Genomic DNA, 68,873 nt, shown 5'->3' on the forward strand with positions numbered 1-68,873 from the left:
ATAAATGTTCTTTCATTATATCTCTATATTAATTCTTCATTAATTTTATTCATCAATTTATTTATCTACCTAATTTATTTATCCATCTTATTCATCTCTTAATATAAGAGATACAAAAGAGGTGAGTTATTTCCTAGTCAAGGAATGAAGTTAGCAATAAGATTAAATTTGGTATCACATATTATTTTAGTAAACCTTTGTGGTTCCTTGGGTATTTTTCTTTTTTAATAGAAATAAAAACAACTAAGAATCTGGAAGAGTTCAGAGAATAAGCTTCGGTGCTTGCCCACACATGTGGCCATGTGTCTTCTTTAAGTGTTTCACAAGCCATAGGGCAAATCTCAGCTAAGGGTGCAGCAGGCAAGGCCTTCATGATCAACCTCCCGGCAGGCATTCCTGTCTCACTTCCCACCCAGTTCTTAACCCTCCTACAACACAAGCCAGCAACACCAAACCATTTGAGTTTTAGACCTCACTCTCCTGTTTCAGACTTCTCTGCCTAATCTACCACTCACTTCATCCTCAAGAAACCGACTCAAAGGTCACCTGCACAGGCAAGTGTTCTCCATCTCTATCAGTCCTTCCTCCCTGCTCCCTCTCTACCAGGCTATACATTTCCATAATTGGACTTAGAGTTCAGAACGTGAGCTATATTGAGCTACCGTTCATGGGTTGTGACCTTGGGCGAGTTATTTAATTCTTTGTGTTAGTCAACTTTTTTTCACTATAACAAAATAGCTGAGGTAATTAGCTTATAGAGAGAAAAGGTTTATTTGGGTTCACAGTCTTGAAGGTTCTGGGCCATGATCAAGTGGCGCCATTACTTTGGGCTTATGGTGAAGCAGCCCATCATGGGAGGAGTATATGATGAAGCAAAAGCTCTCACCTTACCAGCCAGGAGACAAAAGAGAAAGAGGTAGAGGCCAGGGCTCCACAAACCCCTTGGAAGGTATGTCTCCAATGACCTAAGCACCTTCCACTAGGTCCCACCTTCTATATGTTCCACTACCTCCCAGTAGTGCCACTCTGGGGACCATGTCTTTAACACATGAAACTTCGAGGGATACTCCATATTCCTCAGATTCTGAAGATGGTAATAGTGCCTATGACAGGTTTCTTGTGAGGATTAAAGGAATCATTTCTTGTAAGGCATGTGCCTGACATGTAGTAAGTGCTCAATAAATATTAATTATTATTTATAACTCTTAATTACTTATCTTTCTGTTTGTGTCTTTGATGCTGAGCTCCTTGAAATCAAGGAAAATGCAATGTCCAGCACATAGTAGAATCTGAATATACATTTTATGCTAATGAAAAAATTTATTTAGTCAAAATGAGTGTGTATATGTGTATAAATACATTTTTTTTTGTACCGGGAATTGAACTCAGAAACACTCAGCCACTGAGCCACATCCCCATTTTGTATTTTATTTAAAGACAGAGTTTCACTGAATTGCTTAGTTCCTCACCATTGCCGAGGCTGGCTTTGAACTCACAATCCTCCTGCCTCAGCCTTCAGAGTTGCAGGGATTATGGGTGTGTGCCACCTTAAGGACCATGCTGGGAATAAATACATATTTTAAATTGCAAACTTCTGTAGCTATTGATCCCCTGTTCAATTGTTAGTTAATAGTTCTCAGACATTACAAATATGATTTAAATCTGTTTCTTGATATTCCTTGGACATCTATCAATAATGACATAATAATAATAACAATAACAACTACAAGAACAACAACACCAATAATTCTATTTTTGTTTAGAAACAAATCTCAAACACAATGCCCAGTCCATGGAGAAACAAACAAGATACCCCCCTCCGATTTCTTGTAAACAAAACACTAAATTTAATTCTGCATCAAGAAGAGTTTGTTTTGCTTTTTAAGATTTTTATTAAAGGCAGAATACATCATTAAGAAAGATAATTAAATGCATCAGAAACTCTGGAGATAAAAAGAGATGAAGAATTTTGTATTAAAAAAAAAAAAAACACCTACCAACTCCCTTCCCTCCAAGTGTAAAAATCGCTGTGTATGGGAGAGACAGAATGGGTTCTTCTCCCAGACCATCCCTGAGGCTTTGGGTGACGATTTTGACCCCAAGAGTCCTAACCTTCTCCTACTGGATGACCCAGATGTTGTCACTGAACTGACCTTGACCCCTAGCAGCAGGTGGCTCCCAGCCTGGGTTCCTTCCCCTACTTCTCCTCAGTTCTCTCCTAGAGAAACACTATAGGCCTGTTGTCTCGACTCCCTCCTTTCCTCCTTTCGTATTTATTCACTGACTGAAGCAGTTTTGAGAGAGAACGTTCCTAGCCTACCACTGAACCAACTGTCAAATTTCTAGAATACACCACTCAGGACTTCAGCCTTCCTCCTCACCTGTGCTGTCCATAACTCCCCTTAACTTCATTGCTCTAAAACAGTCATGTAGACCTGCCATTCTTACATTTGGGGAAGGATTCAAAGTCCTTTGGGGAATCTGGCGGAAGTTAAAGACCATCTCACCAGGGAAGAAAGTGAAATTTTTTTTAAATGCAAATTTTTTTCATGTAATTTTAAGGATTGAAAAACTTTCTGAACTTACCCATGGAGCCCTTCAGGACCAAAGTTTAAGACCCTTTGCTCTAAAAGTTAACAGCAGTTTTTTAATCACCTTCATTTCCACCCTTGAAAGGTTTAGAGGTCAAGTTAGCCCTTGTTCAAAGGGAGAACCTGAGTTCCCATCCTCCCACTCACTAACAGGATGACCTTGGCCATGTTCCATACTGCTTCTGACAGTTTCCTCGCCTGTAAAATGAGGGTGACATGTGAAGGTCACACTTCACACCTGAGGCCCTCAAGGGAACTGTCCAGTCCTCCTTGGGTAGTCTCGGCATGTGGCTCTCTCCCAGGCTTTCTGACAGTTCCTTCTTTGTTTAACTCAGTTTTGTTGTAGGCTCAGTTTTGTTCTCTGCCCTAGCAGACGAGGTGTTCCCCAAGGTGCAGGTCCACATTCTTCCCCTCCAAGGACGTATCCGTGGTCAGTCCTTCACCTCTTACCCCAGGACTAACCACATCTCCATCGCCTGGTCTTCCTAGCCTCCAATCTAACTGTAGAGGCTACCATGACTGGAATTCAATGTCGGAAACCCAAACTCCCACATCCGTTCTTCCCTTTTGACTCTCCTCCAGCTCCATGTCTCTGGACCTCTGTTTTCTGCCTCTTCTTCTGCTTCGTTCCATAGACAACCACTCTCTTAATTGCTGTAGAATAATTATGAAGCATAGCTGGTTTCATTGTGGCATAATCGTACAAGCATTTAATGTAATTTCATCAAATTCTTTTGTAGCCAACTCTTTTTTTTTTTCCAATTTTCATTTTCCCTGCCACTGTCCCCTGATGTGAGAGCTTCACATTAAAGCACCTGTGGCGGTTCCTCCCTCAAATCCATCCTAAATGACACTACAAGAATAATCTTCCTAAAACGCCATTTGCTTCCCTGCCCTGTACCACTTCCCCGTGGCCTGCTGCTCTGAACCCAAATTCCTCTTTCATTGCCGCCATCTCTGAACTCAATGTTCTATTGGGCTGTGGAATAAACTGATGGTAAAAATGGCACACACTTCGTTAACATGTTCATGTTTAAGCACTTTTTAGAACTAGATGAATGTATTCTACAGAGGAAAAAACTGATTTTGTTTCCAAACCAAAATCCAAAAAAGAGGACAATTAAAACACTGGTTTGCCCCTTCTCGGTCTATTCCCTAAAGACCTAAAAAGAGCATGCTACAGGGACACTGCTACATCTATGTTCATAGCAGCACAATTCACAATAGCAAGACTGTGGAACCAACCTAGATGCCCTTCAATGGATGAATGGATAAAAAAAATGTGGCATTTATACACAATGGAGTATTACTCTGCATTAAAAAATGACAAAATCATAGAATTTACAGGGAAATGGATGGCATTAGAGCAGATTATGCTAAGTGAAGCTAGCCAATCCCTAAAAAACAAATGCCAAATGTCTTCTTTGATATAAGGAGAGTAACTAAGAACAGAGTAGGGTCGAAGAGCAGGAGAAGAAGATTAACATTAAACAGGGATGAGAGGTGGGAGGGAAAGGGAGAGAGAAGGGAAAATGCATGGAAATGGAAGGAGACCCTCAGAGTTATACAAAAGTACATACAAGAGGAAGTGAGGGGAAGGGGAAAAATAATATAAGGGGGACAAACGAATGTCAGTAGAGGGAGCAGAGAGAGAAGAGGGGAGGGGAGGGGAGGGGAGGGGAGGGGAGGGGAGGGGAGGGGAGGGGGGATAGTAGAGGATAGGAAAGGCAGCAGAATACAACAGACACTAGTATGGCAATATGTAAATCAATGGATGTGTAACTGATGTGATTCTGCAATCTGTATATGGGGTAAAAATGGGAGCTCATAACCCACTTGAATCAAATTGTGAAATATGATATATCAAGAACTATGTAATGTTTTGAACAGCCAACAATAAAAAATTAAAAAAAAAAAAAAAAAAAAAAAGAAAAAAAAAAAAACACTGGTTTGCATAATAACTAATACCCATAAGATAATGAAAAAAAAACATTCTGGTTCTTTAAATTCTTGAAGAATTTGAGCTATAGAAGCAAAATTTGCCTTCCTGGCCCACTTCAGGCCTCAGTGCCTCCTACTCTCTGAATTCATACACGTATTGTCTAACCCGAGGTTTCCCAAACTTAAGTGTCTCCCCTTTCTTGTCCTGGGATGCATAGGCCAAAAGACACACCTAGTAGGGATCATTATTAAGCACAAATACTCCTCACCTGGAGTTACATTCATAAACTGAAAATTTTGTAATTAGAAGGTGCATTTAAAACACCTAGCCTACCCAACATCCTAGTTTAACAACACAGTCCACCCTAGAAAGTGGCTGATAGCTCTCCTGATTGCAAGACTGACTGGGGCCTATGGCTGGAGGCCACTGCCTAGGTGGCAAGAGAGCATTGTGATGCATATGTTAACCTTCCAAATGATCAAAATTCAAATTTGAAGCATAGTTTCTACTGAAGTTGAGAGATCATAACTTGAGTGATCATAAATTGAGGACCATCTATAGTTATGCCAAACGACTCCACAACCATGCGGTGATTCAAATAGACTAAAAAGAAGTTGCTATTTTAAATGTTATTCTTATGTAAACACAATGATCTGCTAATGGAATGTGTGTGCCTGTTGGGCACTGCACAATTTCTTGGACTTCAAAATCAGATTGGACAAACCGTGCTTATTGCCTGTTCCATATGGATTTTTACACAGTACTTGTATCATTATTATCACAGCAACCGTCAAAAATCCAGGTTCACAAACATAAGATCAAAAGAAATGTAGCCCTACAAAATATTAAAACTATGAACTGCCTCCAACCAGTGGTTCCCATGGCAGATGAGGAGCATCACTTTGCTTTGTTTTAAGTTTTAAAAACATCCCATGATGCCCCTGTGAATCCACGTTAGTGTCCTGGGCTACCACAGAATAGAGCTTTAGGATCTTAGATCTAATCCTCTACTATTCAAAATTTGATCATGAGCAGGATTATTACACCAACCAGGAATTTATTCCCAATCCATAGACTTGTTAGTTCAGAATGTACCTTTTGATAAGATGCCTAAGAGACTGTATGAATAACAGCTTAAGAAGCATGGTTATAACCATTATTTATCACCTAATCATGACCTACACCATGTGGACAAAGGCTTCCCCTGTGGATAATCAGCTAGGTAAAAGCAGAGCTATCAAGTTCTGCAGTCCTCCAACGTGTCCAGCACAGAACCTACCACAGAGTAAAAGGTTCAAATATCAGCTGAATGAATGTACCCAATATATGGGCCTCCAAGAAGAGTCATTTGTGCAAGAAAATTAGCGACAAAGCCAGTTAAAGACAGAATCTCAAATACACGAACAACATCCTAAACAGGTTTAGGACGAACATAGCATTTTTAGAATCTCAGGTTTGATATGTTAGTCCTTTCAAATCCACACCTTCCAGGAGGTGGGTCAGGGCAAGAAGAGAGTGATATCTTACTGTTCTACTTGATAAGGAAGATAATTATGTTTTAGGGATATGAATCCAAAAAAACTACAGCGAAATGACTAAATAAAAATTAAGGCAGAGTATAAATTGTTAAAGGTTAGATAGACTACATTTCCTGAAAATATAATGCACTAAGTGTTCCAAAATAATGCTGCCATTTATTAATTGCACTCACGAATCATCTGAATGCCAAGATCTGTGTGCGTACAAAATGTCATGGAAATTGGATTCAATTCTATTTGAAACAGCTGCCTTCACTACAGCCAAACTGCATGTACCAAGTTCTTGGGAACAAATTTGAAAGGGAAAGGAAGCAGAACTGTGCTTTGTCAGAGTGCTCAGGTTGGTCTGAATGCCAGCGCCATTCCTGCAGTTGGTCCCCCTCCCCAGTGTTCCCGTGAGGAATCATGCTCAGGAATGCAAGGGCGCTCTCTGATCTCTCTATGGGCTAGTGTGTGTCCCTCTCAGTATCACAAACCATCCTCTCACCCCAATCAGCCACCTTATAGATGTGGGAGGAGACAGAGGGAACTCAGGAGCCCAAAATAATGCAACCTTATAGGTCCACAGATCCGGAGTCTTCAACATCCCCGCTTTAGCCAGTACCTCAACTGTGTGTGACCCAGCTCAGTTCTGCTTTTTCCCACCCCCTTCCTTCGCTACCATCTTTCCTCTGGATCACTGCAGCAGGCTCTCGCTGAAGTCTTTGCTTCATTTTTATACCTCATACTGTGCATGTCTACATGGCTCCCAGCGTCATCTTACCAATAAGACAAAAACAGTTCCCATCACTCCCTTGCCTAATACTGTCTAATGGGTCAAAAAATTGTTGATGAGTATTAAAACTGAGAGCCCTCTCCACAGCCAAGCAGATGTACAAGGTCTGGTCACTGCCCGCCTCTTACACTTCATGTCAATCATTTTCTGTCTCAATCACTCCAGTTGCCCAGAGATTCTTGCCCCTCACACCAGGCTTCTTCTCTATGTGGGCCTTGCTCTCACTCTAATGCTGCTTGAAACATTCTTATCCAAGATCATTGTATGGTAACTATTTCTCATCACTCAAGTCTCAGCAAAGAAGGCGGCTCATGAGAGAAGCCTGGCTACCCACCCTATATACGTAGTTGCTCTCGACAAACTCATAGTTCTGTTTATGAATAGTTCATTTCATTTTCTGGGTACAGGTGCCCTATCTGAAAGTATACTATTTGTGTGTTGATGATACTTTTGTAAATCACGTTCCCGCAAAAGGGTGATCCACTGGGTGTGGTGGCTCACGCCTGTAATCCCAGTGGCTCAGGAGGCTGAGACAGGAGGATTGTGAGTTCGAAGCCAGCTTCAGCAACTTAGTGAGGACCTGAGCAACTCAGAGAGACTCTGTCTCTAAGTAAAATATTTAAAAAGGGGCTGGGAATGTGGCTCAGTGATTAAGTGTCCCTGGGTTCAATCCCCAGTACCAAACAAAAAAGGGTGGTTCATGGAATCTGGGACGGTCTCTGTGTTATTCACACCCACATTCCTTGGGCAGAGCCTGAACATAATAGCCACCTGCTTATTTAGGCCCTAGAAACTATCTACTTCTGCTTCCTTGTTTTCTGAGAATAGTTGAGATCCAAAGAAAGCTACTAGTTTGGATGCAACAGAGTCAGTTAACAATGAAGCCAAAGCTGGGACCTGGGCTCCCAGTTTCTGGTCCCCCACTATTTCTGTGACAGTTCCTGGCCGTCCTTTCAAATGAAAATTAATCCCATCTTGAGTGGTTTAAAAAAAATTATTCAAAATAAGTTCAGATGACTCTGATTCAGGATACCCCATCTCTGGGGATAAAAAATGCCGCATGATTTCCTCAGCCAAACCCTCTGTAGACTTCAACACTCCACCAGACTTCCTTGGGGTATTAACACGCAAGTTGCTTTAGACTTCAAGGTGGAAGCGTGTGTGTGTGTTTTTTTTTTAAAGTTTCTTCTTTCATTATTAAAATAAATCTGTTGACGAAATTAACATATCAGATGGAACAACAAAACTAGAAATAACTTAGATCTCTGAAGATAATTTATTCATTAAATTACAACTTTTAAATACAGGCAAAAGAGAAAATAACTATTATTAAAATGTTCCAACCAAATTGCTGCTTATCTTACACTATGCTAATTAGTAACAGCACCCAAAATTCACTCTTCCACAACAATCAGAGAAAATCAGAGTTTATAGAAGGGCTGGGGAGAGGGAGGAGGGGGCGCTACTAGTTATTACAAAGGCTGAATAATTACCGTTAAGGTTTGAGTTCAGATCCCAGCCTTGGGGCTTTGGGCCCAGATTCCTAGTACTTCTCTCCCCTTCTACACTCTTAGGACAGCCTTTTAATATGTGCATGGCAGGGGTCTCACAGGATCGCATCCCCTCCAACCCACTCTCTGCACACAGAAAAGATGATTCTGGTAAAGCACAAACCATAGCCCTCATCCTCCTGCCCCAGACCCTTCAAAGTCTTCACGTCAACCTGAGGATAAAGACACAAACCCTTATTGTGTGTGACTGGTCCTGTGTCTGCCTCAGGCACACAGGTCAATCTTCGATATCTTACCAGAAACCCTTTGTAGATGAGATGCATGTGTTTTTTGTTTTGTTTTTTTAAGTTTGGAGATATTATATTGCTAAAGACTGAATTATACCCCCCACCTCCCAAATCCATGTTAAAGTTCTAACCCTCATTGTAATTGTATTGGACATAGGGCCTTTAGGAGATAATCAAGGTGAAGGGTGGAGTCCTGATCCAATAGAACTAGTGTTCTTATAAAAAGAGACACCACCGAACTAGGTTTCTTTTTCTCTCTCCTTCCCACCACTCTCTACTGCACACAAATAAATCATTGGGAACACAGAGAGATAGTGGCCACCTACAAGCCAAGAAAAGAACCCTCAGATGAAACCAACCTTGCTGATACATTAATCTTGGACACCCAGCCTCCAGAACTAAAAGAAATAAATTTTTATTAAGTCATCCAATCTCTGATATTTTGTTATAGTGGCTCAAGATGACTACGATATTATATATAATAACATTCTGTGCATAACATCATAAAATACAAAAACAACAACAAAGTTCTTGTTGTGTTTCAGGCATTGCAATAGCCATTTTATATGGATTCCCTCATATTTTTCAAGACTATGCATAATGCAGCTACTATTATCCCTATCTTGCAAATTAAATAACTGACATTCAGAGAGGCTGTATGTTTCTTTTATCAATGATGAACTAGAAGTTGAGAAAGGCTAAGTGATGTAAATAAGTGGTGGTCACGTTAAGGTACCCAGAGTAGCAGGGACCATTGCTGGCCCCTGTCTGCCACATACCCTTTGCATTTAGCTCCCCGTGACCCACCACTGCCTTAAAGGAGATGAAAATCCTAATGTCCCCTGTGGGACTCATTGAGGACCTTGGGATTCTTTTCCTAGAGATACAACATTGCTACCTCAAGTATCTAAAGGACTTAGAAGACGAATTGTTTTTTGAAGAGGGATTAGATTTATTTTCCAAGAGTTTAAGCAAGAACATTTGATTCTTTGGCAGGAGTTTTATAAAATAATTTTCATCCAGTGTAAAAAGATTTTTCCCCCGAATATCAACAGATGACTATGTAGAGATCTGGGCCTCTCTTTATGAATGTGTTTAAGAGGGAACTCAGAAATTAATTAAAAGGCAGTTATGGAAATGACAAGGCAGCAGATGATTGGACCAAAGGACCTCAAAGGTTCCATTCAGGTGCAGGAATGATTGGCACTTGGTTTTCACAACCAAGACACTATTCATGACCTTGTAATTGGTATAATTACTAGACTTGGCAAAACACACAGACCAAAACCAGCCATACCAGCTTGGTGATATGGATGTGGTTGCATTTTTCTGACACTGTTATAATGAGCCTTAACTTTACTGAGTGCCTGAGCATAGGTACAACAAAGATTCCTTTCTTATCATTTGGAGTAATTCTGCTTGCTAGTTTGGGGAGACCACTACAGGTCTCCACCCTCACTTTCTCTTCTTCTTTTGTTTTTCAAAGCCTAAAGTGGAGCCATGACATAGAGCAAGGCTCAGAGAGGGAAGTTAAACTCTCCGGTTTCTATATTTAATAAGCAAGGCCACAATTGTATTATCTTGTAAACAGTAGATAAAGACAGTTGGAGAAGGAGGAAAGGAAATTAATATTTGTGGCTCCTTTTAGTTCACCTGCCAAGTTGGCTGCAGACATATTCTTTTTCTAGAATGATTTTACTTTTGTTGTTTTTCTTTCTTTGACTTGCACAAGCCATCAAGCTCTTGTCCTACCTAAGTAATACTGGCTGCTCTTTTTTTTTTCATTATTTTCCAGCGTATTAATTCAACCAATTCATATTTTGCTTCAAAGCAATAGCATGTTGCATGCCTGTGCTGTGCTAGACTTTGGGATACAAAATGAATGAATATTAATTTCTGTCCTGGAAGAAAACCTTACAGGGTAATTGAGTTGCAGACCATGAGAACAAAATTTAAACTAGCAGAGGCAAAAATAAATAGATAAATAAAGTGGGGGGATTTATTGACTCCCATGTCCAAACTGCAAAAACAGATGCAAGGACATGAAGCAGAATAGCACTTTCCAGAAGTTTTCTTCCCACCTCTCAGCTCAGCTTCTCTCTATTCTGGCAATTCTCTGTATGAAGTTGATGCCATAATGACCAGGAACCCCAGGTTCTACCTTCCCAGATTCACCAATCAAATGGAAAAGTCTCCTCCACACGTTGTGAATTTAAAAATGATGGGGAAGAACTTCATTGACTCAACAGAGGTCACATGCTGCCAATCGTTGAAAGAAGAGGGGAAGGGCGACTACTATTTGAATTCATAGCAGAGTAGGGAGATTTGCAAGGACTGAAAGAGGAAGGGACAGTTTCCTTAAAAGAAAGAGTAGGTGGTACAACTCCCCCAAGAAAGAATGGCTGCTCCACTTTAAGGAGTTTACTATCTTATAAGGAAGGGAGAAATGCAAACAAGATATAATACTGCAAGGCAATCAGTGTTTTAATGCATAGCATTCAAGTGCATTCAAGAGTTAGGCTATGGGTCATCAAAACATGAGAAAGCAACTAATTCTGCCTGGGAATTTAGGTAAAACTACAAAGAGGACCACTTTGAGCTGAAAGTTTCTAGAAGAATGAGAAAACATGGTGACTAGGATGGAATGAGGTTGTGTTAAGCCTTGTCTACCAAGTTGAGGAGTTTAAACACAACTCAGTGATCTGCAGGATGGACCTTGAGACTTTACAGAGTACCACCATCAGACTGAGACAAGAGCGTCCTCCACTGGAGCTACCATCGAGAAGATCTAGATCAGGCTCCCTATGGTCACATCAGTTTCCACAAGGTGAGAAGTTCACAGGGACAAGGGATTGTGTTAACCTAGGGCCTGTGGTCTCCCCCACTTCTAGATCACAGTCTATGTGCTCAGGAACTAAAATTCCCTGATCAAAGAATTCAAGCCTGCTTGTGCTGTTGTAAATTGTTCAGATCTCCACAGGTTTGTAAGCTCAAGAAGTGGCTGTTTTTGGGGGGATCTGGGAAAGATCATGGATGTGCAGTTTGGGATGTCTATGGGTGTGTATGTCTCATCCTTAGTGAGACAGAAGGATGGATGTGGAGAATAAAGGGTGGAGCAATGGGCTGGAAACCTCCATTTCCACTCTTCTTTGAGCCCCACAAACACTAGGGATGAGCCTGGGTTATACACTGTCAGGTGGCCCAGAGAGCAGTATGGAAAATGGATTTTACTGGGGGAAAAGTGGAAGCAGAGAGATGCAGATGGATTTGAGTGACATTTCTAAAGTAGGCTTGATCAAATTCAATGACCAAATGAGGCAAGAAGAGAAAGAAGACAAAGGCTTAGGTTTCCAGCTTGCTTGATTGCTATGCTACAACGAGAGAAAGTAGAATGAGAAACAAAGTGGAAAAAAGAACTATGATAAAAATGCCATTCTTGTGACTTCACTATGAATGCGCAGTACCAATGTCCTCTTGGAGAGATGGCAATAATAAACCAGAGGTTACTTATATTTAATACTGTTACTCGATACTAAATATTATAGAATCAAAACTATCCTACAAATTAAAAAATTTACTCTCAAATTTGACCACTTAATAATCATGTTTTATTAATGTCCCAGAATTCTTCTGATCGTGATGGAATACTAACTCATACTAGCATAGACATAAAGGGGATGATTTCTTATTTCTTGGCTTAAGTAATTTAAAATCCTAGGTGTAGTGTTGGTTTCAGATTCAGTTTGATCCAAAGTTTCAAAGGATGTTCTTAGGCCCCGGCCTCTTCTGTCTCTTTGTCCGATTTCCCTGATTTCCCTTTGGCTGATTACACTCTCTTTATTGCCCCAGGCAGCTTCAGGCTTATATCCTAACAATGTCAGTCCTTCAGGAAGAGAAAATACCTGCTTCACTCTTGCATAAGAAACAGTCTAGAATGAACTGTAATGGAGTTGATTGGTTGGGCTTCTTTCACAGCCTAGTTTCTAATCCAGTATCTTCTCTAGGGATGCAGTGCTGTAATTGGGCAGGATCGGTCACATGTCTGCTCCTAGAGTCAACAACAGTGTCACTTTCATCTGAATACTTGACTGAGAGTGCAAATGATTGACCAGGAGACTGTTCCTAGGAGAATGGGGGGATAGGGGTCAAGCCACATAAATAATGGGTGTGAGCTAGACCCATCATGGTACTGCATCCCATAAAAAGATGGAAATAATAATCATAAATCTCACTGAGATGTAAGGGGTAAAGTATAGTGGAAAACTGATCAGTCAACTGGGCCTAAGAGGTATCTGTAGAACATTCCACCCAATGACAACAGAATGTGCATTTTTCACAGGAGCACATGAAACATTCTCCAGAATAGACTACACACTAGGACATTAAACAAATTCAATGAACCTAAAAGAAATGAAATGACACAAAATGTATTCTTCAACCACAATGAAATGAAATCAGAAATAAATACCAAAAAGATTTAGTGAATATACAAATATGTGGAAATTAAACAACACACTTCTAAATAGCAATGTTAGGAAAGAAATCAAAAGTGAAAATGAAAATATTTTGAGATAAATGAAAATGTAAAGGCAGAGCATACCAAACCTATGGAATGCAGCTAGTTTTAGGAAATTCATAATGGCAAATGCCTACATTAGAAAAGAAGAAAGATCTCAAATTAATGACCTATGCCTCAAGTGTAAACTAAAACCAAATTGAGTTGAAGGAAAGAAATAATAAAGATTATGATGAAAATGAATAAAGTAAAGAATAGAAAAACAACAGAGAAAACTCAATGTAACCAAAATATAGTTCTTTGAAAAAAAAAAGATAAACCTTTAGCTAGATTTTTACAAGAAAAAAGAAGACTCAAATTATTAGGATAGAAATGAAAAATGGGACATTACGACTAACCTTACAGAATAACAATAATTGTATGACAGTTAATTAGATGACAAATAAATGAATTTGTTGAGAAATATAACAAATTCATATAACTTTTATTGCACTATATTGTTACAATTATTCTGTTTTACATTTAGCTCTTATTATTGATCTTTTTTTAACCTTGCCTAACTTAGACATTAAAATTTTTGTACATATAGAAAAAAGCATCATCTATTTAGGGTTCAGGAGCAACTTATCAGGTGAATTCAAAAGAGAAACTGAGCATGCTCTGTGGTGGAGAGCACCCAACCACAGAGGCATTCAGTAAGTTTCTTGTGCAGTCAGCTTCTGCATGGCTGGGGATATGTTCAGTTCAGGGGAGAAAGGGTTAGAGACCCATGTGGTGGCATACTGGTGTACATTCTTTGATACTCTTCCCATCTAGAAGTGTAGTCTAGATCCCTTCCCCTTGAACCTAGGAAGAACTTTGTAACCACCTTAAGAAATAGAATCCTGCAGCAGTGGTACAACTTGTCTCTCAGGGAACATTCAAAAGTCATGTGGCTTCAGTTGATTTCTCTGGGAACTCTCATTTAGGGACCCTTCAGTCACCTTGAAAGACATCCAGGTTCCCTGAGGCATAAATGGAGGGATCATATTGGAAGAGGTAAGGAAGGGACTCAGCTACTGAAGTCTTTTCCTGCACAGGTGCTAGACGTGTGGCAGAACCCTCTCGTTCCCAGCCACTATTTGATTGCAACTCTATGCAAGACCCAAGTGGAACTTCCCCAGTTAGCCCAATCAATTCCACATCATAAGCAAATAAATGATTGGTATTGTCATTATTTGGGGGTAGATTGTTATAAAGAAAAAAAAAAACAATCTTGAACACACCTCAGGCTTTATTAGCAACGAAGCCTGACCTTCCATTAACTCCTCTTTATCATTTCTTAACTGGTCACACACACAAGAAGGAAAGAAATCTATTCAGTGGCCCCCTAAAATTCCAACTTTATTCATCCAATATCAGAATTTCTCCTGTCTACTCTGTGGGCATGGATGGGCCTTGGGTCTCTCTGTCTGATCCTCTCTGGTGATTGGAAATATCTCCCAAAGCATTCAATTGCAATGGATCTTTCTTAGAATGTTCTTCTTCAATTTATTGAAAATTCTCTGAAGCAGCACTAATCAAAAGTACTCCATCTGCTCTATTCACAGCTTTCAAACCTTTCATGGCAAAACTCACAGATTTCCTAGCTGGGCTACTTTATTACTCTACACCTCAGCTTCGTCTGGATAATCGCAACTTCCTTCACCCTTTCCTCTTGAGCAGGTCTGTGAAGTCCGTGGTCCTCTAACTCGAGCATGCATGAGAGTCACCTGGAGGGCTTGTCACAACATGGGCTCCTGGACCCCCTCCTCACAGTTTCTGATTCGGTGGATCTAAAAGAGGACCAGAGAATTTTCATATCTAACAACTTCCCAAGTTTTCCAAGTGACCCAGGGACCATTCTTTGAGGACCACTGAGCTCGAGACAGAGTCTTTGGTGTGGAGTCGAAAGACCTCAGCTGTCATATTGGTTGTGCCATCTTCTAACAAACACAAAAGCCTCCAAATAAAACAATGTCACCTAATAAAAATGAAGGTCCCTGCCTATATCACACAGTTATGAGAACAGACAGTGATAACAACACATAAGTGTTCTGCAAATTGTCTGGGGCCGTGTGGACAGGAAATATGGCTTGAAGAGATTTGCTTGTGGACTCCATCTAATTGTTAATATCCTTTTCCAAAGTGACATAAGAATTAAATAGAATATGACAGCTGAAGACTGTAGAAGAACTGTCTGACCCATTTCCTGTTTGTTCCCTCTAAAGACTCTCATTCTTTCCGGAAGCTCTTATAATCTGGAAATAAAAGCAAAATGGTTAACCTCGACTGAGTGTTTTTCCATGAGAACAAGGATGAAGCCATATTCCTAAAGGAGAAGAGCTGAGCTGCTCCTAGCTGGGATAATTAATTACTTTGAGCCTCGGTTTCATTTGGAGATGGCATAGCAATAGCCCCACTTCATAAACTGTGAGGATTAAATGAATTAATACATGTAAAGCTCTTGGAAACGAGTCTGGTATATGTATTAATTATTGTTGCTGTTTCTCCTTTTTAAAGATGAAGGTTGAGGCTTTGAGATTCTGAGAAATATACCTAATCCTCATGGCCAGAAAGGCTCTGCAATCCTGCCTCTCAGTTAAACAGAGGATTTAGGACAGGGATGTCAAAATAAAATGTGCACTTCATCACCCCTGCCCACCAACCACAGCACTGTCTCTGCAGAGTCACAAGGCTTGAGAACCCCTGCAGAGGCTGTGCCGTCGCTCATGAGGGTGGCCTGGAAGCCCAGGAGACAGACCAGCTTAGCCACACTGGGAATAAACAAAGTTGACTCTTGAGACACTTTCAGAGAATCATAAAATTGATCATAAAAAGCAGGAAGAAGGTTTGGGATACTACAGATAGGGGAAAAATCCTACTGCCACCCATGCCTCTGCTTCTGGGTTTCATTTCCCTGGCTTCCAGATTTTGGGGCGAAGTCAAGAAAAGAAAGGTCATTTCTATTGCCATTCTACCTTTGATATATGGGCCAGTGGTTTCTTCATTAAAAAAAATAACTTTGTATTTCAAAAGACATGCTTCAGTGACTCAATTTTGTCCAAGGCAACTTCATATTAGATGCTTCCTGATCAACAGCAGGAGCTCCATTAAAACCCAATAAAAAGGAACACATTTTAAGGATCAAAGCAGATAAAACATTACAGAAATACCACCACCATTTTCGAGGGTCCAATAATTTTATATTGTGAGTCCCCGTTTCTTTACAATGGTTCTAGAAAAATTAATCATTTATTCATAATGAAGACATAGCTATAAGTAATATTCATTAATTTTGCCTTAGGCTTACATTGTGTTCTTCCATCACACTGAGAAGGGACAATCTTCAAGGGATGATTTAGATCCCTCCCACCTCCTTCCACCATCCCCACAGAGCCACTTTCTCTCACCATTATTTCTGGCTGATTCCACAAATCCTCAGCCTAGTCAAGAGCTCAGAACAAAACCAAGTTCTCCTTCAAGGGGACCATGGTTATAATCATAGCTAACCTGTATTAAGCTCTCAGATGTTCCAGGGAGTTTTGTTTTCTTAGTAAGTACTCATATAGTGTCTACTATATGCCAGGTCCTTTTCTAAGCTCTTCACAAATATTCACTTATTTAATCCTCACAAAAATCCTATCAAGCTGGGCACAGTGGCACACGCCTCTAATCCGAGCAGCTCAGGACGCTGAAACAGGAGGATCGTGAGTTCAAAGCCAGCCTCAGCAATAGCGAAGCGCTAAGCAACTCAGTGAGACCCTGTCTCTAAATAAAATACAAAATAGGGCTGGGGATATGGCTCAGTGGTTGAAGTGCTCCTGATTTCAATCTCCAGTACAAAAAAATTTATTTTATGTGCATTATCTCAGTAATTCTTAGTTAACCTTATGAGTTAGGTAGTTATTTCATTCCATTTCACACTTATTAAGAGTCTGCAGAATGAGAAAATATCTTTACCACATGAACCTCAGATAGAGCATTAATTTCCAAGATATACAAGGAACTCAAGAAACTTAACACACACACACAAAAAAAAAACAAAAGCCCAATCAATAAATGGGCTAAGGAACTCAATAACTTCCCAGAAGAAGAAATACAATTAATCAAAAAATATTTGAAAAAAAAATTTATCATCTCTAGCAATTAGAGAAATGCAGATCAAAACTACTCTAAGATTTCATCTCACCCCAGTCAGAATGGCAATTATCAAGAAACAAACAACAATACATGTGACGAGGATGTGGGGAAAAAGATACACTCATACATTGCTGGTGGGAATGCAAATTGGTGCAATCATTATGGAAAGTGGTATGGAGATTCCTCAGAAAATTTGGAATGGAACCACCATTTGATCCAGCTATCCCACTTCTCCGTTTATACCCAAAGGACTTAAAATCAGCATACTACAGTGCTGCAACCACATCAATGTTTACAGCAGCTCAACTCACGATAGCTAAACTATGGAACCAAACTAGGTAACTTTCAACAGATGAATGGTTAAAAAAGGTCATATATATATGAAATTCTGGCATTTGCTAATAAGTGGAAGGAGCTGAAGAATATCATGCTGAGCAAAATTAGCCAATTCCAAAAAACCAAAGGCTGAATATTTTCTCTGATATGCGGATGCTAATTCACAATAGCGGGAGGTGGCCACTAGGGAAGAATAGTTACTCTAGGGGGAGTGAAGGGAGGGGAGGGAGTATGGGGGTAGTAAAGATAGTAGAATGAATCAGCATTATTACCCTATATACATATGTAACTATATGACTGGTGAGATTCTATATCACGTACAATCAAAAGAGTGAAAATTATACACCATTTATATATGGTGTATCAAAGTGCACTTTACTGTCATGTATAACTAATTAGAACAGCAACAAAAAAAGAATGAAGACTAAAGCTAAATAAGTTGTCCATAGCCACACAAATAATACCTGGGATTCTACCCCAGAAGACTATATGAGAGAGATCTATTGGATAAATATATAGGAACAGGGTAGCTAGGTCATATGGTAGTTCCATTCCTAGTCTTTTGAGGTATCTCCATACTGCTTTTCAAAGTGATTATACTAAGTTTCTGTCCCTCCAACAATACATGACAGTATCTTCTTTCCCCACATCCTTGCCAGCATTTAATCTTATTTGTATTCTTGATAATGGCCATTCTAATGAAAATGAGATAAAATCTTAGTGTGGTTTGGATTTGCATTTCCCTGAATACTAAGGATGGTGAACATTTTTTCATCTATTTGTTGACTATTGGCATTTCTTCTTTTAAGAAATGTCTGTTTAGTTCACTTGTCCATTAATCGATTGGGTGGGTTATTTTGTATTTTGATAGTATTATATTAAAAATATATTAAATATATTCTGGATTTTAATCCCCTGTCAGAGGAGCAGCTGGCAAAGATTTCCTCTCATTCTGTAAGTTCTCTCTTCACACTTTTAATGGTTTCCTTTGCTGTGCAGAAGCTTTTCAATTTGAAGCATACTATAATGATACACGCACACCAAAGTTTATAGCAGCACAATTCACAATAATAGCCAAGTTATGGAACCAAGCTAGATGTCCCTCAATAGACTAATGGATAAAGGAAATGTGGTTTATATATACAATGGAGTTCTACTCAGCTATAAAGAAGAATAAAATTATATCTTTTGCTGGTAAATGAATGGAACTGGAGAATATCATGCTAAGTGAAATAAACCAGGCTCAGAAAGTCAAGGGACAAATTTTGTTGTTGTTGTTGTTGTTGTTGTGTGTTTGTTTGTTTGTTTCATATGTGGAAACTAGAGGGAAATAAGGATTTTAAAATAGGGGAGAATCTCATGAAAACAGAAGGGAGAACAGTGAAGTCAAGAAAGAGGGATAAGGGGAGAGGAAATGTAGAATGAAATCGACAAACTATGCTGTGTGCATGTATGAGTATATTACAATGAATTCCACTTTTATATATAACTATCAAAAACTAAATTAATAGAAGGAAGAACAATGGAATAGAGGAAGGTGATGGGGGAAGGGGAGGAAAGGGAAGGGGCAGTACTGAGGTTTGAAAAGGGACAAATTGTGTTTCACACGTTTATGAATATGTCCAAATGAACCTCTCAATTATGTGTAACTATAATGCACTAATAAAAACAAATAAGTAGGGGGCAGGGGATTAACAAGGATGGTGGAATGTGATGGACATCATTACACAAAGTACATGTATGAAGACTTGAATTGGGTGTCAACATACTTTAGATACAAACAGAGATATGAAAACTTGTGGAATATATATGTATTGAGAATTGTAATGCAAAAAAAAAAAACAATGTACATGTATAAAGGCATAAATTGGCATTGGCATGAACATTCTTTATATAGAGAGATATGAAAAATTGTGCTCTTATGTGTAATAAGAATTGTAATGCATTCCACAGCAGTTGTGTATTTAAAAAAATAAAATCAATAAAAGATTAAAAAAATAAGTAAATAGACACTTCTAGCCTTGTGCTATGCTTTATCTCTACTAAGTTTCCTGTTTGGGCTCTCAGTTGAAGGCTTTTCCCCATCATCACCACAACTGCCACCACCAAGGTCACAGTGCCTGTTCCTTTGTGAGGTGGCTCCCAAATAAACAGTTTCAAGTATTCAACTTTCTCAACTTTCCACTCAAGGCAAGTCCAGGCACAGGAGCCCATCTGTACCTCCAGCAAACATCGGGGCGAAGGTCACATGCAAAACCATGCTCACTGCCAGGCATTCCTCAGATCACGTCATCAGACCTGTTCAAATACAGCCGCCATGCCGGGAAGCAGATGCCTTAGATCTGGCCCTTCACCTTGGAGTTTATATTTCACCAGCAATTAAGTTTTCTGGCATACACACAAGGAATAGTCTTCTATATCAGAGTCTAGAACAAAGAGTGACATTGAGCTTAGTTTTAACAAGTGTGCATTGGGGACAGGGGAGGTGAATATTAGCTTCTCAACCCTTCAGTGCATTTAGCATTTGGGAAACACAGATTGTCTCTGGGGGCATTGAAAACCAGGATGCCTAGACAGTACATGGGGGAAGTCATTCCCCAACCAGGGGCCGGGGCTAATAGTCACTCTGGGGGTCCTCTCTCCCCCCACTCTCTCTCCTCTATACACAGAAGTGAGGCAGCAATCCTGATCATGGAGCACTCCTGGCAGTTGGAAACAAGATGTTTTCTATGGATGCCCTTTATCTTCGGAATCCTCTTCCTTCCTGGACTGGCAGAATCTACGTCTCTTGACCTTCCACAAAGTCTCTTCTAAAGTTTGTGTTTTTAATTGAGCTTCCACTTGAGAATACTTAAGACCTTATTCGCTTACTATTGACAGTACAAGAACAAGAACACTCTTAGTAAAAAGCCACTGAACTCTCATTTGTTCCCTGACTTTTAAAGATCTTACATAATAACTACCCTTCCTGTCCTACTTTTATGTTAAGGAAGATGGGATTTTGTTGTTGTTGTTGTTATGTTTTATTTTATTCTGGCTCTATGACTCTAGAAAAGGACTTTCAGCAATTTGCTTGTAGATATTTTATTTACACCTTGATGGACGTTTATTTTATTCATTTATTTATATGCAGTGCTGAGAATCGAACCCAGTGCTTCACACATGGTAAGCATGCACTCTACCACGGAGCCACAACCTGAGCCTGCAACTTGGGTTTTGACCACGGGAGTTGAACCCATTGTAACATGAGTGCACAGACACATAGTCTATAGAAATCAATGTCCCATGGCCAGACTAAGCTGAACCCAAGCATCAGGTATGAGTTCCAATTCATTCCACTGGGAATAAAATATTTTGAAATTTACAGAACAAATGATAAAGCATAAACTCATTAAAAATATTTTTTATGTTAAAGACTTTATAGGTTTGGTAAAATAAGCAGTTTTCTTTTTCACACACTCACAAAAAAAAAAATGAAACATTGTTAAAAGCCAAATTTGAGAAACCAAACTGATCTGAGATCACGAAACGCTAAGGGAAAAAAGATTATGTAAACACTCACTTTTCGAAAACAACACATTTAGTAACTAATGAAGCTTATTTTCTCTGCTGAAGTTCATTGTATGTGGGTCCCTGTTGCCCTAGTAAAACTTTAGTGAGGAAATCAAACTGAATGTTAAAATAGGGATATGACATTTTGCTGATGTGGCTTTTCCCCCTCTTTTTCTAGTGGCAGGGATCAAAACCCGGCATGGCAGGCAAGAGCTCTCAAGCTTCGTCCCAGCCCCTCGTTTACTCTCGCTTTGCATATTTCCACAAGGTTCTGTGATCACTATTAGTCACCGCCGGCAAAACCATCCACTCTTTTCCTAAATCCAGTTCATAACTAGGACTTCATACCCACAAGGGTTTGTCATTATCCTGCCGTTTCCCAGCACCTGTCAAAACCCTGCAGTGGGCTTTAAAACTGCTAAGGTCACTTGTGGCAATGCAGTGCGGAGGCAGGAAGGCCCTGTGATGTTTTCAGATCAGAGTATCCTCTGTGTCTTGGCTTCTGTGCTCCCATTTCCTGCCTGCTGTTTGTCCTTGAAGGAGTCCCCGAGGGACGTGGCCTGGAGAATACAGTTTCCACAACTCAGAAACTATCAAGACTCCAGTTCTTGGATTTTCAGTGACCCCTGGGTCCCTAGCTTGCTGACTCTCCCTGCCCCTCTACTATCCAGGTGTCTGAAATGACAAGCTGCTGTGTATTTATCTCCCTTTCCCATTTTTAACAGAAACCAGTGACAAAAATGTGCCAGGTGGTGCTGTTGATAAACAACAAGTTCTGATACCAGATTTCCTCCTGGGAACTCAGGCTCCATTTCCTGGCTGATGACCGAGATGGGAAGAAACTTGGCTACACCTTCTAGACATTTTTCCTTTGGTAGCTCATCTCCAGTTCCCAAAGTGTGACAAGAGAAGCTATCTGTGCAGGAGTCCCTGGAGCTGATTCTGGTGGCGGCCAGCTTTCACCCCATTGAGTGCCTGGCCTTAGGATGGTTCCCATATGACTCTGGGATTCCCTAATGATGTGCCCTCATCTGCCACAGCCAGGAAAATCCATCTCTTGGACCTGTGACACCTTCCATCAAAACATTTCTTACCTTTGTTCCTGGACATAGTAAGTATCAGTAGATATTTTTGAATGTTGAATGAACTCTACTCATTCTTTTCCAGTTTCACTGACATCTCCTCTTTCTAGAATGAATGCATCCATCCATTTTACTTATATTTAAGTTCTAGAGACAACAGGTGCTCGGGAGTCTGAAGGTCGGGTTGAGATCAGTTTCTCCCTCCCTTCCTATGTGGTCTTCAACAGTTTCTGCAAACATACAAACAAGTACTTATAAAGTGGCTATGGGTTAAGGATTGTCTGCAAGATATAGGAGGTGGAGAAATGAAAGACAGTGCTGCCCACAAGCTGCCTCCCCGCTGTCCCATGAGGCTGGAGGGCATAGAAAACAGCTATTGGCCCATCCAGTGGATACAAGCATGTGATGGAGATGCCATGCAAATGCAGCAAAGGGTCTGGGTCCAGTGGTTGGTGGAACAGGCGCCCCGGAAGGTTTTCCAAAGGAGAGGACACTTTGGCTAGGTCTGGAGCTATGGATTAGGCTTTCAAAGAGGAGGAGAAAGGGTCCTTCTGGTGCAAGGAACAGAGTACACAAAGCCACAAAAGGTCGGAGGGCTCAGTGAAAGTTTGAAAAAGTTGAAGCTAAGGGTTCTCATGGAAGAATGGTTAGAGATGATGCTGAATGTGAGTCAAGGGGCCAGAACCCTCTAAAATAAAGTATTTGACATTTTTCCTATATGTGGAGGGGAACAGGTGAAGGATTTAAAAACGAGAATAGCCTGATACTATGTGCATTCTGAATACTCATCCTAACTAAAGAAGGGAGAGAAGGCCAGGAGCAGTGGCACACACACCTGTAATCCTAGCAGCTCCAGAGGCTGAGGCAGGAGGATTACAAGTTCAAAGCCAGCCTCAGCAACTTAGTGAGGTCCTAAGCAAATTAGCAAGACCTTGTCTGAAAATAAAAAATTAAAAAAGGGCTGGAGATGTGGCTCAGTGTCCCTGGGTTCAACCAGAAAAAAAAAAAAAAAAGATGGCAGAAGAGGAAGTTAAAATGCATTCATCCAACAAATATTTTGTGGCAACTTCTGTGTGCCTGGCACACATTCGGCAGGCAAAGTTTCTGTCAGCCAGAGTTTGCAGCCTAGTTAAGAGGCAAGAAGAAGATTTGGGAATGAAGAGAACATTGATTTGAGAAATATTTAGGAGGCAGAATTAATGAGAGCCAGTGACAGCTTAGCTGGGGGTGGGGAGAAAGGAAGAGGAAGGGATTTTGGATGACTTTCAGGTTTCTAACTCGGGCAGTTGGGTATCCAAGGATGACATTCGTACAGTGTTGCTTAATAGAAGTGCTTGTAGCATTTGTACAGGAAAAGTCTTTGTGTGTGTGGGACTCACATGCATTTAGAAATGTTTGGCATTTTTGGCCGCAATCCAGTAAATGCCAAGAGTATTGCCTAATCATTGCAACATCCCCCAAATCCCACCCCGCCCCCTTGCCCACACAAACATTTCCAAATACTCCATGAGAGCCAGAATTCAAAGGGAAGAATCAAGGATTAATTTAATTAATTAATCAAGGATTAAATCAGGGCTGGGGTTGTAGCTCCGTGGTGGAGCACTTGCCTTGCACATATGAGGCACTGGGTTCGATCCTCAGCACCATAAGTAAGTAAATAAATAAATAGAAGATAGATAGATAGATGGTATTTTATACATCTACAAATGAAAATTTTTTTAAAATATTTTTTTTAGTCGTAGGTGAACAAGATGGCTTTATTTTTATTTATTTATTTATTTTACATGGTGCTGATGATCAAACCCAGTGCCTCACTTGTGTTAGGTGAGCACCCTACCACTGAGCCACAACCCCAGCCCCAAAATTAATTTTTAAAGCAAGAATTAAATACAAAAAGGAAGTCAAGCACAATAAGAACTAAAAAAAAATATTTCCAATTAAGCAACCAGAAGAAAACTAGTATTCTTGGTTTATCAGTCAGGATAAGCTACATTACGTTGCATTAACAAATTACTCCACATCTCAATGGCTTATGATGTCAGAGGTTTGTTGTTGTTGTTTTTTTGTTTGTTTGTTTTTCTTTGCACTTATTACATGTGCACTGTGGATTATTGGCTACAGATCCATGCAGGTCCTCTTCACTCTAAGACCAAGGCTGATGGGATAGTCTCCACTTTGAAGGAGAAGATGAAGAGGGGGAGCCATGTAACGAATATTAAAGCTTCTGCTCAGGAGTGGCAAATGTTACTTCCCCTCACATTTTGCGGACCAAACGAAGTCATGGCATCTGTCTTGATGTTAACTGGACAAGAAAGGAACTGATAAAGAGAAGCCCCGTGGGGAGAGACAGAAAATACTTCTGAACATTAGTGCAGCCTGCCATACTTGGCAAACAGATCCTCCCTGACCCTCAGTTTTTTCTTCTATGAGATGATGAAGATGTGAAGATGACTCAAGTACCAGCCCTATCAAGATGTCACGAGGGCTGGGGATGTGGCTCAAGCGGTAGCGCGCTCGCCCGGCATGCGTGCGGCCTGGATTCGATCCTCAGCACCACATACAAAGATGTTGTGTCCGCCGAAAACTTAAAAATAAATATTAAAAAAATTCTCTCTCTCTCTCTCTCTCTCTCTCTCTCTCTCTCTCTCTTAAAAAAAAAAAGATGTCACGAGGCATGAATGATATGATGTCTGTGAAACTTTGCTATGGAAGATGTGATCATTATTTTATCCTTAATTTGCCAATGCAGTTTATTGTGATTGCTTTTATTATCCTCACACATTTTATTGTCACACACATTGCTTTTTATGTCCCTCCCATATTCAAGAGCCACCGCTTCCTCTCTTGCACCCAACTCAGGACCTGAGGCCACCTAACGAGGGCTTTGCTCAGCAGTCATTTTCTTCCATCTCTCTACACCTACAAGACCACTCATACCGTCCTCTCCATCCAAGTGACCTTCTTCTCTTTACCCCTCTCCCCAGTTCCTGTCTCTCAGCTCCTTATAAGCCCTCCTCAACATCACCCCCTCCAGAGAGAGAGCGTGGATGAAACCCACTCAACCCTAGCGAACCCCTCTGCTGTCCAGTGTGCCCCATATTATTTGATCCCGAGACAGGGAGCTGTGTAAACGTCTGGTGGTGATTTCCAATGTGTATGTGTATCTCCATGAGAAGCCCGGGGTCAGGGGTCAGTTAGAGAACACATGCTCTGAGCTGGCTTCTGCCCAGCGCCCCTCTGAATCTGTTCTCCACCATTCACTGCCTTGCTCTGTGTCCCAGACGTCTATAGACGCATAACTCAGGACCCCTTGCCACCTGGCTGCAGATGGGTTTGGCCAAAGCTACTAGTGTGAAGACTGGCAGGCAGAAAGAAGGCAGTGGTAATTAGGTTCTCCGCTTTCCTCCCTGCTCGGATTCCAGCAGCGGCCAGGTGCTGTGGACAGAGCTCTCATGGGGCAATCCCTCTTTCACTGCTCAAACTCCAAGTGCCACTCTCTTAAGCAAGGTCATATTCTATTAAACTGCAAATTCCATAACTAGAACCCGCAGGAAAGAAGGCCAGTTTCACCCACTCCCACCGTACACATATATACTTTAGGACACTTGTGGGTCATTTTTCATCTTTTCCCCTTGGGTCCTTGTATTTTCCTCTTTATGGTCAAATTGGCTAATTGTGTTAAGAGTCTACCTCAAGGCCCCTTTATGGCGCAAATGGACCCCTGCATCCCAAAGATCAGATGTCCCAACTGGATGAGGGCTCATCTGGTCCAGAGATTTTGTTTTTCTAAAAACCCATTGCCTGGCCAGGTGCAGTAGCATATTTGTAATCCCAGTGACTCAGATGCCTGAGGCAGGAGGATCTCAACTTTGAGGTCAGCCTCAGCAATTTAGCAATACCCTAAGCCACTTAGCAACACTGTGTCTCTAAATAAAAAATTTAAAAGGCCTGGGGATGTAGCTCAGAGGTTAAGCACCCCTGGGTTCAATCCCCAGTACCAAATAAATAAATAAATACATACCCATTGGCCTGAATCTAACCACATAAAATATATATTCATAACATCCCAGTACAGAAGACTTAGTTATCCCAGTAAAGTATCTAGACTCAAAGATTCTAGATAAAAACAGAAAACTGCATGGTGGCCATCCCTAGCTTTAAAAAAACTGAGTGAGTATATAAAAGTCTTGAAGAATTTCAGGTTCAGAAGGCCTTACTCTCCTAACTTGCATCTTGTAAGACATCAGGGTATAAATTAATCAAGCTGTGCTAACAGAAGTTATCTAGGACCTTGCCACTCCAGGTGGCCTCTGGACCCGCACTGTCAACATACCCAGGAGCTAGTCAGAACTGCAGACTCTCAGGCCCCACCCCCAGACCTGCTGGATCAGGATCTGCACATTAATTTATTAGGGGTTGAAATTAGAGAAACACTGGCTTAAAAGAGTTTTCAAAGCACCCATGCTGAAGGGTCAGTGTGTTTGGTTTTTTTTTAAGAATTTTTTTTTCACAAAACCTTTATTCTATTTATTTTTATGTGGTGCTGAGGATGGAACCCAAGGCCTCACATGGGCTAGGCAAGCGCTCTACCACTGAGCTACAGCCCCAGCCCCTTAGTTGTGTTTTTTTGTTGTGTGTTTACCAATCTATTATGGACGGACACTTTTGAAAATGCAACAAAAATGCATTGCTAGAATAATGAAATTTTAAAAAAGAGGCACACAAAATCAAACCCAAACTTTCTATTATTGGAGTCAAAGATAGTTACATAGATGTCTCAAATAATATAGATGTCTCTAAATGCATCCTCTCTCTCTCTAGATTCCTCATCATTGACCAGTAACAGTCCACACAGATGAGGAAACAGGCCCAGACAAATAACACACCCAAAGTGACATAGCTGATTCATGGGAAAGCCAGTATAGAAACTTAGATCTTCCAACCCATGTCTGATAGGCCTTATTGACCCCAATGAGAACTGTGACTACTTACTGAGCACCAGATTTGGGCCAGGGACAGTGTTTCTTAGGGATTTTATAGTTGGGAACTTCAGGTTTAAAGAGCTTCAAGCCTTAACTAAGTGGTGAAGTGGAAATTAGAAACCACCAACATGCCTGACCCTAATGAAAGAAAACAGGCTTGTCTTAGTGTTCTCCAGAGAAACAGAACCAATGGGTATTCTTTTATACATAAAGGAATGAGTTCATGTGAAAATCTGGGCAGCAAGTCCTGAGGTCTACAGCATCGACTGGCCAACTCAAGACCCAGGAGGGCTGATGGCTGAGCTCTAGACTGAGGGCGGGCAGGCTGAAGGCCCACGAGGCACTGATGCTTCAGTTGGAGCCCAAGGACAGGATAAAAAGCTGATACTCCACTTTGAAGACAGTTGAACAGGAAATATTCTCTCTTACATGGAGGAGGGTCAGCCTTTTGGGTTCTCTTCAGACTTTCAACTGATTAGATAAGACCCACTCACATTAAGAAAGGCAATCTGGGGCTGGGGCTGTAGCTCAGTGGTGGACTCACCTAGCACACGTGAGGTACTGGGTTCAATCCTCAGCACCACATAAAATAAATAAATAGGATAAAAAGTTATTATAAAAAAAAGAAAGGCAATCTGTTTCATTCAGACTACTGATTTAAATGTCAATCTTATTAAAAAACAAAACAAAACTCCCTCACAGAAGCACCATGAATAATGTTTAACCAAATATCTGGGCACACCATGGCCCATTCAAGTTAATACATGAAAAATTTAACCATCTTGTGCTTCATCACTGGCCCATCCTACATCCCTTCTTCACTTAGTTCCTGAAATATTGATTATAGGAACAAAAGCATCTGTTATACAGAACCCACAGGTCTGGGCTTACAGCAGTTCTATTTTACATTGAATCAATATTCTGCTCCAAGGTCCCTTGGGGCATCTGGAACTATAATTGAGAGATCTGCAGGGCCCCTGGACGCATTCAGGTATTGCTGCATCTGTTACTGGTGCATTACTGACACAGAAATCCGGTGCCTGAAACCACCTCCTCTTCTCTTGGCTCCAGTTCCCAGCTGTGGCCTGATGCCTGGTAAGTGCCCAGTAAGGCTCACTGACTGGCACACTCCTAAAAGCACCCTGCAGAACCAGACTCAGGGTTGGAGCCCAAGGATTGTGTTAGATGAAGGCCCAACTCCTGAGGCAGAGCTTTCCGTGTTTCAAGGCACTCAAGGATGTTGGCATCACACATTTCTTTAAGGCTTAGGAACTCTGGGGGGCTCCTGTTAAAAGGAACCACCTGGACTGGACCCATATGGTTTTGGGGCTAAAAGGAAATGAGTACAGGAAGGTAGACATGGTGTCTCCCACCCCATCTCTCTCTTTCTCTTTGTCTCTTACACACACATACACACACACCCAGTTTTTTACTTGGCTTAGTGCTTGATGTGTTCTCGGTGACCATTAAATCAGCTATGATTATGAGGAGGTGTTCAGACTTTGGTTGGGCAATGAGTCCCACTAGAGGGACACTAGAGGGTCCTCGCCCTAGCTGTTCCCTAAGCCTAGAATGTTCCCCCCTACCACCTGGCCAGTTTCCCCTGCTCTGGGTATGTTGCAATCTGAGGCAAATCACTCTCCATCTGTGAAACTGCGAAACCTAGAACCCAAGTTATCTGCTTCCAAAATACAAGGGTGAGATGGGAATAGAAAAGCCAGCCCATTTCTGAAGGAAGAAACTAGAAGGAATCAAAGGGAAACTAATTGGAAACATGTTCCCAACCCAGCAGGGCAAAAAAACGATCCTCTTACTGCTTACCCCCCTTTGGGCACTTGGTGTAGGCATTGCTCTTTGGGTCCCTGGTTCTGCCCTCAAGGTCATTCTTTTTTTTTTTAGATTTTTTTTGTATTTGTTCTAATTAGTTATGCATGATAGTAGAATCCATATTGATGCATCATACATATATGGAGTATAATTTCTCATTCTTTTGGTTGTACATGACGTGGAATCCCACCAGAAGTGTAGTCATATACCTACCCAGGGTAATAATGCCTGATTCATTTGACTATCCTTCCTATCCCCACACCCCTCCCCTCCCTTTACTCCTCTCTACCTAATCTACAGCAACTCTATTTCTTCTCTCCCTTCCACTTATTGTGAATTAGCATTCCCAAATCAGAGAGAATATTAGGCCTTTTGTTCTTTGTGATTGGCTTATTTTACTTAGCATGATATTCTCCAGCTCTATCCATTTGCCTGAAAATGCCATGATCTCCTTTTTCTTTAAGGCTGAGTAATATCCCATTGTGTATATATATACCACATTTTCATTACCCATTCATCTGTTGAAGGGCACTTAGGTTGGTTCCACAATTTAGTTGAGTTAAGCTGCTATAAACATGTGGCTGTATCCCTATAGTATGCTGATTTTAAGTCCTTTGGGTATAAACCAAGGAGTGGGATAGCTGGGTCAAATGGTGGTTCCATTCCAAGTTTTCTGAGGAATCTCCATACTGCTTTCCACCAATTTGCAGTCCCACCAGCAATGTATGAGTGTGCCTTTTCCCCCACATCCTCACCAACGTTTATTTTTTGCTTGTATTCTTGATATTTGTCATTCTGACAGGAGGGTCATTCTTTTCATCCCATCTCTATCCCATTTGGTCTAGGCTGTCTGTGTTTTTTCTAGTATGAAATTCTCCAAACCTTGTCACTCATCCGTGGATATTGAGGGGATCCATGCCACTGGACACAAGCATTTTCTACAGATCCTTCCTGGATGACTCCATCTCTATTCTTGGTTATATGTAGATATTTTTGATTGGATCCACAAATCTCCTTAGCAGATGGATGTTTAGCCACACTCTTATATTGATTCCGGATAGACGGAGAATATTCCAGATCACAGGTGCTGGTTCCATTTTGACTGATGGTTCATTTCTCAGTTTATTTCTTTTCTTTCACAATTTACTCTAAGTAGCAAAGTTAGGCCAGGCTGGAACTTCCACACTTTGGTTGGTAATTTCCTCAGCTAAATATCCAAGTTCACCACTTACAAGTACTGCTCTTCACCCTACAGTAGAAACAATAGAGCCAAGTTTTCTGCCACTTTGTAACAGGAAATGCCTTTCCTCCAGAGCTCAACAATGTGCTGCTCATTCCCATCTGAGATCTCACTAGAAGACTCCAATGTTCCTATCTCCAGCAATGTTCTGTTATGTGTGATAGATAAAATATATATAATATGTTTGTCAATATAAATTAAAAATATATGTAAATGTGCCGGGCATGGTGGCACATGCATGTAATCCCAGCGGCTCCGGAGGCTGAGGCAGGAGGATGGCAAGCTCAAGGCCAGCCTCAGCAAAAGTGAGGCGCTAAGCAACTCATTAAGTCCTTGTCTCTAAATAAAATACAAAATAGGGCTGGGGATGTGGCTCAGTGGCACAGTGCCCCCTGAGTTCAATACCCAGTACCAAAAAACATGTAAACGTATATGAATTTATTTATAAATTTTCTAAGACAATAGAAGCTTTCTCTGCAGTTCTCAGTTCTTTCTGGATCTTAACTAGAATCGCCTTTAAAATTCCTATTTCCATCAATAATCTCTTCAAGGAACAGCCTGTTTTTGTTTTTGTTTTCTTTTTCTATTTTGTGCTTCAAAATTCTTTTAGCCTTGGGGATGGGGCTGGGGCTCAGTGGTAGAGCGCTCACCCAGCCTGCATGAGGCACTGGGTTCGATCCTCAGCGCCACATAAAGAAATAAAATAATAATAAAATAAAGGTATTGTGCCCACCTATAACTAAAAAATAAATATTTTTAAAAAATTCTTTTAGCCTTTATCATTACTCAATTCCAAAATCCTTTCACCTTTAGGGGTTTATTACAGTAGCACCTCGTTCTTGGTACTAAAATCTGTATGAAGTTATACTTATGTATGTAGGAGATGTCAAAATACATTCTACTATCATGTATAACTAAAAAGAACAAATTTTTAAAAATTAGAGTTGGGGGGAAAAAAAAGAAAGCAAGGTACTTGCACATCCACTATCACAGGACAACCCCATGAAGCTGGGATCTCAGGCAGGAGTTGGGGCTACAGTCCTAAGGCAGAATTTCTTCTTCTTCAGAAAACTCAGCTTTTGCTCTTAAGGCCTTCAACTGGTTGGACGAGGCCCACCTACATTATCAAGAATGATCTTTACTTTGAGCCAGCTTATTGTAAGATGTTAACCACATCTACAAAGTACCTCCATAGCAATACCCAGGTTAGTGTTTGATGAATAACTGGATGCACGTCCTAGCCAAGCCAACATAAATCCAGCCATCCTAACTGCCCTTTGTCCCACCCCTTCCTGGCACTCCTACCCACTACATTAATCTTTTTTTTTTTTGTATTTGTATTTGTTTTTGGCCACAACACTTATTGCCTTTTAGTGTAGTCTATGATTAGCTTATTTTAAGTTATTATATGCTCTTCTTCCTTGAATTCATAAAGGTAAGGGATCTTTTCTGTTTAGATCATTGATGGAGCCCCAACACTTAGAATTGTGTCTAGCACTCAATAAATATATGGAATGAATGAATTCACGCTCTTCCACTTATTAGAAAGTTATCACGAACGGATTAACTAGAAATCTTCTCTAAACGATTCAAAGCTAACAAGCAAATAATTTACCTCTTCAGGATGTCATAAGGATTAAATGAGATGATGTTTATAAAGTCCCTGACACACTCCATGCACTCAGTCAATGGTGTTGATGATTACCCTCTCACCTGACAGCTCCTTCCCACTGTCAGTCAGCAAATGTTTGCAAAAGCACCTACCAAGTGGTGGATGCGTTTCCAGGCCTGCCTCTCAGAACTGAGTTTCTGGATTGAAAATAAGATCATAAATAAAACCCCTGCCCTAGTCACTGATAGAACTCACATTTCTATTAAGGGTATATAATTGCTATATTTTTACTACATGCATGGTTCTATTGCAAGGCTAAGTCCATGGGCAATAGAGGTTCTTGCACAGGGAACTGGATTAGCTGATCAAGGACCCAGTAGTATCTGTTTCATACTCCAGCTCTTCTTCACCATCAAGTCCTTTGTCACACAAGCCTGGCCTCTTGAGTTGGGACAGCATTTAGGCCTTCAGTTGGGTGGGGGCCTCCAAACATGGAAGGTCAGGGAGATTGTCTCCACTTCCAAAGCCTCTTCTTCGTTCAGAACAAACAAGAGCTTATTTCACGGGTGACTTTTAAAAAGGAAGAGAAATTGGAGAGGGCCAGGAAGATGGGTCCAGTTCAAACCAGTTCATCTGTGGGGGGCAGTTCTATTAGTTACTGTTGAAATGAGGGTAATGACTGATGGTAGCTACTATAAGCTGTGGAGTGAACAGTATTTTGGGGATTTCTCTGACCCCCCTAGAGGTGGATGTCTAGGTAGAAGGTGAGCCCTGAGGAACTGCTGAAGACTGCGCTGTATTCCCAGGGCAGTGGTTCTCAACCTTGGCTACAATATAGAATCATCTGGAGAGCTTTGACATTTCCAGATGTCTAGGTTTCCAGTAAATCAGAATCTCTGGAAGTGGGGTCCAGGCATGGGCATTTGTTAGAGCTTCCCAAAGATTGTAGTGTGTAGCTGGGATTCAGAACTAGACGCTTTCAGGCTTCACACCCTGCTTAACCAGCGCTTCCAAGACTTTAACGCACCTACAAGTTACCTGGGGAGCTTGCGGATGGCACAGCCTTTGATTCTGCAGTTCTGCTGCTGAGAGCCTGAGTTTCCAGGAAGCTGCCAAGTAGACGCAGGGGCGGCTGGTGTGCAATTACTTTCACCAGTGAGACGAGTCATCTCAGATCCAACGTAGACCCTGGAGAGTGGGGAAGTTTTGAACTAATGCAGGAGTTATATTGACTCTAGAAAGAGTGTGAGATGGCTCTGAAAATCATAAAGAAATGAAGTTTACCTGAAAGGCTTCTTATGCTACAACTAGTGCCTGAAGCATTCCAGCATGAGAGCTGGCACAGTTAGAGCAGCGCCCGGTGGGGATTTAAAATGTGAATTCTGGAGTCAAATTGTAGGAGTTCAGATCCTAACTCCAACCATCATCAGACATATCGTCTTTGGCAAGTTATTCAACAGATTGATGCCTCGATTTCTCCACCTGCAAAATGGGAATATTAACACACCTATTTCATAGTCTCATTAAGAAAAAAATTAAATGAGTTGATACAGAGAAAGCACCTAGAATGGTGCCTGTAAACCAGCAAGCACTTATTAATTGTTAGCTATTATAATTGTTAGGGTGAACGGGGTAGGTTAGCCACACACCACTGTTTGACACTGAGCAAGGAACTGGACTCCTCTGAGCCGCTGTTTTGTCATCTGTGTGGGGCAACAGTAAGGCCTCCGCCACACATGAATAGAAAGGGTCAGAATGACAAGTGTAAGCCACTTGCACATAGTGGACGTTGAACAAGCAGCAGTAGTTGATGAAGGCTTGGGTCCAGGCAGGACCTCAGGGGCAGGGACATGGTGCTCTGAGAGTCACTAGAAACTGGGTCACTACCACTTTGAGTCCATTTCTGTATCAGAGAAATAGAGATGACAGCCGTGTGGCTGGAAAGAGAAATGAGTAGATGTGAAAGGATTTTGTAAACTGTAGAGCTAACCAAACAAATAGAGGTTTTAATACCAGGAAGGTATTCCTAGTCCTCCTGCCCCATGAGAAAAGGACAGTGAGACTCTGTTGTGCTGTGGGACTGCCACACACATCCCCAAAGTCCTGCTTCCAGCACAGCAGGAAAGTGACCCAGGCAGGGTCTCACCTTCCACTGAAGCCTGACTACACTTGGAAAGAATGCCGTGGACAGCAACAGCTCACCATGTTCCTCGTGCTCTGTTTCCCAGCAATGGGGCTTTGCTCCCGCACTAACCTCCTTCCTTTTACAGATTTTGGTGACACCACTTAGCCAAGAGCCCTGCCATCCCAATACATCCATTATAAGGGGCCGAGGGAAGGCTGTGTGCTTAATGGGTATTTAAAAGCAACATTGGATAATGCACTCCGGAGGGAGGCCCCAGAGGTAGCACCTAGTGGTGCCAGGCCACTTGTCTCAGCTAATAAACCCTCCCCCCCAGCCACCGTCCCACGTGCCCGTCTCCTAAGTGCCATCTGGCACCCACATCTTGAGCTCTGCATCTTCTGCGTGTGATCCAGACAGTCACCGCTCACTTCCATGTGGCGACACAAGTGTATTGACATTTATCATTGGCTTCCACTTTCCAGAGCAGAGAGAGACAGCCTGGCAGACACAGGGGACGTGCATCTCCGTGGCATCACACCCAGCAGCTGACATGGGGGATTACATTTTATTCTGTCACCCTTTGGCACAGATTTCTCTGCTCAGTGCTAATGACAATCACTAGCTTGTGCTTTGCAAAAGGGGAGGAGAGAGTTACAACACAATCCACACTCCATGCAAGCTCCTCTCCTTAGGATAAGATTATGCAACTTCTGCAGATGCAATTCACATTTCAAATATATATATATATATATCCATATGTTTCTCTTAAAAATAATGTGGCATTATTTGAGCATATATCTGTGCATGGCTCAGCGTGTTCACAAATGCATATCTATGTGGATAAATAGCATATAAAAATACCCAGTCCCCCCCGCCCACCAACTGTATCCTAATGTTGCATTAAGCAACACACTCAGTTTTCCATTATTAAGTCTCAGAGTTTTGTCCCCCAACCCCATCTGAAAGGCTAAAAATATGCTAGAAAGTCAAAACGTTTTTACTCTCTGCTTAAACTCATTGTAGTTCCATTAACAAGAGTCCCAGATGAGCTCTGAACAAAAAGGAAAACATGACTCAACATTTGGACTCCCTGAAAATACCACGTCATCCAGAAGGTTCCCAAACAACACTTCATTTATTCAGGTGTTGCCCCTTTCTTCTAGTCTTTTTTTTTAAAACTACAGCCATTGTTTTCAAGGTGAGCTCATGGTCAACACAATGCATCTTATGTAACTGGAGCTGTCAGAGGAGGAGCCTCGCACCCAGGTTATCAGTGTTCTGTTCACTGCGATCTCAAACAATCAACCTTAGAACCGCTGGTGAATCATGCTACCACCCTGGCAGGAAGATGTCGACAGCCACGACTGTTTGAATCCTCTAGACAGGAGACCAAAGAGGAAATGTTGGTAAGTGGACAAAAGTCCCATAGAGAGAGGAAAGAAAAAGACTTTACCAGAAAGGAAGAATGGACATGGGCTCCTGTTACGCCTGGTGTGTCACCATGAGCTACTGAGCAGCTCAGTGAATATTATCTGAGGTGAATTGAAAGATGTCTCTCCTCCTGAACAAAGTCACTGATAGAACTCACATTTCTATTAAGGGTATACATTTGCAAAGAAAGAATGACAAAAACATCTGACTTTGGGTTGACCTTCCTGTCCTTCGGGTTGACTCCTCCTGAAGAGGAGCTGGTAAGAATGTTCTCTAAAATAGAAATATAAAGGCTCACAGACATTCAGAGCTGGGAGGAAGGCCATGAGATACCTTAAGCCTGGGAGTTATGAGTAAGTCCCAAGACAAGACAAAAGGCCCCCAGTCCAATACCTTTTCACTTGAATCCATTTTTCCTCCTGTTGTGATTTTGATCTGGAATGTGGAAGGCTTGGTCCCTAGATGGTAGTGCTACGGGAGGTGGTAGAGACTTCAGGAGGTGGTCATAGGGGACATGCACACAGAGGTATATTTGGTCCCCTGTCCTTCTCCTTTCTCTCCCTCTCTCTCTCTCTCTCTCTCCCCCCTCTCCCTCTCTCTCTCCTCCTCTCTCTCTCTCTCTCTCTCTCTCTCTGTCTCCCCCCTCTCCCTCTCTCTCTCCTCCTCTCTCTCTCTCTCTCCCCCTCTCTCCCTCCCTCTCTCTCTCTCTCTCTCTCTCTCTCTCTCTCTCTCTCTCTCTCTCTCCTTCCTGGCCATATGGGGTGAGATGCTCTGCTCCACCCCATGCTCCACGCCATCATGTTCTTCCTTGACAAAGGCCCAGAGAAATGGGCCAAGTCCCCATGGGCTGAAACCTTTGAAACCATGAGTCAAGATAAATCTTTCCTTTAATTCAATTTTCCAGGTATTTTGTCACCAATAAAAAGCTAATTAACACCTCCCTCTGCTATTATATGGCCAGGCCTCCTAGTGGCCTAAAAATGGTGGGCCAAACCTTCTTCAGGAGGTTAATGAGTCCAGTTAAGTAAGAGAAAAATCTCATGAGATCTTCTAATCTTCTTAATCATCATAGTAAGAGAAATTGCATGAGAAGGTGGTTATCGTACCCCACTAAGAGGAGTATAAATGGATAAAATATTTTTGAAGGATAGCTTGGCAAAATATATTAAAAGCCTCAAAATTTTGCATACCCTTCGATCCATCTGGGTGATACCTGACCTGATAAATCTAGGATCTTATTCATAGGGAATAAGCAATCATGGCATTAAACAAAGATATAGCTAAAACGGTTCATCCTGCTCTTGTTTCTCATAGTGAAAAATGGAAACAGTTTAAATTTTCTGTAATAGATTGAACAAATCATTAGTACATAAGTAAATGGAAATCTTATGGAACCATTAAGTTGATATGCAAGAATATAAATTAACGGGGAAAACCGTGTGTGTCATTCATTCAAGAAAGTCCTAAAACTCACATGTCTGGTATGTTGCCATTTTTGTGCAATGCATATATACAAAAATATACACTTAAATATTGAGAACTGTTATCTCTGTATGGAGGGAAATGTATAGTTTCATTTTCTTTTTTCTATTTATTTTTATTTTCTGTTTCCTATAATAAGTAATTTGTAATTTTAATTTTTTGAATAGTTGTATTTTATTTTATTTTTGGTGCTGGGGTGTATTACCAGTGAGTTACATTGCCAGCCCTTTCTATTTTTCAGTGTGAGACAGTGTCTCACTAAGTTACTGAGGGTCTTGCCAACCTCCTGAGGCTGAAGTTGAACTTGTGATCTTCCCCTGCTGAGTTGCTGGGATTATGGGCATGCGCCCCCATGCCTGGCTATGAGGAGTATTTTTAAAGTCACCTATTCTTGAAAACTCTGTCACTTATTAAATCCCATTGATTGCCCTATTCTTTGGAGTGCAGGTGAGGAGTTTGGAGGAGAAAAATAAGCTGAGATCAAAACTACGTTCTAAAATTATGATAGTTATTATTTTATAATTATATGGAGCTAGGAATGAAGGTCTGGGTCTGGGCTGGGAAGATGCAGAATGAATACTGCTATGAGAGGCTCTGAACTTCCAGGTATTCCTCCAACAACCTGTTATGGTGGCTCTCTACTCCCCTGTCTCCTTCATGGGATAGCATCCAAGGACAGCATGTCCAGGTACCCATTGGGTGTTTTGGGGTGTCATGTGTCACACCTGCCCTCTGGATTTCTCATACTGACAAGGCCTTCTCTCTCCTAACAGTTTCAAAGCATCTCAGTACTTCACCTGGAGTGCACAGATAAACCTGGACTTGCTGCACACCACCACAAGACGGGAAGACACGGGATACCATCTTCAACTTTTCTCCTGACCAAGTGTCTGCGTTACCCCTTGCTGCTGTTCTGGACCATTCTCCTCTGTTCCTCATCACCATCTCCCATGCCAACCCAATTTTAAAGCTTCTGTCCTTAGCTCACCCCACTCACTCCCCCTTCTCATCATGTTCATGGACCAACCCTTGGATGGCACCTTTCCTTCCTTGGGACTTCTGAAGTCAGGCTCACGGGCATTCTCTCCAGCACTACTCCTGAGCTAATGATGTGTGGGTTCAACCTTCAAGGGGATGAATCTTTCTGCACCTTGGCTTCTCAGGTTCTTAACCTCTTCTCCCGTGACATGGTCCTCCACCTATCTTATCTGCTCTTCGCCATAGTCATACCTGAGAACTTACCATTGACAGTCACAGAAATCATCTATCATCTCAAGTCCTCCAACCCATTACTATTCTCTCCTATATTTTGGGGCTGGGGATATAGCTCAGTTGGTAGAGTGTTTGCCTCGCATACAAAAGGCCCTGGGTTCTAATCCCCAGTACCAACCCCCCCCCCAAAAAAAAGAAAAACTTCTATATTTTGAGTTCTTTCCCTCTAATAATTGCCCCCAGTCCGCCAACCCACAGTTTAAGTACTCTGAGTCTATCCAGTTTGCGCTGTCCTTCACCTTTTTCGCGTCCTCACTTCCTTTTTAACCCAGATTAAATTCCATGGTCAATAATTACAATCACTTCCTCAAACAGACTCAATTCCTTGCCTTTCTCCCTTATTTCACTTTATTAATCTGAAAAAACCCAACCCTGGTTAAACTCAATTCTCTGCCTACTCTGTGCCTAGGTGTGTGCTGCTGAATGTGGCTGAAGAAAACCGCAGTCATGTTGAAGGGTCTCATTTTAATTCCATGGTCACTAACATCATGTGTGCGCTTTTACTGTCCACTCCCTCCTTAAACCTTCTTCTCTACCCTCATTCTCAACTGCTGACCCTAATTCACTGAGAAAATGCAAGCAACCCGAAGAGAACTTCCACCACCACATCCGCCAGCTTTCTAGCAGCCAAGTGCATGCCTCTTTCTACCATCCAATTGCTATGAATGAAGAGACTATGCTCCCAGCCAAGGCCAGCACCCCCAGTTCCACGCTAGATCCCACCCCTTCTTGCTAACTCATTGTCATTGCTAATGAAGTTCTCCCTTCTCTCAGGCATTACTTTTCTCTCTCCTGGGTTTATTCGTCAGCATCAGAACATTGTTTTTTCCTCCCTTAAACTGTTCACTCGACCCATCACAGACACATTCTACTGGACTCTCTTGATGTTTTGTTTTGCTTTTGTTTTTGACCCCTATGAAACTTTTCCCATTAAGGTCCCCAATGGTGTCTACTTGCTGAGTCCAGCTATGAGACATAAGCCCTCATTTTCATTGCCCCAGGAGCAAAATTCACCAAGGTGACTGATGGCTCTCTTGTTCTTGAAATGATTCCTTCCTTCATCTGGCCCCCAGGATACTCCATTCTCCTGGTTTTCTTCCTTCCTCATCTGCTTCTCTTTCTTGGCCTCCTTTTCTGGTCCCTCCTCATCCTCCTCATCCCCCTCCCTTTTAATACTGGAGAATCCCATGGCCCAGTCCTTGGACTGCTTCTCTTTTCTGTCCATCCTCACTTTGCCGGTGGTCCCATTGAATCTCATGGTTTTAGATACCTTGTCTGTGATGATTTTCTCCAAATTTATGCCTCCATCCCTGGCACCTCCCCTTGAGGTCTCATATATCTAACTACCTTCTCAACATCTGTACTTAGGTGTCTATCTTTACATGTCAAAAAGCAAGTTCTTGCTTTTAGCACCAAATCGGCTTCTTCTTGGTCTTCTCAACCTCAGATAATGGCCACTCCGTTCTTTTAATTGCTCAGTACAAAAACCTCAGAGTCATTACCAATTGCTCTTTTTCTCTCATGCTCCATGTCCAAATCCATGAAGGATCCCTTGTGGCTCTTCCTTGAAAATATATTCTGATCTGGCCATTTTTTATCCCCTGCATTGCTATACCTGGGACAAGCCACTTAGACTCCTTGACTGGATACTTGCAAACTCCTAACTGCCTGCTTCATTTGTGCAAAGTCTGTTCTTAAATTGAACAACCAGAATGATCTTGCTAACCATTAGTCAAGTCAGGATCCTGCCCTTATTAAAATCCTCCCCTAGCTCCTCGTGGCTCTCTGAGAGAAAGTCAGACCCATTACACTGTGCAGGAAGCTCTGCATGATTGGGCTGTCCTCTCTAACCTCATGTCTTTCTTCTTCCTCTCCATGGCAGTTTTAAAACACAGCCTTCAAATTCTTTGACACTCCTCCCATTGAGAGGCCAGGGGTCACTGTTTCCTGCCTCCGGATCTGGCCTCTGTGACTGTTTGACCACTAGGTTACGGCAACTCCCATTTTTCGGCTTATGGGACACTCACTCTTTGAATGCAGCCATCGTGGATGGAGCAGGCTCCCAGTCTGTGAAGCAGGCCTGTGAACAGGAACCAAGGTCCCAGCTGACAGTCCCCACCACCTGCTCAGCTCCCCGCCAGCACCCACTTGCTAGCCACATGAGTGAACCTAATGGAAATTGGGTTCCCCAGGTGATGTCACCTGGAACTAAGGTAAGCTGCCCCCATCAGGTCCTGCCTGAACTGAAGATTTGTGGACAAAAAGATGATTATTTGTTTTAGCCATTAAGTTTTGTGGCACTCTGTCTCAGCCACAGAGGACCCCCCCCCCCCCCACACACACACACACCATGCAGCACCCTCCCTCCCTCCCTTGGCCACTCTGCCCTCTCTGTGTTCCCTGAACACTCACAGATGCTCATGTCTCGAGGTCTGTGCACTGGCTGTCCCCAACTAGAGTACATAGACACCCATGGCCGCCTCACTCAGGCCCTGTAGGCCGTTAATCACTGGTTATCTTTTCAGTAAGGCCTTCCCGCCTAAACTGGCAAAACCACATGAGCTCCCGCTTCCCCCTTTCCACTTTACTTTCCCCAGAGCAGTCCTCGCTGTCTCTCACACTGCATGATTTACTCACTTGGACTGTTCATGGTGTGTTAGGGCCACAGAAGGTAAGCCCCGCAGTGACAGGCATTTGGTCTGCTTCATTTCCTGCCAGGCCCTTTGTGCCTAGAACAACATCTCCCGCATGGTGCCACCTCAACTGATATTTGTGGTTCTGTTTTAGAAATACAGTGACCTTAGGAGACTGCTCCGTCTCGAATCACCCTTGCCCCCACCCTCTGCGTCACTGGGTCTCCGTCTTTCTCTTGCTGTCCGCCTTCCTACTGGGCTAGCGCAGCATCAACTCTCAGATGATCAGAGACCTTGGCAAGTTGTTCCCTATGCTGGAAAGACTTCCTCCTTCCCGCTGGCAGGAAATGCCTTTATATCGTATCCTGTGCTCACTCCATACCAGGGGTTATTCTGGAACTCAGAGCTCCAAGCTTTGTGTTTGCGAGCAAAACGTTGTAAAATTTCATCAACGAACAAGAGCAGAGTGAACAAGGTGCTTTGGTTATCTATTGCAGCGTAAAAAGCACCCCAAATTTTTGAAGGTGTAATATGACAGTCGTGTACTATTGTGCTCACGAATCTGCACTTGAAGCAGGGCTCCATGGGGACACTCTTCCTGTGCAGTATGTGGCATCAGCTGGGGCAAAGCAAGTAGAGGCTGGGCATTTGTTTTCAAGTTTGTGTTTTTAGAATTTAGAGAACCCTCCTCTGTCTCAGCACAGTTGGCTTTAAAACTGTATCAGACTTCATTCTCAAGAACATTCCAATTTGAAGGTCACTTACTCTGCCTAGATGGCATTGTCTCATCTCTGCGAAGCCCAGATGCCATTGACCAATGAGTGTATGACAATTGAAAAATGCATCAATTTAACTGCTCAAACCACTTAACCTTATTGCATTTTCTCTTCATTAATTTATTTAATATTTAGATTATGAAAATGGGAGTTTTATGTTGCATATCTATTTTTAGAATACTTTCTGACATATATGTGCTTTAGCAAATGTTTGACAAATTAACAATATTAATAGTAGATAATATTTATAATGGCTAGATGTATTGTTAATTTTTGATAGGCCCTATTTTTATACTTTATATAACTATCTTTGTTTTAGAAATCTTTATTATTCCTGTTTTGCAGGTGAGTAAACTGAGGCACAATAAGTTCCTCTATGAAGCTAGGTCTAGTGGCCACGCCTATAATCCCAACAATTTAGGAGGCTGAGACAAGAGGATCGCAAGCTCAAGGGCAAACCTCAGAAATTTAGCGAGGATCTCAGCAACTTGGGGAGACCCTGGTTTAAAATAAAAAGAGCTGGTGATGTGGCTCAATAGTAAAGTACCCCTGGGCTAAGTCCCCAGTAAGCACCCCCCACACACATACATACACACAGGGAAAGAAAAGATCATCTGTGAAAAGTCAGAGCTGGGATTCAGTTGGCCAGGACTTGGTGCCCCTTCTCTCAATCATCACTTAGGCACCGAATGATTTAGAGATGACACCGGAGAAGCACCATAACCCAACTAGAGGGATGAAGGACGGCTTCCAAAGAAGGTGATTTCTAAGCTGAGTCATAAAGGACAGATGGGAATATCCGATGAAGAAGCTGAGGAAGGAATTCTTGGCAGATTCACAAGATCGCCTGCTGACTTAACAGGCATTCTGCTAGGACCAGGCAATCCAAAGAGAAATAAGACATGATCCTTGACTTAGAGTCAGGAAAGTCAAGCAAATCATTAAAACAAAACATCTAGAGCTAACATGAATGTACAAAGGTGCTGCAGAAAGATAGAGGAAGCAGCAATCAAGCCAAGGTCAATAGCTCAGTGAGGGCTTCCCAGAGGAGGTAGCATTTGAGCTAAATGCACAAGTCAGACGAGGATTGGGAGGGCACTTGGGAAGATGGAATAACGTATTCAGTGGAAGAATAAAAAAGCTTCTTGAGACTAAGGAAACCTCAAATATGCTGGGAGAATCATCATGTTTTTCTTTCTTTAGTATTTCCAGTAAATGTGTCCGCTACCTTGTATCGCATTGCCTCATCCCCTTTGTGAGTTGAAGGTTGTGCTTGACATTGAAACTTTGTGTATCTTTCAGCAATTCAGACAACCACACACAGAGACAGTTCTCTATCCAAGGTACACACAGACTCATTCTTGTCATTTGCCTGGTATCCCTTCATCCAGGTGGGGATTGTGAATCTGACTCTCCTTCCTTCTCACACTGGAGGCCTTCAGCTCCCTCTCTTAGCACAGGGAAGAATCGCATATTGAAAGCCCTTCTGGGCATGGAACAGAGGAGGCAGGGGATACCCATGAACCTAAGTATTTCCCTGCCTTCCAGAGGCTATGCACCACTGCTCTGTAGGGCCTGCTTTGTGAGCCTCAAATCACAGCACAGCTGCCCTTTCCACATTCTCCAGTGCCCCTGTATGACCCAGGAGTTAAGGATCTGTTCTGAAGTCACACAGACAAATTATGTGACATGGGCACATGTCTCATTTTTTAAGCCTTCATGTCCTCATCTGTGAATTGTGATGTTATTAATATTATGCAGCATTTTTGAGGATTAAGAATTAATGCATTTGTAGAAGTTCAAGTCAACATTGGAAATAGGTCATAGCAAACGTTACACAAAAATGCGATTTAAGGATAAAATGGAATTTTTTAATTTGGATGATGAAAAAATCCAAGGAGTATTCCAAATAGCTTGATCCAAGGGCTCACATGCAGCTACCAGGATGTGATCTTCCTTTATCTCCTTGTTTTTTGGGTCTTTTTAAGGATCCACATTCTGGTAAAAAAAGGAAGACAAAAAGCCAGATCCCATTCTCCCATGTTCCAGCCCAATATTCAAATGAAAATCCTGGGCCTGGTATTTACTAGTTGAAGATGCCCATCCCAAACTTATGTCTATGACCAGGGAATGGAATATGCTAATTGGGTTGAGCCTGTGTTGTGAGCCCCCCTTTGAAGATAAGGAGGTGTGTCAATGTCACCCAAATATCAAGTTCTAAGAGTGGAAGAGAGGAACTCCCTAGAATAAAATTTGAATGTGCTATTGTTATGGTTTGGATGTGAGGTGTCCCCCAAAAGTTCATGTGTGAGACAGTGCAAGAAGGTTCAAAGGAGAAAGGATTGTGTTGTGAGAGCCTTAACACAATCAGTGAATTAATCCCCTGATAGGGATTAAGTGAGTGCTAAGTGAAGGCTGGTGGGTGTGGCTGGAGGAGGTGGTTCGTTGTGGGCGTGGCTATGGGGTGTATATTTGTATCTGGAGAGTAGAGTCTTTCTCTGCTTCCTGATCACCATGTGAGCTGCTCCCCTCTGTCACACTCTTCTGCCGTAATGTTCTGTCTCACCTTGAGCCCTGAGGAATGGAGCCAGCCTTCCATGGATGAACAACTCTGAAACCATGAGCCTTCAAATAGACTTTTCTTCAGCTATCATTGTTCTGGTTGGGTCCTTAAGTCATGGCAGTGAAAAGGCTAACTAAAACAACAATTTTAACAGGAAAAAAGGTGGAAAAAATGTAGTGGCCTAAAATACTATGTCCAGAGCAGTATGTAAAGCACCTGTCACCATGGGTGTAACATGGCAAGTGTTCCATGAATGATGTCCATCATCATCGTCACTGTGGCCATTATCATAGCATTAAGTTTCAGCTGTGAATATCTCAAACACGCTTCTTACAGAAGAGCCTGCCCAGTACTCAACTGAAAGAAAATATTACCAAGGGCAGAGATTTCTCATTTATAGCCGCCAAAATCCTCCTGAGCACTCTTTGGACATTTTGATATTTTCCTCATTCTATTTGATAGCCCTAACTACCCCAAACAAAATCCCCCCAAAATTTACCCACCCCCCAATCACAACCATTCAATTTCTTTCATTCCTCTTACCTATGAGAGTCTTTGATTTGGAAGAGAGTTAAAGAAACAAGAGAGGCATGGAGCATCTTTTTTCGTGAAGCCATACAGTTCTTTGGAAAGTGTGAGACATCACTCTGATCTCTGGGTGGCTTTACACATTGCTTCAGATCTACCAGCCCAGAAAAGATTCCCCTACCTCTTCCAAAGATCCTATAAGGGCTTAACAACTCCTTAACAAATCCTATCTTACATAAAGCAAGTACAATGATAGATATGTCTACAAATACAATGACACACTGTCCCCCAAATCCCATAGCATCCACTGTACAAGCTTGCATTATAGTTCCCTCCGCTTATTTCTTATCTTCTTACAGACTGTCCCCTATGCTGTCAGCAGAGTGCCTTGTAAAAAAGTAAACAAACACCACCAATCCCACGCATGACTGAATAAACTCATGACTTGGCTTAACAATCAATTGAGGAAATATTACAAGTTTAAAATGTGAAAGGATTAGAAAGTTATCTCGCTCATTCTATGTGCTGGAAAAATGAAAGGCTAAAGACCCAGGAAAGTCAATTCAGCTTGAAACTTACCCTGTGTTTCTAGTTGATATTGTTTGCATCAAAACTATCACAAAAATTATGGGCATAACATCGTCACAACAAATTTGTAGGATGATATGAATCATTTTTGAGTTTTTAGAATTTTATTTTGTTTGCTGTGATTCGGAACAATTGACATAACTTTGGACATCTGTTTTTCTTTTCCTTGAGACTTTGAACTCCATGATGTTCATTGCAATGAGCTTCAGTCAGTGACATAAAACAAGAACATAGTCCATATTTATCTTCTAGTGGCTACACACCACTGCTGGCTTAGGTTAAGATACAGAATTAAGGGCTTGGATCCTGGGAGCAGATTGCATGAATTTGAATTCTGACCCTGGAACATTCCAGCTATGTAATTATACACAAGTTATTCTCTTTATGCATCAATTTTCCACCCGATAATTGGATAGAATGATAGTATTCACCTCATAATGTTGCTGCGAGAATGAAAAATGATAATAGTCATAAAACATTTTTAAACATTGTATGTTAGCACATTATAATCCTACATGAATTTTATTTTTTAAAGAAAAGATATTAACTTGCAATTAACTCAGCTCTTATGTCATCCGTATGTGGCTGCTGGTCCAGTCTCTCTCAATCTAAAATTGTGCCATCAATTTTTTTTTTTTCCCAGACTACATATAGGACTTTGCATTTAACCTTGTCAAGTTTCTCTCTGGTGATGCTGGCTCAGCACCACTTTCATTTCCCTTCACTCTCTGCACCCCACCCACCCGTCCTGTCCCGTAGGTGTGAACAAGAGAGGTGGAAAAGAGAAGAGAAAGAAGTCCCCTGCACCCAACCATGTAGTCTTCCTCCATCGAGATTCACCTGCATCTTAACATTGGCACCCAACCAAATTTAAGTGGCTCTCATTACTTTTAAATGGAGCATACAGTTAAAATTTGACAAGCACATAAACTTCATAGCTGATCTGCAGGCAAAATGACTACCAAACTGATTTTTAACTGCCAGAAATAAGCTCAGGAGGTTGTTGTCCAAAGTACCCAGTAAAATGAAGTAAGGGTCCGAACAATGGGGACAGTCGTGAAGATTAAACTGCTGTGAGTGTCCACAGGTGGAATTAAGTGTCTGTCCTGTTAATGGACACAGACACAATTCAGGGAAACAAGCCATCCAAATACATCACTTGAATCCTGTTTGGCTGTTCTGACGTAGAAGAGAAGAAAAAAAAGAATCAGTTGGGGCAATGTAAGATACGGAACTACAGAAATAAACGTGCTGTCCCTGACATCTGTGTTTACAAATGCGTTATGTTAAGCAGCAGAGATTTTCCCTGTGGCTAGCCAATACCAAGATGGCGTCTTGCATTTTTTAACTTTTCCTTTAGCCCCCATCCTAAGGGCTGTCCTTACTATCTCTTTGCTTTCAGCTTTTACTTTCTCCATAAAGGAGTTGACAGAGACAGAGCTGGACAATGTCAGAAACGTGGCTCGGGGACCAACCTGCTCCCTTCCTTGGCTACTGAAAGTGAGTCTGTGCTGACTCCTGTTTAATGAAGTCGGCCCTCCCAGCCCCCAAGGTAGACACCTTCCCTCTCCAGAACCCGAGAGCGGGTTTGAATCAAAGAAATGACACATGCAGTGGCCAGATGTTTGGAGAGTAAGAAAGGGAGCTAAGTTCACACAATTGTTCTGCCTTCTCTCTTTCCGCTGAGGTTCTTTCCTGTGGGCTGCAGGACCCATTAACAGACAGCCCAGCTCTGAGCTTGTTCACGGGCAGCCCGAGCCTGCACTTGGGTGAGAGACGGCTAACAGGCGGCCTTCCTTTTCCTGTGCAGCTGGTGTTTGCAGGAGAACATGATTTGGAAGTTGATTTATTTACCCTTTCTTTTTTTTTTTAATGAATGGATGATGTCTGTTTTTTGAAACAATTAATGAACTCTAGTGATATGACTAGAACTTAATAGAAAAACATCCTTGGGCTACAGGTGGAAATGTAAGGACTTTGACTTTTGGAATGTTCATGATGCAATTGTCTCACTCAGAGGAGAGTCAGAAGATGTTTTCAGTCTTTAAAAAGAAGTCGATCAATTCTTGTTTATTACTCTATAGCCTTTGATTCATGAATGAAGAAAATCACTTTCTCTTGTGGAAGCGGGTGGGCTGCCGTGCACATCCCTTCATTTTGTCTCTGCTGTCTGTGGAGACTTTGAGGATGTTCATAGGGCACTTCAGCTGCAGAGAGGAAGAGAATGTTCCAGAAAGGACCTCCTCCTATGCTAACTCCTCCTCCCAAATCCTTTCAAAACTCCTGGAAATTTGAAACCTAAGAAACAGAGTCAACTAAAGTAAATGGGGGCAGGTCAGAGAAGATGTACTTCCGGGTCCTTCTCTAAAATGTTTACTTTTTTTTTTTTTGGAGTAATAATATGAAAACACACACCAATTTAGAAAACTTGAAGCAGTATTCAAAGAAAAATAATTCTTTCTCCCATCCCCACCCACTATCAGCCACCAGGTTCCTATAAAAGAGGCCACTGGTATCACATTTCTGGAGTATTCTTTGGGAGTCATCCCATGTAAATATAAACATTGGTACATGTGTATGCTTCTTAGATACACAAATGACAATAACGTACAACACACATTGTTCTGCACTTTGCTTTTTTCACTGAACAATGTGTCAGACAAAGGTCTTTTTTCTGCCCACAGAGCTATCAGGAGACAAAAGCTGTTCTTCAGTTCATTGATCTGCATCTGGTCCTGGCTTATAGCACTGACAACGAAAAAGGTGCCAAGTCAAACTCTGCCTCAGTCCCAGGTATTCCCAGCCCAGAGAAATAGAGTCATATTCAGAACTTCAGCACTTTCAATAACAAGAAGCATGGAGTGGGTACAGGGGAAGGGAAGGGACCATGTTGGATAGAATGTCCTAGGAAACCGACAGTTGAGCAGGACACACTTTGTGGTCCTGCAGAACAAAAATCCATGAGTTCCTTTCACTGCTTTAGTAAGTAAAACTCAAACTTATTACCCACCATAGCATCATTTTTGGTAGTTAAGGATCTCTAGGAGACAGATGCCACCATATTCTGAACTCAATATGAGGGAGGTGGAAGAGAACAGGCTTTGGAATTAGGCAGACTGGATGTCAATACTGGCTAAAGAAGTTATTAATTCAAGCAAGCTCTCAGAGTTTGGTTTTTCTTTATGTAAAATAGAGACACATACCTTCAAGAGGTTTTGTGACAAATGGTTTAAGAAAAGCAGGCCATGTAGGCGTTGCTACGACTCTACTAATGCTGCATAGTAAACGATCCTCAGTTCTCTGTGACTTGAACCATGAACCTTTGACACACTTCTGTGTCTGTGCAATATGATTTGGTGGCACTCAGCTGATCTGTCCTGAACTTTGAGTCAGGTTCGGGTCTGCTCCAGGGGTCTTGACTTGAGGTCAAAGGGCAGCAATTACCTGGGGACATACTTTTCTCATGGCACAAGGCAGATCTCAGGAGTGCTGGCAGGAACTTCCCATGCCTCTATAGCCTAGCTCATAACTAGCACACTGTTACTTCTGCCCACAGTCTAGTTAACCAAACAACGCGTGGCCAGGCCAAAGTCGAGGGGGCAGGAGGCTTACACTGTCCATAGTGGACCTCAGCAAAGACAAGTAGGGAAGGAAGACTCATTAACAATACATACAGACGCCCAGTCCAGCTCCAACACCTAGAAGGCTCCCATAAATGTGAGCTATTGTCATTGTAGTATCCAACAGGAAAGGTAGGAGATGGCAGTGAATTTATGAGAATTCTAAAATGGAAAGTAATGATTTCTAAAGGCATTTTTTAAAAGTCAGTCCATTTATCATTTGTTCTTCCCCTAATCAGAGTTGACATATATAGCCTCTGTAAAATTTTTTAAAAAGGAGTTCCCTCTAAGCAGATGTACCCCAGACCCAACAGCATGGCAAGTTACGGAACAGCAAGGTCCCAAGGTCCCCCTTCCATGAAGCAAGTACAGCTCTGCAAAGAGCCCGTGCTTGCAGGCTTGGAGAGCTGGAGGAGAACAACCCCTTGGCCAGGCACATTGTACAGTGCACAACCCGAACACCCTATGCCTCAGCTTTGCGCCTCAAAGTGGAAGGTGGCCTGGGAATCCCATCCTGTACTGGGCTCTGGCTCAGTGGCACCATCACTATTCACAACCTCCTTGGAGTTTTGGTTCACGGCTTTTGTTCTGCTTTCCAAGTTATGGACTAGAAAATTGGAACTTTGGGATCACAAGGACACCTCTTTCTCAGAAATCCTGCAGCTTCTCACATCTCATGTCTGAATCCAGGCCCAGGTGACCTAGTGGCTCCCAGGCAGCTACAGGGCCTGGAAGCTGGGATCACAGAGGAAGGTACAGACTTATACAACTTAATTTCCTTCATCCTGATTGACAGGATAAGGACAGAAGGAAGAGGGGGAAATTCTAAAGAAGCTTTATAAGGCAGTGACATTATAAGCTTGTGGATAGATAAGCCGCTTGTAGGGAGTAGGGTGCAAAGCAGCAAACTGTGGAGAGAGATACAGAGAGGGCCCCCATGCTTGCGGGCTTGGAGATGGGGTGGGAGTGGGAGACCCCTAAGTCTACACACAACAACCACCATGAGAAGAGGGGTGGAATTCAGTCCTGAGTTGCTTATTTGGAAGGTTAGTTAGTAAGCAGCTAGGAGATAGTAAGCCCATGGAGAAAAATATGAACTCTTCCTCAGGAGTTATTTGGACACTTTGCATAGAGAAGAGAGGGAGAGGAGGTGGCAGGGGAGGGCGGAAGAAGAGTAGGGGATAGGAAAGCACAGAAGAAGAGGAGAGACAGGGCAAGAACTGGGTTTGCTTTGCTCCCCTGGGTCAAGCACAAGGTCAGGCCTGGAGAGAGTGTCCATTCATGGGACAGTGTGTGAGTGGGAGAGACGAGGTCCGAGAAATTGCAACGCCAATGTCCACGATCCCACTAAAAGCATCTCCCAGCAACCAGGTGGGCCCTCTCAATTCCCACCACAGGGTTCCATATCTTATTTTCAAGACCACTACAGTCTCCTTCTGGCATAGCTTGTTAGTTCCGTCCAGACTTCCTCGATCATCTTTCTAGATTTGGGTTTTCTTTCTCCCCTATTCTCCTCTGCAGGCACAGTGAAGGGAGCATCCTTGCCCACTTGCCCTCTCTCTTTGGTTTTCCTGTTTCCCTGCCTGTAAGAGTCTGTTAGACACTTCCTGTGAGGTTTATTTGCAGTCTGACCTGTGAGTCTTTGAAATACTCACTCTCTCGAGGTCTCTCACTCCAGTGACACCCAGAGGCCTCCCTTAGCAAGGCATGGGTAATAACAGCTTGTCTGCAGATAATAGTTGCCAGGTTCTTTTCACCCGGGCTGTCTACGTGGAAATTTCTGGAAAAAAGCAGAAGTTCCCGGTGTGAACTGTCCTTGGATACTGTCCAGAAACAAAACTTTTGTCCTCCTCTGATTCTGTCAAATATGGTTGGGTACAGTCAGGTCTTAAAGGCTTGCGCCAGGACACTCACACTTAGGGGTACATCTCGCCACTCAGGAACTCAGCCTCCATCCCAGACATTTCCAGGTCCATTCAGGACCCAGCTGCTGGTGCGGAGATTCAACATTCTGGGGATGGCGTGTTTATTTCGAAACAATCATGAGGCTTGATTTGATGTAGTGAAAGAAATTAGTGCTTGCTGAATACGGCCCAATTATTACTGCATTAATTCATCCAGATTAGCAGCTGACATTGGCTGGGAGGCACACGTCAGGACATTTCAATACATTTGGCTGAAAAGAACTGCTTCTCGGAGGCTGTGGAACCTCCCCACCGCCACTTCAAAGCCAGATGATGACTCCATATTTGGAATGACTTTCACATCAAGGGTATAGGGCTTTATTTTAATGCTAGCTGGAAATGGACAAGCCAAAGCATGGTTGGAAGATGCCCCCAAAGTTAGACATCAACCTGGCACCCTTTGAGAGCTGATTTTTCCCCCCAAGTCCATGTTCTGACCAGAAAATGACTTTTCAAAGATGGAAGAAACTAGAGCACACTCCTAAGGAAAGATAGCCACACATCTTCTTGAGGACAGTGTGGACATCAGGCTCCTGGTGTGAAGCTCCACCTTGTGAAGCCATTAAGTGTGCTCTCTGCTACAAGTAACAGTGGCTTAAATGAATAAAGGATTATGTTCTCACTGTTGTCAGCTGAATTGGGTCCTACAGAGTTCATATGTTAAAACCCCAAAATCCACCACCCCAGAATGTGACTATCTGGAGACAGGGCCTTTACAGAGATTAGATTAAAATGAATCAGGGCCTTGGGTAGGCCCTTCTGTTACTCAGGATTCTCCAGAAAAACAGAACCAATAAGATATACGCGCACACACACACAGACGATGGAGAATTGGCTCACATAATTATGGAGCCCCGGAAGTTCCAAGACCCAAGATCCAGAGGTGAGTTGGCAGGCTGGAGACCCAGGAGAGCTGATGGTGTGAGTTTTACCTGAAAGAAAGCAGGCTTGAGGCCCAGGAAGAGCTGGTATTCCTGTGAGAGTCTAAAGGCTGGAACAAAGCTGGTGTCTGAAGGCCATCAGGCAGGAAGAAGTCTCCCTTACTCAGAAGAGAGTGAACTTTTTGTTCTCTTCAGGACTTTTACTGATTGGGTGAGGCCCAGCCACATGAGGAAGACAAATCCGCTTTATTCCATCTACTGATTTGAATGTTAATGTCACCCAGAAACATGGTTATGGTTTAGACAATGAGGTGTCTATAAGGTCCTTCTTAGCATCTGGGCAGCCATCTTAAATGATAGCCGCCATTTTCCCACCCAAGGGCCTTTCCAGGGAAGGCTCACCACTCCCTCATACCGACCCAACCCTTCAACATCCGAATTCTTTCCTACCACTTCTTCTTACCAATCCACCCTTAAACCAGCTTTAGGATCCATGTAGCTCTGATCCTTGAGCCTGCCCATAAAAGCCCCAAAATCCAAGCCTGTCCTGCCTCTCTCCATTTATGGAGAGATGTGCTATGATTTGTCAGCTCTGGCAAAAGAACTCTCTTGTGTCTCTCTGCCTGATCTCTGTCTTTCATTTCTCTTTCAGCCATCTCCTGCTTCCTTGATTTCCTTTCAGTGTCCTCCCCACCCCAAAAGCTCATGTATGAGACAATTCAAGAAAGTTTGCAGGAGAAATGATTGGGTTATGAGAACCTTAACCCAATCAGTGAATTAGTCCCCTGATGGGATTAACTTGGTGGTGACTGAGGCAGGTGGGGTGTAGCTGGAGGTCCCTGGGGCTTGCCTTTGTGCTATATATTTTGCATCGGGCAAGTGGAGCCACTCTCTCTGCTTCTGATCATCATGTGAGCTGCTTCCCTCCACCACACTCTGACTAGCATTTTTATAATAAGGGAAAATTTCGATACAAAAAGACACAGGAGGGTGGTATATGCACAGAGGAAAGATCATGTGAGAACACAGGGAGAAGGTGGCCATCTATAAGCCTAGCAGAGAAGCCTAGGAGGAAACCAAACCTAATGACAGCTTGATCTTGGACTTCCAGCCTCCAGAGCTATAAGAAAGCAAAGCTCTGTTGTTTAAACACCCAGTCTGTGTGCTTTTGTCATGGTAACCCCAGCAAATTAGTACCCTAACACAGCAAGAAGTCACAGCTGTTATGCTGTTCCCAAAGTCCAGTGGTATCTCTCTTTGGAATTCTTTGGGGCTCTTATGCATTGACACCAAGATCACATGATGGCTCAGCATTCCAGACAGGAAGAAGGGGCAGGAGGGTGAGGGAGAAGGCTCTCTCCTGGTAAACCTTCAGGACAAAAAGACCAATCCAGAGCACACCTCTCTGATCATATTGGCCAAAACTGTGTCCCATGGTTCTAAGACCTGTAAGAGAAGCTAAAAATAAAATTGGAAACTTCTCAGACTTGAGGGTGAAAGAAGGCAATGGGGAGAGTGTTGGGACGGATGTTGAGTGAGCCATCCTTCATGGTGTGTAATGACTTGGTTACCAAAGAACTTCATGCCAGGGATGTTTGCACAGGTGGACACTGGATAAAGCTTTTGTGTTTGAAATGGTTGTTTGGGGTTAGCTCTCCTTGTTAGGCATGTTTTCAGTCCCTCCTTAGATTCTCTGGGCACCATTTTTTTTGTATATACTTCCTCCATCTCCTTCAGGGGACCAAACAGCTACACTGAGGCCTGGGCAGTTTTCTCATGTGAGGCTCACAGGTGCTTGACCCTCTCCTTAGGGGCCTCCATGTGCTGAGACTGGTGAGTCTCATGGCCTTCTGTTTATAGTGGCTTTTGTCTTTCCTGGTCTTGGATAAAACACTTCACCTCACGTAGCACATTCTGGTTTCTCAAGCAGCTCCCAGCAAGGCCCCATAGATGCCACCTAGAAGTGAGAAGAATTGTCTATGGAGCAAATGCCACAGATCCTCCAAAGACTCTAGAGGAGGTCCAGCCTTTTCCAGCTTCCAGTGGCTCTGGGCTGCATCCCTCCAATCCTGGCCTTCCTGGGCACATCGACTCACCCTCTTCTGTCTCTTGGATCTCCTTCATGTGTCTCTTGTAAGGAGAATTGACATTGGATTTAAGGTCCACCTGGATAATCCAGATCTCTTTATCTCAAAATCCTTAATTATATCTGAAAAACCTCCTCCCCCCCCCCCCCGCAAATAAAGTCCCATTCACAGCTTCCAGAAGGTGAGAGGTAGACATACTTTGGGGGAGGCCACTATAGACACCCCTGCTGATCCATGAATAGCATCACAAGGCTCGTCATGGCAGGTGGTGAAGCTGTGGCCAACAGAGTAGCACACCCTCTTCGCATGGCTCTCTGTTATCACATTTCCTTTTCTCTCTGTCCAGAGGATACACTTCTCAAATGAAGCATCCCTACTCAATCCTGGCCTCAGGGCCTGGTTTCCAGAAGATGAAGGCTAAAGTGATCCTTAAATAATAATTTTACAGATCATAGTTATCTTGGGCCACTCAGGCTGTTCTAACAAAATACCATAGCCTGGGTACCCTCTGAACAACAAAAATTATTTCTCATAGTTCTGTGGGATAGAAAGTCCAAGATTAAAGCATTGGAAGATTTGGTTTCAGGTGAGGGTCCATTCTCTGGCTTCTTCAAGATGAGTTTTCACATGGTGGAAGGAGCTTGATAACTCTCTAGGGTCTTTTTTATAAGGACACTAATTCCAAAGAAGCAGGCTCTACTCATGTGACATAATCACCTCCCAATGACCTCACTTCCAACTACCATCTCCTTGGTGGTTAGGATTTCATCGTATGAATTTTGGGGAGAGGAGACTTAAGCATTCAGATCCTACCAACAGTGTATCCAGAGCCCAAGTTTTAGTATTAGACCTGAATTCAAGTCCAGACCCTGCCAATTACTAGCTTTGTGTCCTCAGACAGGTCATTCATTTATAGTCTCTAAACCCATTTTTTTACCTTCAAATAAATGTGATAATAATTTTCAGTTATAGGGATGTGACAGAGAGTAAGTGAAATTATGTGCATAAAAACACCTGGCATGTAATAGGTACCAAGTACACATCAGCTATTGTGATTATTGATACACAAACGGATGTTAGCAAACATTCCCTCCCCATATACAGTACACTAACCCTGCTATGGTTGTGGGGAAATGTGGATGAAGTCCACAGTACATGCTGTCCTCACTCCCACATAGCCAGCAAGAGGCCAGCATCCCTTTATAGCTCCCATCATGTGCCTTTGAAGAAGAACATGTCTCTGTCAGCGTTCACTGAAAGAACCAAGCTTTCTAGATCTTACGTGACTTGTCTCCGACTCACTAATCCATCTTACTTCCTATCCTTCCTTCCAGGGGTCCTAAGCCCCTCCTTTGCTGGTCTGTTACCAGTACCGAATGGACCGCACTTCCTGCTGTACTTGAACGCTCTCCCACTTCTCATTCTTTCATTCATGCACCAGAGCACTTTCAAAATGCTAAGTGCCTCGCAGCATTGTCCCATCCAATGGAACAGAATGGTGGCAAAGCAGGCAGTCTCTGCCTCTCTATATTTATAAATTGGAAGAGAGGAAAATACGTTATTCTAGTGAAATATGCTCAGGCTTCTGAAAGGGACACTACTGGGAGATATAGAAAGCAACAGCAGAGAAATCAAAACTATGCTCTGCTGACCCAAATCTCACCCTGCTGCAAGGCCCGTCACCAAACAGCACTGCCCAAACCCACCAGACAAACTGTCCTCCGGGTACTTTACCAAGTCATATTGAAGGGCACTTGCCTTGCGCTAGACTTTGAGCTAAATACTTTATGTTTCCAATGTGTGGTTGAACTTTTACCCCAATCTCATTAAGCAAATGATCACCACTCGGTAGACAAAGAAAGTGAAACTTAAAGACTCACGTGAATAGACCTTGGTCTCAATGCTAAAATCCTTCCCCAAATCCTCTTCCCACAGACTGTCCCTGTCTGCCCACTTCCTGGGATCTTTCAATGTCCCTTCATCCAAGAAGCCTCCCTGGACTGCTCACTCTTAAGGAGCCCACTCTGAGTCACTCTTACCCATCCCTGGTTTCTTCATAGCCCTTATTGTGCTTTGAAATTATTTGTTAATTGTTTTTGCATGCTTATTGTTTATCTCCATTAGAATGTCTGCGTCCTATGAGGATAAGAAAGGTCACCTTCTCTAAGCTGGTCACGTGTGTCCTTTGCACTTAGATATCCAGTACTTAGTAGGCCTTCGTTTAATGCCTGTTGAATAAATTAATGACTATAACCAAGGTCATACGCTAGTCAGTGCCAGAGTTGAGCTTTCAACCTAGATGTCTTTCTTTGAAGTCCAGGATTTCATTCCTTTTATAGACTTCCTACTATTCATCTTGCTTTAGAGTTTATTTACTTTTCTGCCTCTGCTTCGTGGCTCTGAGGGCAATAGAAACTACGTCACAGGCGTCTTTGTATCTCTTGGGCTCCTGTAGGGACACTGTCTTGTTCCCCAGATACCCCGCCCATATTTGCCGAGATAAATTGAGTTTGTTTCCATGACAACGACGGAGGAGGAAGAAGGGCTCTGCGGCCCTGGATGATTTTCCTCTCCTCTCCTTAGAGATTAGCATGACAGATTGTGGATGAGTCCTCCTCAGAGCTCCCAGCAGGCAGGTCATCAGGCCTGCCCCAGGCCCAACGGGTCATCTACAGCCTTGGGAGGGAGGTGTTACCCTGACGCTGAGTCAGCTGGGCTCTGTAAAGAGTGGCCACCGCTTCCAGCCTGAGTGACGCACATCCCATGGGTGGAGATGGGAGCCCAGTCTCCATTGGAGGATTGAGGTCCAAGCCCTCAAGTTTAAGAAGATGGCAGTCTTTATGGCACAGAAACTCACTCAGACCTTTACCTGGCAGGATTCTCCTCCACTAAGGAGGAAGGCAGAGCTCTGCCGTGGGAGGACCTCCATCCTCTCCCACAGAAATGGACATAGCTCAGCAGAGATGCTCCTGATTCGTGGCAGCCCTCACCCTCACCCTGGCTCCTGACTTTTCACATTTTTCTCAAGCTAAAAACTCAATGGGATTGTACAGAGCTCCTTGTCCAGTTCCTTCATCTGTGCCTGTGGAGAGATGCAGCCGTGCAGTGTTTCTTGGAAGCTTGCAAAAAAATTCACACCATTGTCACCAGAAAACTGAAAGGAATAAAGAAGTCAAAGTCATCTCTGGTGCCCAGTACCAGGTAGACAACCTTGAAGGCCAAGGCCCTCTCTGGAGCCAAGAGAAGGGAACGTGTCGGCATCAGGAAGTTCAGAGAGCTCCTGTCTCCTCCAGGGGACCAGTCACAGCCATGACAGCTGTCTCTCCTTCCCCACACTGTCGCTTTGGGCGGCACTTAGACAAGGCAGTCTACTTTCCAGAACTGACAAAGAAGGCAGCTACCTATAGGGTATGATTTGACAGCAGCTAAATATGACTTCTGTCCTTCAAGACACCCCGTTGCCTCAGTTTTCTTCATTAGCCGAATTCCCTTGGGTCTCACAGAATTGACACTTAAGAAAACACTCCTGAAATGCAAACTCTCCTAAAAAGGCTGATAATGCACAAGAAGGGAGTTGGCAAACTTGTGCCGTAAAGGGTCAGATAGTCGATATTTGTGCTATGTGGACAGTACCGTCTCTGTTGCAACTAGTCCCCTCTAGAATGTAGAGCAAAGCAGCCGTGGACAGGTGGGGATGGATGGGCATGTCTATATTTTGGATAAACTTTATTTACAAACCCAGACAGGAGGCTAGATTTGGCCCAAGAACCAACATTTGCTAAACCAGCACAAGACTGTAAGTCGGTGACCTTTTCTTACCATCTCTTTATCCCCAGGCCTTTCCTGTGAGGTGCAAGAGGTGCGGAGATGGTCTTTGTTGAAGGGCTTGTCAACTAACAACAGTTCAAGAGAAGCTTCTGGACCATTGATCTTTCCAAAAAAGAGATGAGATGAAGAGCAGAGTGCATTTTCAGCGACACTGGACTGAGGAGGCTAGACTCCAAAAATCACATTTGCTGCCTTGATACTTCTAATCGAAGAGATCCTATTGGTTATGCTCATAAATCCCCCAATCCAATAACTTGCTAAGTCACTGTGTCCCCCTATTTTGATAATGATCAGCAAGGAACCTAGAGCATGGTCACTCTCCAGCATTGGCACTTTTGTTATATCCCTGCACTCCAGAAAGATATTTGCTCTTGTTGTTTCATAGAAGGAACCAGAATCCCACTATTCTGACTCAGATCAGGATGCTCTAGGGTAAGGGGTTAGCTGTTCTCCCAAAGCCAGCTCTGCAATACCATGTCTTACTTACCATCTTTCTTCCCTTAAGGCAATGTACCCCTGTGACAATCACAGAACCTAAGACGCCTGTTGGTGTCTTTGGTGGAAGTGATGATGGTGAATCTCATCATTGATTTTAGGAGATGATAGACACTACTATCTTAACTTCAACTGTTTTCTGGACAATCATCTTGGCTTAGTAGAGGTTGGAGCACAAAGGGCTGAGTTGGGTGTACTCATTGCAGTTCTAAACATCTGGGGACTTTGCGTCAGTCAGAATAAGTAAGGTTATGCTGCAATAATAAAAAGACCCCACATGTTTCAGCTTCTTAACAACCCAGATTTCTTTCTTGTTCACATCACATTTCCAGCATGGATTGACAGGCAGGCTGTACTCACTAGGCATTCAGGGACCCAGTTAATGCAAGATCCACAATGACACAAGCCTTCTTGGTCATCTTCTAAAGGGAAAATCACATTATGGCTTCCAAAGCCTTTGCCCAGAGGTGCCATGTCTGCTTACCTCTCGTGGACAAAATAAGTGACATGCCACAAGGGTTCAATAAATGAAATTCAACCATGTTCCTGGAAGGATGAAATCATTGTGAACAGGCTTAATGACTACTATATAATCTGAATAAATTCAGGGGAATCTACATGCAGGAGGAGTCAAACAGCCTAACAGGAAAGACACCTAATTAGAAGCTGAGTGCTTCCAAGGGGAAAACTAGGAAGGCCCTAGAAGTGAGAGTTAATCTGAATATTTCAGATGGTGTAGCAAATGAGAACAACACACATCATGAAAAGGGAGATTCTTGAGGGCCCAGTTGAAGTTATGGCCTGAAGCAGGTATTGAGGAAAGTGATAAGTTCACAGTGAGAGAAACAGTCCACTGGCTTCTCCCAGAAGAAGCAAATGTTTTAAAAATTGGAGAAAAATATCACAAGTTTCTGTCTAGAATCAAGGGCTATGTTTGAATATGATTTATCCTCCAAACTCATGCCAAATTTTATCTCCATGATGAGTTAGTAAGGTGGTAGAAATTTAATCCCACTACAGGGTTTTAAGGCAGGGCATTTGGTAAATGGTTAGGATTAAATAAGGTCATTAGGGTGAAGCCCATGAGTGAATTCTGAGGCTTTATAAGAAGAGGGAGGGACCAGACACACGTACAAGTCCCCTCCCCATCTCTTGCCGCGTGATCCCCTGGGCCACTCTGGGACTAAATCAGCAAGAAGGCCATCACCAGATGTAATCCCTTGGTCTTGCACTTCTAAAACCATGAGTCAAAGTTATTTTTTTCTCATAAAGTAGCCTGCCTCAGGTATTTGATCATAGCAACAAAAATTTGACTAATACACCAAGGTAACAAAGGGAACTTCTTGTGGTTCAAGCACAGATATAGTTCTAAGAGAAGATAGGACTGTAGGTATGGAAAGGAGTGACAGTTTCTGATGGAGAAGAAAACGGGTAGCAGCTGATGGGTCTGCCTCATCCTGACAGCCATGGCACCAGTACCTAAAAGAAAAGGCTTCTATGATTGTGCAGCTTGGGCACTGTATATACACTGTCTTAGTCAACTCAGTTTGCCATTCAAAAGTGCCATCAACTGAGTGACTTCTTGAAATCGTTCTCACAATACAGAGGATTTAACCCAAGGCCTCATGCATGGTAGACAAGCACTCGACCACTGAGCCGCATTCCTGGCCCTGACTGGGTCATTTTTAAGCAACAGAAATTTATTTCTTATAGTTGTGGAGGCTAGAAGACTGATGAGTGTCAGCACAGCAGGTCCCAGATTGCTGATTTCTGTCTTCCTGTCATAACCTCACATGACAGAGGGGCAAAGGAGCTCTCTAGGGCATTGATTCATTCATAAAGGCTTTACTCTCATGACCTATCACCTCCTATGACTGTCACATGGGGGTTAGGATTTCAACCTATGGACTTGGAGGATGCACATGCTCAGTCACAACCCACTCCTCTGGGCTGTGTGAATGGAGCACCTCGGAGCTGGCAGTGCAGAGCCCAAAGAATCCTGGTTGGGATTCCTGCTCCAAGTCCAGGTCAGGGCAAGTTCTTGGACTCCTGCTTTGCATTCCACAAGGCTCCTGCCCTCAATAGCATGCTTTCCTGTTTCTGGCATTGCCCTCATCCTTTGAATCTCTCAGTGCTGACCTGTGCAGAACTCACAGGTTCCCAAGGAGCATGGCCTCAAAGGGTGAATTCTTGGCCTTCAAGGAGAGGTGGAGGAAGACTGCTGTGTGTAGGTACCTGACACACTCCACTGAACACCCAAACCAGGGAGAGGGATTAGAATGGTACTGGGATTCCATGTGTAGGTGAACCAGGGAATTACCTTTTTGATCCAGTTATTATTATCCCAGCAGACCACTAAGGACTGGCCTGACCTGCAAAACACCTGGTGCAGGAGTATGCTGAGTGCTGGCCCAATTCTTGGGATACAATAGTTCTTTATTAAGTGTTTATTGAAAAAAAATCATGAATATGTATATTTAAAGAATAGTTCAATTTTCTTCTCTCCATAGTCATCAGGGTGATAAGAATTGGACCACAAAGTAAGCTACTGACATGTGAAAAAGTCAATTAACCAAAGGGGAGGGAGAGAGGTGGCCTTTGATCTGCACAAAACCAAGCAACCATTGAGAACTGGGTGGATGTGTGGAGAGTGTGGCTTCTAGATATACCCCCCCTTGGGATTTGGTTCTTAGAATTCAGTCCTAAAATGGTCCGTGTTAGAGTGAGTTTACAATGCTTTAAATATTTGTAAAAATATCAGGCAGGATTAGTGTTAGGTCTGGTATTGGTACCATACATTCAAGGTGTTTCACCTTGAAAACTAACATTAGATTTAAACACCGTTGCCATAACAACATTGAACAAATAGAAGGCACTTGCTTCATCTCTGAATTCTTTTGAATAAAAGTTACACATTTCTATACTTCTCCCCTGGAGTAAGCATACATATGCATTATAATAGAATGTAGGCAGGTGTGGGACAACCATTTTTCACGAAGTCATGATGCTCAGGGAAAAGTTGAAGGTAAACTAACTCCAGACAAACATTTGCCTCAACAAGTATGTTCTCACCTACTCCCTTCCCCCTCTTCTTCCTTAGAGACACAAACTGAAATGTAGACATGGTGAAAACCTTACTCACCCTCAGTAAACACCTTGGCTCATAAATATCTGTCCTCAAATAAACAGAAGCTCTACCATGAAACAAAGAAGAAAGTGGGTGGGATGGGGAAGGGCAGGAGATTGTCACCCACTGCACTAGTCTCTGCCAAAATGTGTGTTGACTATCACAAAAGCATACGTTGGATGGCGTTTTTTGCTACCTTCTGAAGTGTCCCCTGTAAGTTCATGCACTGGAAACTTTATCCCAAAGTCATATGTTAATGGCATTGGGGTGAGGGTTTCATAGAGGTAATTATGATGGGAGGAGGTCATTAGGGTAGGGTCCCTGTATCGGCATCAGTGGCATCATAAGAAGAGGAAGAGAAGCTTGACCTGGTGGTGTGCTGCCTTGCCATGTGATGCCCTCCACCATGTTATGATGATACAGCAAAAAGGCCCTCACCAGATGCCAACCCCATGGACTTCCTAGACTCCAGAACCATGAGCCAAATAAACTTCTATTCTTTATAAGTTATCTACTCTCAGATATTTTGTTATAGCAAGAGAAAATAGACTAAGACAGATTTCCATCCTTAAATTTGTAAAATGCCTTATTCCCATGCATACTTAGAATAAGACAAAGTATTCAAATTTTCTTTTTAACCAAAAAACTCATTTCACACACACACACACACACACACACACACACATACACCACAACACATGGTGGCCTAAGGTCCAAATTCATTGGTTTCACTAAAAACACCGTTGCCCAAGAGCAAACGGCCTGATAGAGAGTAGAATGGCCTATGGAAACCTCAAGGGCAGTACTATTTGGTAAAACACCCTGAAGATCCGGGTTCTGTTCCACAGGGTGTCACGTGTGCTTTGAATCATCGAACAGCCTGTGGTCTTATTTCTCCCATAGCCAGAGCTCCTGGGTCCAGAAACCAACGGTGGAACAGGAGTGGCTTCTCTCTACCGTATCTAGTATCTACTCACTGAATGTTTTCTTTCTGTTCTGGACACTATGGGCTTTTCTGGTTTGTAGATCTATTTTCATAACAGAGCAATACTTCTACCAGTGGCATAAAAATTGTTCCACTGGTTTGAGAGATTTCCAGTTAGCCATTTGGGGACTACTAATCCCCCTGAACTAGCAGGTAGAGAAGGGGGTATTATATTGGTTGATCTGATTATAAGATAAATCAGATTTCTATTTCAGGAGAATTATGTTTGAAACCCAAAGGGTTCTTTGAGATATTTCTTAGTATGGTCATGTCCAAAAGTGAATGGTAATGGAAAATGAGAACATCTATAGCCAAAACAAAAAGTTGTTACTTTGGTAGGAATCTTCAGACATAGTCAGGCAGTGTGTTCTGTGCAGCAGATGACTAGTCAGAGGGGTAGGCTGTGAATTGTTAAGCAATGACATCTTGGCTCCAAAGAGACCTCTGCCTGTTCTGCTCAGTGATGCTGGGATTAGAGATCTCTCTTTGGGTGGTTGACTCTGTGTTATGTTTTACCAGCAGGGGGCGCTAAAGGGGGAGCTGAAGGCCTGGGATGGGGTGCAGCTGCTCACCGAGAAGCCCTCACCTTGGCATGAAGTGTACCCATCTACTTTCAGCATCACAGAACCACCCTCACCGCACCCTCTTACAGGTATCAACCTAGTAACATCCCCCCCATTCCCCCACCTCTCCACCTCCCATGTCTGTGAGATCAGTTCTCCAGATTAAATTTCCTCTATTGAAATATGTAATGTGGTTTTTTGTTTTCCTTGACCAGACACTGACTGATAGAGAAAGGAAACTCAAGATCATTTCATCTCAATTACTATCACTTTTTCAGAAGCATTCATTAGGATGCTCCCTTGCAAAATAATGGGGAGAGCTTAAGAAAATTTAATATAGCATTTCTGATTTTCAAATGCCATCATCCACAAAGGAATAGGAGAAATTCCTGCAAGTGCCTGCTGGAAAACCAATTTATTTTATTAAAAGGTTTCCCTCTTTGTATTGGGGGTTAAAAAAATGATAGAATTTATTATTCCACCAAACCATTTCACTTATTTTTGGTAAATTGCACTAAATGTGGTTTAATTACTGTGTCCAAAATAGCATTTCACATCTGTGGCCCCAAATGCTGCTATGGACATCTGGGGAAAAGAAATGGCGCCCTCGTGTGGCCAATTTCAATGCTAGTGCACCCTTGCAATTCCGTATTGATCTCATCAATGTTCTACATCCTTGAATCTTTGAACAGCAAGATGCCTTAGGGATTCTACCTTGAGAGGTCACTAAAGAGACACAGAATCTGCTTTCCAGAGAAATAATGCCCATGCTCCCTGGTACTATGCAGACCTAACATAAAAACTGATGAGCTGTATAGAGAAGATCATTATTAAATGACAAATTTTAGCGGAAGGAGGTAGAGTGAGTCCAAGTAGGTCTGAGTCCGCATGGCATATCAATTGAAAGAGGTGCTTAGATCCCTTACCTGGCAGGGGTCCTCATTCAGCCACCATAATTTCCTTCTGAATTGGTTCCACATACAAGTAAGGCCTCAAGGTCTCACGTGAGGTAAACTTGATAAATTTAGCCCAAAATTGTTATGCAAGGAGAATGTGTTGAGATCTGCACATTATTTTAGTCCCTGGGCAAAAACAATAGAACCCAGTGGCATGTAATGGAGTGAACACCTCACAGGATACATGGGGGCAAGAGAGAGCACGGAAAGGAGAAGCACTTAACCTTGGAAGTGGAGTGGCACTGGTTTAAATGCCACCTTAGCTCATTCATGGCTGTGTGACTCAGGGAAAGTTGTGTAGCTTCTCTGTTTCTCAGTTTCCTCATCTGTCAAATGGAAATAACATCATCTACTTCAAAGTGACATCTAGTGTAGTGGTCAAGGGCACACCAAGATATCTGGAATCCAGTCCTATCCCTGCCACTTATGATGTAAACTTAGGTGAGTTTAATAAACCTCTTTGTGCCTCATGCAGAGACCATCACAGTTGCAGAGTTGTTCTGATATGTATAAAGCAGTTAGACCAGGCATCATGGAGGGGTTTGCCTGGTACTTCATGCTATGGTGAATACAAAGAGAGTGTTAGCTCTGTTGTTAGCTATAAATCATCATGGCCAGTCTACTTGCTATCTTTTGCCTACCTGCTACTTTTTGGTCAAGTAAAATCACCATTTTTGTAAATCAAAAATACTTGGATGTAGCAATCCCTCAGTTAAACCTAGTAACAGGTCAATGTTTGTCACCAGGTTACCTAAGGGTGATTAGTGTGGACCTAAGACATAGAAGGAAAGTAGATCTGTCTGCGGAATTCATGCTGCAAGCCGGGGAAAGACGAATGCTGCAAGCAGTTAGGGTGAGCGAGTGAGAGTCAGGCCCTCTACTCTGCTGCTCCAGCTTCTGGAAGGAAGAGGGGGAAGGATGGGAGGGGAAGGTGCTGACAGATGTAGGTACCAATTAGGCCTCGTCAGGGAATCAGAACCCATTACAGGTGGTACCGTACAGGGAGTTTAATGTGGAGAAGAGGGTGCTGGGAAAGGTGAAGGACCATTTAGAGCACACAGAGGCCAACAGAGATGAGCAGCAGCAGGGAGAGGCTACAGTCTCGGCTGCCAGGTTACTGTGCAGAGGGAGTCAGGGCCACCAGGAGAAGGAGGAGCCCTGTGAGGCTGCCCAGCCTCCTGCCAGAGATGCCCCCACCCACAGCAGAGAGGAAAGGGGGGCTCTCCCTCCTGCTGCTCCTCCCCTGGTTGAACCAACCGTATCCCAACTGGCCAAAGAGCCAGGATGCAGAGCAGAACAGAAAAAAAAGAGGTAAGAGGTAGGTAGAATCTAGCAGGGGAAGGCAGGGGATAGGTATGAGAGCAAGGAGGAAGTGCCTGCCCAGAGAAGCAGAGCTGGGAGACCAGGGAAGAGCAGGAGTCACGGGGTCCATGGCACACTGAATCCAGCTGCCGCCATTTTGTCTCGGGCACTTCAGACCATAATCAGATGGAGGAGGAATCCTGACACTTTCCTACTTCAGCCAGGTAACCTGCATGAAAACTGTGCAAACAATAATGAGCTCTCTCTGGGAACTTTGTGGGATGAGGGAAGGCAGAGACCTGAGAGGCATGTTTTGGGAACCTTTGGGTGGACATAAGAACATTGTGGCAGGGAAGTGAAGGTTCCAAACAGCTGTGCTTATAGCCTTGGCCCTTCTCCCAGTGCCAAGGCCAGCAGCCAGGGAGCCAGGGCTCTCTGAGGTCTCGAAAGCTTGGAACAGATTCCTCATTCTTCAGTTAGTTTTATTCAAGACTATGGGAACAAGATAACAAAAATGAAATACTGGGTTGGGACAATATAGGGGCATTACAGAAACAGGACAAAGAATTCAGCAAATAGCATTGTACTAAATTTCTTAGTTTTGACATCTGAAATGTTTACATGAGATGTTAACCCTGGACAAAAGGTTTATTGGAGCTCTCTGTACTCTTTTCTGTAAAACTAAGTTTATTTCAGTATTGAAAAAGCATTCCATTGTCTTCTCCAGAATGGCTTCTCCCATTGGCTCAGAGGGGGGAATCTGGGGTGGTCACTGCCTAAGTGCCAATTTATTGAGGCACTATCAAGAAGTCAACTCTCTCCCCAAGCTCACAACAGTCAGGGGACACATCTGGTAGTGTCACAAAGGTCACTGGAAAGACTTCTGCCGACACCTCATTACTCATACAAAATAAGAAGTCATGAGTACCAGCCTGCTTACACAGAGAACCCTGAACTCTCCAGCAGCACCACACTGTCACTCTCATTAAAGGGTTTTGTCATGCCCCCTTCTGCTAAGGCTCTGGAATGGGTGATGTTCAAATGTACTGGACAAAGTTCATGCACTAAAGAAGTTCTTAATTCAAGACCAGGCATGATAAAAGCATAGATATTCAGGGCTCTTCTGTGCATAATATGACCTTACACAGCAGCCACTCATCTTTAAAAATTGCCTTAAATAACTTTTAGAAAAAGCAAAGTATAAATGTGTCCATACAGACAGACATAAGTAACCAGGTGAGAATGGAATCCAACTCATGGGCATTTAGTCTGAATGATTATGTTTTCATTTTCCAGTTAACTTTTTTCTCTTTGTCTTTTATCAGAAGTTCTATTTTCCCACTGGGTGGTGGCCGCCTTTAAGGCATTTTGATTCAATTCCATAATTTTCTGTTTATTCACGGGAATAAAACAGACTTAGCCCTATACATTTTGAGTTTTCAGTGTTGCATGTGATTCGAAGTCATCGTCATCTCTCTCAGCACAAAGACATGGCTAGTCTTTCTTCTTTTGACCTCTTTCCAACAAATATTTTCTTAAGATGGGGCCAGGAGGAAGAGAGGAAATGATTCACTTTAAGATTAGTTCTGATGAGGTTATTTGCCCCAGTAAAAAACAGACCGAATATCTGTTGTTCCTCCAAAATCCTTATGTTGAAATCCTAACCTCCAATATGATGTTATTCAAAGGTGGGGCATTTGGGAAGGTTGTTAGTCAAGGGCGTGGAGCCCTAGTGAATGAGGTCACGACAGAGAGCTTTCTTAGCTTCTTTCTGCCATGGGAGGGTACCACAGGAAGATGGCAGACTGCAGCCTGGAACCTGACCACACTGGCATCTGATCTTGCCCTTCCAACCTCCAGAACTGTGAGAAATACATTTATGTTGTCTATAAGCCACTCGGGAGCAGTCCAAATCGAGACACACTCTTTCTGAAAACTCGTGGCCACAAATCCACCTTCTGAACTCTAGACTCCTCCCTGTCTATGAATGGAAACCACAACAATCCCAAAGAAAGAGGCACTTACTTGGCTCCGTGTACTTCTCATCCACAAACGCTGGGTCCTCGACCACATTTCCCTGAAGGAACGCACCTGCTTGGTTGTCATTCCAGCAGTACCTGGCAAGCCTGGGACCTCCAAGCTCACATACTATCAGCAGCCCCGGCCTAGGGCACAGAGGGCTCAGCACATTTTCTGGGCCTCTCAGAACCCAGCCTGAGAGGGTGGTCTTTGTCTTCTTTTCTGCCTGGCCCTGCTCAGATCAGAGCGGGTAGGTTGCGAAGCTTGGTGGTGGGTTAGCCAGGGAAGGGAATATTCTTGTAGAACCTGCAACTCTGAAAGTAATTTGGAAATTGCTTTCTTTGGACTTTGGGGACAGACACCACACTTGTCTATTTTCCCATCCCCTAGAGAAACGTGAAGTTGAAGGAATGGCCTAGCTTTCTTACACTCCCCCAAACAGCTTTGACCTTAACCTCCCCTTTATAACTCCTGGCAGATAGGGACTTAACCTCAGGCAGCACCTTGTACCCCTGGAACCAACTAGAAGAGTCTAACAACAAGAACTACCTCTTATTTGAACGTGGTCATAGAAAACGCAGAGACTTCTCCCATCAGGACACCATGTCCACTGTGCATCATATCCAGGGCAGAAAAAGATCTTAACTAGGACATCCCACCAAACTCACCCACCCACCCCCACCGCACACATAAATACATTCTTAAATGAAACAGCTGCCCCCTCAAAAAAGATTGGCCTCTTCTGTGTCTCCAAGGACACATTATCTGAGATGTCAGGCAGATGCTATAGATCTGTCCCACCTTGACACTCCTTTGAACTTCATGTCTTCATATTCCTTCTTTCAAGACAACAGTGGCAGGGGATTTAGAAAGCGAAAATTAGCAGGGGTTGCTTCATGGTTCCATCCATATGAAATGTTGGGGATCGAGGAGGTTGCCTCCCCTGGGCTACTTTTCCATGAACAAAGTACTTGACCAAACTCATCCAAAACCGCAGCTTCATATGGGCCATCTGGAGTGTCCCCAGAGAACTTCCCTTATTTCTCATTCAACAGCCACTTGTATTGATTACTTAACAATCGACATCTCCCTGCTTCTCTCTAATGTGCTTAGGCCATGTTGACAGGTCGTCACCCCTGAGCTTCACCTTCCCCTTTGTCTAACTTGGTCTAGGGATTTAACTAGAATGGAGACTGAGCGGTGGCGGAGTTATTTGAATTCCACGGGGGGGGGGGGGAGGCAATAAGCGTGCACAACTCTGAACATTTTGTTCTTATAAGCCTTTGCTGATGGCCTACTAAATGCGGAGTATAAAGTGCTACTGGGAGATGAAGATGAGGAACACATGGTCCCTGCCCTCCAGGCACTCACAGCTGGTGGAGCAGGCAGATGAATGTGGAAACCAGGCAGGGTGCCCATGTGCCCTGGAGGGAGCTGCTTGTCATCCTAGGGCGCAAGGTACAGCTGCAGAAAGGAGTGATGTCTGAGCCAGGGTCTGGAGGGTGGAGATGAGGGAAGCTTTGCTGGAAGCCAACAGAGCAGCTAGACAGAGGCCTGCAGAGGGCAGGGCTCTGGGCCTTCTCAGCAAGGTGCTACCCGAACTAAAGCCAGGGGTGAAGGTCTTTGGGAACCATTTTTCTGGTGACCTTGTGGGTGGATATTGAAGGGCAAGCTGCTCTCCTGTGTCCAAGCCAGA

General features: G+C 42.9%; 1 long non-coding RNA gene across 1 annotated transcript; it reads left to right on the forward strand.

The window, feature by feature from the left end:
• The first annotated feature begins 39,551 nt into the window (after positions 1-39,551).
• On the forward strand, positions 39,552-58,766 carry LOC131424944 (uncharacterized). The gene is made up of 3 exons (XR_009228617.1): positions 39,552-40,475; positions 48,035-48,143; positions 57,739-58,766. It is a non-coding gene; the product is annotated as an uncharacterized LOC131424944 (long non-coding RNA).
• The last annotated feature ends 10,107 nt before the right edge of the window (positions 58,767-68,873 follow it).

This window comes from Marmota monax, unplaced genomic scaffold (assembly GCF_021218885.2).
Source record: "Marmota monax isolate L192 unplaced genomic scaffold, Marmota_monax_Labrador192_F-V1.1 WCK01_AAM20220418_F8-fsc00025, whole genome shotgun sequence".
Lineage (NCBI taxonomy): Eukaryota > Metazoa > Chordata > Mammalia > Rodentia > Sciuridae > Marmota > Marmota monax.